The following is a 71,320-nucleotide window of genomic DNA, read 5'->3' as shown; positions in this document are numbered from 1 at the left end:
TTCATAATGCGAACTCTGACCCACATTCCACATCTTTGTCCTGAAATCTCACGACACCCTCCATTCAAATTCGATGCAATGCTGTTGGCTGTCCGAGTCAAAAGATTTTACTTGCGATAAACCGCCGTTTGTTTCTACATTGTCGTTCGGTACATCAAGCTTTTTATTGATAAAACTAGAATGAATGCATTTCCGGACCACTTTCGGCCATGAGCTTCATGAAAAGACAAAATTATATTCCTCATCGGTGGCAATGACTAATCAAACAAGTCTTCACATGGCTAATACATCATACGACCGACCGACCGACCGACCGATTTCTTTGTTCCTTTTCAGGTCGAAATTATACGACCGACTGATGGTTACTGCATGTCTTGGGGCGACGTGGAGGGCAGATCGGTAATTCGAGCGCCGCGTGCGTGAGACACGCATACCCCTGGGAAATTGTTGACGCAGAAAAGGAACGCAAGTCCAGGGAGCTGTTGTTGTTGTTGTTAAAGCTTTTGACCTTAGCAGCTTAAGCTCCTGTAAGACGAAAAAAGCAAATAGACATGCATATAAAATTGGGAAAAAGCAAACGGACAGGCTTAAGCTTCTGTAAGACGACCGCAAAACAGAAAGAATAATATGTCAATGGGAAAGGATCGAGACTACGCAGCGAATCCTGTGACGTTGTTGGGCTCGAATACTCTGCAAAACCATAAATGCTTCAACAAGATGACGACCGACGGTGATGACGAAGACAATTTACCGAGGTTATTAGGAAGGAAACACATACAAAAAAAAACAAGACCCCAAAGTTTCTTCCGATGATAACTAGCAGGGGGGTTAGATACTTACAACGTATGAGATGATGATGATGATGATGACTGCGTTTGCCTTAAGACCTCGGCTGCACAGTTTTGGAAAGAACATCACGATCGACAATCGACCATATGATGATTTTACTAATTGGAAAGAACATTGCGATCGACCTGCCTGGTCATATTACTAATTTTTTTTTCCAAATCCGGCAAGTGCCATAGGTGCGCTGAAACAAACAACAAAATCAACATCCGGGATGCTTAACTCATTAGTTGTCAGAATGAAATTCGTAGAAAGTTTATCCCATCTAGTCATCTCTTTCGACTAATTTATTAGGGAGTAGGACCTGTGCCATGCTTAAGTAGTCGCACTAATTAGAAACAAACACATACTATGCTTTCTAAGCGTATTAAACCGTGACACGCGAGGAAGATTAAAGCAAGGAGCACCAAATATAGCAGTCAATCACTTTATGCACCTGTCGCTGTTGACCAGAAAGAATTGGGGGAAAAAAAACAGATGATGAAGACGAGGCTTCACGACCACTGGAACGAGCTTTCAAGAAGAGCTTAAAATCGAAAAAAAGATGGCGTCTCGCCAAAAACCAAGGTAAGAAACTGAAACAGCAATTTCCACAAGAACGGGGGAGATAAAGGAGGAGAGAGGAGAGGACGGAGTAAAGGGAGCTCCCTTCAGTCCAAGCAAGGGCAGCTTGCGATCCAACAAGACTCCCGCATCATTCACTCATCTACGGAGCTTCGCCGCGCACTCTCTCGCTCGGTACGTGGATGAATGAGTCGGCAGCTAATTAAATCCCAACGCGGCCCATGAGTGGACCGAAGAAAGCTCCCTTCCTTTCTTTTTCTCTTACCCCCGTGAACCGGAACATCACTTCCCAGAAAGAGGAGGAAGAAGAAGAAGAAGAAGAAGAAGAAGAAGAAGACCCTCGAGGAAGGAGGAGAGCGCCATGAGCGAAACCAGGTGAAGCCAAAGGAACTGTTTATAAGTGAAGAATGGGAGCCTCGAGGAAGGAGGAGAGCGCCATGAGCGAAACCACGTGAAGCCAAAGGAACTGTTTATAAGTGAAGAATGGAGCCACTTCTCCCTCTCGGAAACCACACTGTGACCATCCTCTACCCAGCCGCTCGTGGATTTTGTTGAAGGGACGGTGGCTTTATATAGGAAAAGAGGAGAGGGAGAGAGATTTGATTAGTTCAATCTTTTAGCACGTAAAGTGAAGGGAGCTGAGTACTGTCACTTATTTTTCGTTACAGGATCTCCTATAATGAGTAATTTATGCAAAAAAAAAAATTACGGTGATGGTATGTGAATTTACCGTTGAGATCGTATCATTCCGATATTGTCGGGAAAACATTTTCTTAAGAACGGAAGCTACTAATCTCACAATTTCATAATTTTTTTTTTTTTTTGCCCTTTTCCAACATCCCCTTGCCTTGTGAAAGTCTCCACATATCTTCCGTCCTTGAATATTGTTCAATTTGGTTCCTCATTTGGGGAAAAAAAAAACATCCATCATTTTGCCCATACCTATCGATAAAACAGATGGTAATCACTAATTGGCCGTTGTTGAGCTAATGCTTTTCTTGTTTTGTAGCATAGATGTGAGGAGTGGGGGGGTGGGAGATGATGACAAATGAAGGCCCCAACACTTGGGGATATGGACAAGGCGCTTCGACTGTTAAGCCCGCTCTCGGATTTCTCTATATCACGTTTTATGTTTGGTAGATTACTGGACATAACTATACGAGTTTGGATATGGACATGTTTTCTGAAACAAATAACAAGGAACAATGAAATTAGGATCGAAAGAACCGTAGGAAAAAAAAAAAAAACCTACAAAACCCTGAATGTGTGAGGGAATCGCGCCGTATCTCGATGGCGGGAGCGGTCACCCCTGACGATGGCGGCCACAACTATGGCGGTTGCTAGTCCGTGACGACTACCGTGAGTGGTTGTCCCTACCGACTTGGTCACTGGAGAGCACCACGACGGATCTGGTCATAATTGCATCGTTGTCGGGAGAGGGAAGACAGAAACTTCGCGATAGTGATGAGTGACAACAGCATAGCATGGTCGTCCAAGAGCAGTCACCGCCTCCCGGTGGTCACTTCCTTTGTTTCCTTACCCTGCTTCATGCTCAGCAACCTTCTTTTGTTCATCTTTTTTCTTTACTTTGGCAAGTAATTTGGGTGCAATAGTAATCTTGTCCCTCCCAAAGACCGAGGATACTTTGTCTTACGTCGTATCCGAGTTTATCCCGTTTAATCCAACTCGAAGTACGTCATGAAATATCGAATAGAAAAATTTACATCTTATCCTGGGTAAAATCTAGACAATCAAACACGTCATTAGGGTTAGCTCTCTATCTTCACTTCACCTTTTTATTCTTTAGTAACAAATTTTCATTACCCCATTAATACAAATTTTAGGGTTTTCGGTGATATTATCCTTCTTCCCAAACGATAAGGATCATATTTTTCTTCAGCCAGGTTTCTCCGTCCTAAGTGGCATTGATCAAAGATGCGCTTGTGTTCCCATCAAGTGTGCCACCAACGTCATGATGTTTTTCACGAAACTAATGTCGATTTCATCCAACCATAAGTTGGATGCCTAATGAATACCACATGGATATTCAGATATCATCTATCCCAAAAAAAAAAAAAAAAAAAACTGCTAGGGAAGAAAGGTATTTTATATATAAATTGTTACAACATCAGCAAAATCTTTATATGAATATTTCGATTTCTATGTATTTCCAAGTCCGATAAGGCAGAATTATCTCCACAGCAATCTGTGTGCGAACGCGTAATCGTTTCCCCATCAAGTCTTCATGCCTTGTAGTGGCGAAATGGTAGGAGAAGCCATGTATCAAGGATAGGTAAATGACAAAAGAAAACCAATTGTACACATTGCTATCAACATATCGTTACCTCGAGTAATTTGATAAACTTAAAAACCACTCGGACATCAAGTGAACTCAAAATATGATCTTCCATATGCAAAATGTTGAATCCATCACTCTTGTTCTTTAATTAGTACGTGAAGGCAGAAGAAGAAGGAGGAGGCAGACAACAAAAGAGGCGAATATATTATCTTTTGTTTGGCCTATTTTCCTTTTAAAAAAAAACTTTAGGTTTGGTTTCAATTCTGCCCCGAACTTTTTTTTATTTCAGAAAAAGTCTTAAACTTTAGGTCAAGTACGAAATCTGCTCCAGACATTTTTTTTGTCTCACAAAAAACCCTAAACTTTCGGTCCAATCACATATCTACCCCGTATTTTGTTTTCTCTAAAAAAATACCAACTTTGAATATATTATCAAATCTACACTCAAAATCCAGTCTTAACTTTGACATGGAATTTCCATGTTCAGCAATGTGACATTGAAAATCACCTCCAAAATGAAATCATTATAGGGTATGAAAATTAGAGATTGAATGGCGATTTTTGGGCCGGGGCTATAGGTGGCAGTTGGGATTAGAATTAAAATTGGTGTATCTATCTTAAACAAAAAATGTTCGAAATAGATTTTGGACTTGACCTAAAGTTTAAAACTTATTTTAGAAAGAAAAAAAAAGGAGTGTGGGTGGGGAGGTTTTGGGCTAATTTAGACCAGATATAAAGTATGAGGTATATTTCTAGATAAATAAAAGTTCGAGACATAATTATGATTAGATCTGAAGTTATAATTTTTTTAGGGAATTAGGCGGTTTTGTTTGATGTATTCCTCGTTTCATCGAGTAACATGATTGAAGTTTACCGGATGAAAGGAAATTGACGAGATGTAACAGAGCCCTAAGGAAAGTGGTCTGACACGAGGAAAAGTGACAAGCGGGCGACAAACTCTTACTAAATATCCTCCATGAATCTGGTTGGAGGAAATCATTGTTCTGAGGGGTAAAGGACTAGTTCCAATCTCATTACATGGCTCATCATTCTCCTCTTTTGAGCTTCCATCGTACCACGAGTCTACTAAACATAAGAGGAAACTATTTCGAACACCATAAGCTTAACATCATCGCATCGAATTCTCCATTCGCGATGAAATGTGGATGTAATGTAATGGATTGCGAGCTTAAAGAACGAAACCCATTTGAAGGAGGAAATTTCTTTTTTACTCTCGAGATACTTAAAGAAGGAAATAAACGCAAACTGTATATGTTGATTTACCATGTGTAATGTTCCAAAAGCAATGCAAGAAAGTGAACAAACTTCAACTTGAAAGACCCTATTGAACTATTGAACAATCAATATCCAAAGTTTCGTTTGAAATCCAAGTGCGAAGAGTGTTCACATGACCGGAGCTGGCAGCACGAATCCTATTTAGATTTAGATATGATACATTATTTGAAAGGATAACATGTATGGGGATCGAGGATCACCAATTTCTTTTTTCGATGCCCATCGCTAATTCACAATACTCTTTCTAAGCTTGAAAAAAGGACTCACTAGGTTGGGATCACCGTTAACCCAGCGTGTCTGAATTCCGCCACTCATCCATACAAAACAAAGGCAAGAGTGGCCTTGGAGAACGAATTTCTTTTCACTCACTCTTTTTTTCTTTTAATATTGGCAAAGGGGACATAATTAGAGACAGGAAATAGTTGGGGGAACCAGACAGAGGAGGGTGGGGAAGCAAAGTGAATAGCCAATGAGAGGATGATGAGAATAAGGAAAAGAAAAGAGAAGAAACATCAAATAAATTATTGATTTGCAGAGGGAAGACGACATCAGATTCTCAGTCACCACTGAAAGAAGAAAAATAAAAACAACACTTGTCTTGTCAATCCAAAGGAGAAGGAAGGAAGGAAAGCCTACCAAATCGTACTTCTCTCAACCCCCACCACACACCCCGCTCCTCTGCCCTTTCTCTTTACCATTTCATGTCATTTGTCCCATCAACACTTCTTTCTTTTTCTCCTCTCATCTGTCCATCAATACTTTATCTAAATTCCTCACCTTCCCATCTTTCTTAACTTGTTTAACAATAAAAGAGTTTCTCAGCAAGGATCCGATGTACTTTGATAGACTTTAGGAATGGTGATGTTCATTTTCTTATTTGAAGGGAACTTGGAGATGCTTTTGAGTGACCGAGGTGTCTTTTGAATTTCTTTTCTCTAATCTTAATGCTTAGTATTCGACTTCTTAAGTAGTCTTCAGCACCTCAAGCCGATACTCATATAAAAGCCTTGTTATTTCTCAATAATGTTTTGAAAACTTAGGATGTGCTCTCTTAGAAGAAAGTCATTAAGGAAGTTCGAAGGGAAGACAAGAAAAGAGCTTTGTTATTTAACACTATATAATGTGTGACAATCGAAGAACGTTCATAGTTCATATCTTATATCGTGTAAAAGAAAGAAAATGACCTAATTAACAACTAAATTAGCTATCCTAAAGGGTCCTTACACAAAATAGATGTGCATTTAAGTAAACACATCAAATAGACTAAAGGGTTGTTGTTGTTGTGGGAGGGCAGCGGAAACATCGAAAGTTACATTAACTTTTGACTAACTTGGACAACACTGAAATAAATATGATCAATCTATTGAATTCTGAGGGTACAATGTTACTTGTTTTCATTGGATATTGATGATATGTATATTTGACTTATATTTTGATTATATTTGATGGTATTTTGAACAAATATTCAAATAAATAAAGTGGAATTTATTTGTTTTTATGCGTTGTGGTTAGGTGATGGTGAATGATGCAATCGTGAAGATTTTGGACGCTTTTGATGTGTTTTTGAGCTGTTGGTTGGGATTCTGCATATAAAAGGTCCATTTTCCAGATTCTGTGCGGATAGTCATGCCTACGGCTTAAGGTTGCGCGGATGCAGAGCTAGTGCAAAATTTGGGGACATGATTTGGCCATTAATTTCCATATTTTCCAGATTTGATTATGGAGGATTTTTATACTTAAATAAAACTTTTAATTAGGGATATTAGGGAGAAGTTTTTGCTTACTTTTTTCTCTCTTTCCATGTTGGTTAGAATTTCTTTTTATAGACCTTCTTTTTTATTATTTATGAGGTTGAGTGCAAGAGGGGAGATAGACTTTACTCCGGAAAATCCAAAAGCATATTATTTTTCTCTTTTGCCATGCATGGCTAACTCCTCTTTAATCTAACAAAGATTTATCAAGGTTCAAGTTTATTCAAGTTGTGAGATCTAAACTTAATTATCCTTCTTAATTTCTGCAGTATTTATATATTCTTTGTTTTATTGTTTACCATTGCTTTGTTGGTTGTTACAATAAGAGCTCATTGTGTAATTGACGGGGTAATAGTTGCTAATTGAAATACCAAAACCCGTAATTGTTTAGGTGTTTTAATGATAGTGGCAGATAATATAACTTGATTAAAACCATATTTTTAGGTTGTATTATGAGAATATATGATCTAGCTTGAAAAAGTTATGCGTGTGATTTATTGGCTAGGGTTGGGTTTTCTCATTTTTCATGCTATTAGCGAATTGAATCCTTAGATAGTGTCAAGGTTATTCGTTAATAAGGGATTAATCATAGGCGCGTGTCCGGTTAATCTAATATTAAGGAAATATTATGTTGTTAGAAGCGTTTCAACAACCATAACCAGTCTATTGTAGTGTTTGAAATTATTCGTTTGGCTCAATGATCAACTTCCAAACATGAATGAGATTACCTTTAGTAGATGTTGCATAATTTGATTTTATTTATTTATTTCTGTTTGCTTATTTTATTTAAGTATATTATGCATAAACCTCCTTTTTTAAATTTCACTTTTATTGTTTACTTGGTTTTCAAAGAATTAACAATTTGTCGGTCTCTATGGATTCGATTATGCTCACCCTAAGTACAATTTATTTGCGATTTAGAGAGTAGGAATTATATTTGGTGGATTGGACAAGCACCAGATATCATATCCTAAATTCCGTACACTTTCGTTTTTGATTATTTTGTTCGATAACGAACTTAAGGGATAATAAGATAAGAGTTCCATTGACCTTTTAAGTTACATTTTTTGTGCGTTCTTTACAAAATACACCGTTATTTATTCGTCTTAGAGTAGGCATGAGCTTTATTGGATTTGCTTCCTAAAAAGTGTACACTTAAATTGTAATCACCCCTACAACATGTACTCACCTAATTTTCTCATGAGATCGTCTCGGTGCATCTAGACTTTAATTTCCATTGTAAATGTTCGTTTCTATGTCAAATCACATCGAACAATCACCGTGTGTAATTCCCTGTTGAAGATTTCTTTTGTGTTTATTTTATTGTTTCATCATCATCATCTTCTTCTTCTTCTTCTTCTTTTTCTTGTAAGCGGAAACTCCGGAAAGAAACACCTTTCGGAGGACGCTTGAATAGACTGCTGCAAAAAACAAAAACTGAAAGAGGGAATGCCCAAAAGGCAAAGCACATGAGCGTTTCATACGCCGTTTGACTAATAAAGGGCACCGTCTGTACAATGAGATGATGACCTTGTACCTCTTCCTTGCGAATTGCGATGTAAACGAAATGACGTTGTCCTCTTTTCCTTTTTTGCCTGAACCTGGCATTTTGCATTAATTCACGTGCTTTTTCTAGTTCTTCCTTTTAGTGTTGCATGCTTGGAAGGAATGCAAGGAAAAGGAAATGAAAATTAGGATAGATCGATTACAATATTGAAAGGTTTGAGAGCAGAAATCTGGAACTCAGCATGTCAGAGCCCGTTTCAATACTTGAAATTGCGAGAACCGGCCTACTTTTTTTTTTTCTGTTTTTTTCTATATTTTATCTAGTTGCTCTATCGTATGTATTGTTTTTGCAAAAGCTTATTAATGACCTGCTTATGTTGATAGGTCTTTTTTTTTTTTATTTAATTAAGACACCATAATGACCCGCTTACGTTGGAATGCTCGTCTTCGTTTTTTTTTTTTTTGTTTTTTGGTTTTGCAAAAGTTTCTCATCTAAAGGACTTGTAGGGTTTGGTTGTGAATCGTTTCAAGGCTGAGAATTAGGAACCGCATCGATGAAGGCTAGTTCCTAATTATTTTCACTAGGGAATCGAACCGATCTGCATGTGAACTTGGTTGAAATCGGATATGTAAGATTGGTTTGATTCTGTTCCAGCTAGGAATAGGCTAAGTATGAGGAAAAGAGAGAGAGAGAGAGAGAGACCTTCCCCCCTTTAAGAAAAAAAATATGGGGATAAAGGATAAACTAAAAAAACAAAAAAATTTCAACCCATCTAAACACGTGAGGGAGAAAGAGCTAGATCGGACCAATTGGAGAATAATTGGAGAACTTTCAATTTTGAAAGCCTATTTATTTAGTTTCTTGAAAATGAAAACTCTATTTCCATAAAAAAATAAAAAAAAGAAACCCCGATTTTCAATTTCTCCAAATTGAAGTAACAAAAATATTCCCTAATGTGTCAATGGGGTGTTGGACAAGTTGGTTGAGTATCTTAGGCTTTAGACAGTTAACCTGATGATGTCCCAAGTTCGATTCCCAATGACCATGTCTTGGGGACTTACCCGGTGACATTAGCATACCCCCATCACTCCGAAGAATAGTCCGTTGCACGTGAGAAACCTCGGTTATAAAATATATATATTCCTCATGCACACTCTTTGAGATTATACCCTCCTTGAACATTCACTCATGAGGTGGCCACCTTAATTAGGCTCCAAAAAGATAAGCAATTCTCAAAATTTCCACCGACAAAGAGCATCGCCGTGCATGGATTCTCATGCAATAACAAGCACTTCCCCAAATAAAAAAAGGTTAATAAGAATGCAAATGGGAATTGCCACCCTTTTTAACGTCAAAAGCGGACAGAATCTAGCTTTTTGCAACATTAAACCCTAGAAATATGTTGTCAATTGTCTCAGATGGAAGTACTAAATATGGTGATTAAGAATTGAAAAAGACGCCTAGATGATATGTAAGAATGTGAGCTTTCCTAACTTTTGAACTTGGAAGGGTGATTAGCAAGAGAATATAACGTTAGTTTCCTATCCTTTTTGTTTTCCTTTTATTCCCCCAAAGTCTTTCCTTCCTTACCTCCGAAATGTTAAATCGGAATCAAGACCTTAATATTTAGACGAATTATTCCCACCCCAGGATATGTACTAGAATGTCTATTATAAGTTTTTTGTGCTGAATGATGTTTTCTGCTTTTGATTGATTCATTTCACAACTCACAAGACATTTTTAACCTATAATGAAAGCTTCGGGCAACTTGTTGAGATGCACGTGTGGATTGTGATAGGAAAAAAATGTCCCATCAAAAAATAGGTGTGGTTTGGAGTAATCAATATACAATAGTTGACACATGATTCATTAACTTAAGTTTTTTAAGTAAATGATCAAACTGGATATATTGACAAGTTCGGATTTGGACACTCATTTGATTATTTTCCCAAGTCAAAGTATCGGACTTTTGCTGCAACAAATAATATCAAAATTGATTGTAAATTGATGGGCCCTACATTTAGTGAATATCCTAAAGTAGGAATCCCCTCATACGGGGGAGGAGGATTGTTAAAAATGTCGAACCTCTATTGCGTGCTCTCAATATAACGAAAACTCCATGCAGTATCAAAACCAAAGTTTTCTCCTCCATGGCAAAATAAAGACGTCTTAGATCCCTTTATGCACACTGTAAGATGAGATAAGACAAATGTGTTAGATCCTCCACGAAAAAGTCTAACTTTCAAAAATTGGGTTAATATTAGGAAAAACCTCAAACCGATACATCCGTGATAAATTTACCTTAAACTAATTTTTGGATCACCAAAACCCTAAAACGGTATATGCTTAACAAATTTACACTCCGTTAACTTCCGTCAAATTTTGCCGTTAAATTGTTGAGTTGGACAATATGTGACGGTTGACATGGCAAGTCTCACGTGGAAATCTATGGATCAATACTGTGAAAAATTCCAAACTGTTACACTTGTAACAATTTTTTTTCCAAACCGATAACGCTTGTAACAAATTTATCTCAAATTAATTTTGTGGTAACCAAAAACTTAGAATTGATACACGTGTGACCTAGTTACCATAAGCTAGCTTTCATCAAAGTTTACCGTTACCCCAAACTTGTGAGTTTTAACAATACATTCCACTACCTCAAATAAAGACTACGATGAAGGGCTCGATGAAGAGGAAGACGATCTAGGGCTCTCGTTAAATTTAACAGAAAAATTTGACTAAAGTTAATGGAGGGTAAATATGCCATGTGTTTATCGGTTTAATGTTTTTGTGATCCAAACAATTAGTTTGGGATTATTTTTCACAAGTGTTATTAGTTATGGCATATTCGCCACAGGTGCACCGGTTTGGGTTAATTTTGTCACATGAGTACTAATTTGAATAAATTTATCACAAATGTACCGATTTGTATTTTTCGTGGTATTAGCTATTTTTCACATTGACTTTACTTTTAGGTTTTTCCGCTAGTGTAATACTACTCCTGAATTTTCGCCATTTGATTGTTGACATGTGTATTTGGAATGAACTTTGCGGCCAAATCTTTTTACATGTTAACTATCAAATAAAGATCCTGAGGGTAATGATTATGTCAACGGACTCGAATGAAATTTCTTAAGGTAGGGAAATAAGTTTCCACCAAAATTCAAACTAGGGTAGGGTTGGGCCATGTTGCGTATGCTGTGTAAATCATTAGTGGCCATTTAAAGCGTTCGGATCGGGGCTGACCTAAACATTTGGGACAAATTATGTAAGGCCCATATGGCCCGGCCCATTTACTGGGCTTGTTATTTTCTATTGAAAGTGAAGCCCAACCCCTCTAATGATCCCTTCAATGCGATCCAAACTAATGCTTCAAATCTTTGTCACTCACCCTCAATCCTTTGGGCCTTTGATAATCTCCACCTCCGGTAAGCAATAACTTTTTTCTCTTTTGGTCTCTCCTTCAAGTGCGGTCGAGTGATATCTATGACCACCTTATGCAGTCGAAAAGTAAGTCCATCGATTCATCTAATTACAAGTAGAGGTGAGCAAAAAGAATAGATCGGATCGGCTGGTTTTGGACGATTCCTGGGGGCGCCGATCCGATTGCCAATTTCGAGGTGGGAACCGCCCGAGTCTATTTTTTCCATAGATTTCTAGCTTATTTTTTAATTGAATCCTTTCTCGTCGAAGGAAGCACATATATTTCTTGGGGGACAACAGATATAAAAAGTTTCAAAGTTTGTGTACTTTTTATTTTGTCAGAATCAAAACTTGTCTACGAGACTCACTTTAGTGTTAATTTTTTTTATCACTCAAGTGTCTATTTTAAAAAAATGATTACTTAAATGCAAATTTCGATTTGCTTAGCCAAAAATTTGATGTGTTTTTTCATTAATATATGACGCCTACGTGGCTCGTCGGAGGTCTAGTCGGGATCTAAGGCATAAAATGATGTTGTTTGAGACATTTTCTCTGCTTTTTTTTTTTTTCCTCCTTTCTTTCTCTAGCCACCAATTGGCGAGAGGGAGGGTTAGGCAAGGTTGCGAGGTCAACCTTGCCATGGCTAATCGAGGTTGACCTCGCTAGCCGGCCCTCCGCCCTCTCTTTGGTTGGTTGTAACTCCGGCGATTGACCATATAAAGAAGGTAAGGTAAAAAAAAAAAAAAACGATAACTGGCATGCTACTTAAAAAAAGAAAAGAAAAATTAAAACGCCATGTCACTTCAAAAATTTAATTATAAATGTCACATATATCTTTTAACAAGAATTTATCGCCGTTGGCACTTAAGTGATATATATATTATAAGATTTGGCACTTAAATGATCTCCGTATGCACAAATTTTGACACTTATGATGTCCTTTTGGCATTTCTTGAGTATATATTGTATTTAAAGATATCATGGCCGAAGATGAATCATGTCGACCCCTTTTGCTACGAAATTACTTGGACCGTCATTATTTAACGATCAACCCTCTTTCATATGAACAAGCGGCGAACTTTAAATACCGACAGAGACTATATAAAGCTCGCTCAACTCATCTTCCTCTTCCTCAGTCACAGCACGCAGAAACGGAGTTCATTGACCTCCATAAAGCAGAGCTCCAACTCTATGGAGCTCGAATGGAGTCACAACACGAAAGCCAAGAGCAGAGCTTCCAACGGTTCCGTTGGAAAGCCCGAAAGACCGACCAGACCGGATCGAGAACCGGGCATCCGTAATTATGAGCAGACCATTGTTGGGCTAAGGAGGCTCCGGAAAGAAGAACATGTATCAGTTTGATTCGTGATTTCATGTAGAGTACAAAGGAAACCCAACGCTCACGGAGAGTTTTCTCGCCGAGTTGAAAAAGGTACACCCGTACCATATTGCTTGGGGGCATGTTTGGATGGGTTATAGATCCCGAGTGCATGTTTGCTGGATCTAGCTCGAATCGATGCATCTCGAATTGATTTTTCTCAAATAGATCTGAACCGTCTGGCGTTCTACTTCTATGTGGCTCTTATTGTTGTACTAATTAAAGACCTCACACACGTGTAAAACACAAAAGAAACGGCAAAACGCACTAAAAATCCTAACCTATGCCCACGGTAACATATTTACCTCAAATTATTTTTTTGTGACAAAAAAAGAAATCTCAAATTCATACATATGTGACAAATTTATCCTAAATTTATATCGGTATGGCGCATTTACCCCTAAAAAAATTATTGTTACGCAAAAACCCTTAAATTTATATCCGTATGACATATTTATCTCAAAATTAGGGTACATGTGTAACATGCTTATAAATTTTTGTTAAGTATGTCACACGGATAAAAGCTTGAGTTTTTTATGTCACACAATAAAGCTTTGAGTAACTATGTGACATAGGTACAAGTACGAGATTTTTGGTGTTGCCTTTGAATTTGCTTTCCATATGATGGGGGATGTCAAAAGTAGATCTTTCAAAGTCGGCACTTGCAATTTTATCCACGACAGAACGATTATGAGTCACGTTTTACACATATTTAGGAAGCTTCGAAAGTAGTTTTGAGACAAAATAGGATGTCCTAGCTACTTTGAAATTCGTTATGCCCTCGAGACTCGACAGAGCATCTCTTGCTTCCAAAATTAGTTCGTATACAAAACTACCAATTTAGGCATACATATGACTTCATTTGTTTCATGACAAATAAAGATTCGGATTTGTTATCGTTGTTATTCGGATCTTATAAGAAAATAAATTAAAGGGGAAATCTTTTCGTAATCAATTGAATAATCAATACTCTATGTTTCGAAAATCCTCTTTTATATATTATAGTCAATACAACTTGACCCGCGTTACGACGAGATACCCGACCGATATACTCTAGAACCTAATGTCCAATCCTAGTCCGCGTGGCTTGGACCTGGCCCTAGTTTCTCATAGCCCGATCGAGGGCCCTCACCGACCAAACCCGAGCCATCGACTTCTTGTTCTGGGCCGCTGGGCCGTACTCTCAAGCCCCCCAAGGTTCGTTTCCTGGCCACACATTGAACCTGAGGTTCCTAATCCTGTCAATCATTTACATATTCTTCCAACCATAGAAGCCCCCAAAAAAAATGTCAACCTAGTTTTTTTTTTAAGTTCAAATGTCTCTGTTATAAAACTTCGTATCAACAAAATAATTCCATTCGTTTAATCTCTGGACCGTGGACCCTACCTTCCTTAATCGCAAGATGCGTGCACATCTGTAACACCGACTCCTCCCACCGTCCCAGTCATCAAATTCGTCACACCCCTTGATTTTTTCGTTTTCCTTCGTTTTTCCACGAATAGTTTAACTTCGCAAAGAGCAATCAAAGTCTCACTTGTACTTTGCCAACGAGAAGTAATTTAATGGCAAAAAGAAGGGCGCGTGGATACTTTATCCGATTTGATTAGCAATCTTAACGCATGTTTTTGATAGCTTTCGCATAAGGAAATTATAACGAAAAGTTTCAAACATTTCCCGTGGTCGAAAAAAGGACGGCAAAAGATGGATAAAATTGAACCATGTTTTGTAAAATTACAAAATAATATGGAACGCAAGAATGTAAAATCATCGATTCCTTTTTGATCCGTCCTTTATCTCTAACTCTTCTCTTTCCAACTTTTGCTCTGCTTTTTTGCCGAGCGCGGAAGTCGAATTCCGCACATGTGATACTAGCTTCCCCACTCCCCCAAACCTTCTATGAGCACGGCCACATGACTGTTGGTGTAAAATCGTCGGTGAAAATCACAAGGGCCATTCTTCAAATCATTAGCTTTTATCAAGGGTAGTTTAGTAAATGAGGACGTGGCAACCAAATTAAGAAGTTTCATTTTCAATGAGATGGGTATAGAAGCATAGTCATAGATAAAGATAAGACATAGAGAGATGGACAACCATATGTCTCTCTCTATATATATATATATATATATATAGATAGACCAAAAATAAATAAATTTCTTTAAAAAAAGAAAACTATAAATGCATATGTCCGTTAGCCCCCCCAGAAAAAAAAAAAAAAAATAAAGGGAAAGAAATCCGGTAATCTTCAATGCTCAATCTCGCCAGAAGGCACCATTCTTAGGGCACAAGTCGCGTCTCTCGCTTCACCGACTTCCCCATTCGCTCGCTCCGCGAGGACCGCAACCAACTCCGCCCCGTCTCGCAGCCCTTCGCAGCCCAGGGTTTTGCCGTCGCGCATGAGGGAAGCGAGCGGCGATCTCTTCGACCCGCCGGTGAGCGTCATGGACTCGGGCTTCTCCCCCGGCCCCAAATCGGACTCCGACTTCGGGTTCGCCTTCAACGACAGCAACTTCTCCGATCGGATCCTCAGGATCGAAATCGTCCCCGATGTGTCCGACTTCAAGTCCGACGGCGAGGGATGCACCAGCATAGCCGACTGGGCTCGTAATCGCAAGAGACGGAGGGAAGAGATCCGGAAAGACAACGGTTAGTTCTGCTTGCTCGATTCATTTCGTTCCTCTGTATGTGTAGTAGAGTCGTGTCTGTCGTTGAGGATGTCCTGAAGGAAGGAGCTTCAGTTCAGTTTTTTTTTTTTTTTTCATTTGCCGAGGAATTACCTGTCTGGCAGAGGCTTATGTTTACATTGTCTGTGTAGCTTTCGAAATGTTGCAAATTGTACCTCAATTTCACACCTAGAGATGAAAAATCTCATTTCAGGCCAAATTTGATCGACATATTTTCGATACCGTGGTTTAAGATGGAAGCAGTCCCTTAGTTTCAAAAAGCATATGATAAGTTTGAAGTGGGCTGAAATGCAGCATACCGATTTATTCAAAATTGAAGGCTGTCCGTTGTAACTTTAGAGTTTTAAGAGTTAGGTCTTCAATGCTTAACTGCGATAGAGGAAAGTAGTTGTTTCCGCTCACCTTTGTCTTGAATTCAATGAAATTAAACTTCACACTCGGGATGTAATTAATAATTGAGTTTGATTTGATGTGCATCATATGGAAATGTAGGTGAAGGCATACACGATACAGATTATGCTGCAAAAGTTGGTACGAGAATTCTCATAGGCATATGTATTGAAATTCTTATATGCATAAGTTTAGTCAAACCCATAGCAGTGTTATGATCTATAATCTTCTTATTATGGAGAAAGATCCTTGAGATGTAAGTTCCAATAAGTCGTCCACGATGCTCTGTGATTTTCAACTGAAGAAAAGGTCAAGGAGATATCTCATTGAGAAAACCTGCTTTCCAGTACTTTTGAGCTGCTTGGACAGCCCCCTTTTTTCCTTTTGAAAGACACACTTCTCTCCAGAGATTTGCGAGTGCATTGTTGTTAATTAACACAGTTGCGTCCTTGTTAGAGTACAAAAAGCTGGGAAAGAGAGGTCGGTCATTAATTCTTCGTATAGAATCAATACTTATGAGTATTTGCACTGATGCTGAAGTACTTGAACATCTTCTTTTCTCATTTTAAATAAAGTAAATACACAAAAGTCAGATACTGACTAGTAAGTGCTTCTTCTTAGTTTTGGTCGTCTGGATCTGGAAGTGTATACTTGGAGTGACTTTCGTGTTTCGTCATTGTCTGGAACTACTTTTCTCTGGTTTTGGAATGTTTGCTGCTTGGTTAAACATGTTAGTAGTGAACCTTGATTTTTCCTTTATGCCTTGACACCGTGTGTTTACTTTAATTCTATGCGTCTGTGGAGCTTCTGAGTGTAACATATGGCTAGAGGTTACTATGGAGTCTAGAGCACTGTGGCAATGGCACTATTGTGTCTTCAATTTGGCTGAAGAACCTCTCATGATATTATTTCACATCGAGTTCACTTCTGGTTATTAAATAGATGATGTCATTTTTGAAATCCACGTTATTTTGAAAAATGTGTTGATGGTAATGTGAACTATTTACTTTGGCTACATTCACGTGTTTCAATTTCCTCACTACCACAACCTCACGCCAAACAAATGGCTATACCAACCTCCGAGCACCCCCAAAGAACTAATTGTAGAAGTTCAAATAAGATACCTACCTGAACTGCTAAATCTCATGCGTTCTACTTGGCTTATTGGAATTACTATCGCACAATCTCACTTCCTGGTTTGCTTATATAAGTTTATATGTGATGGTGTGCATTAAGGAGGTATTAGCCTAACGAACAAATTATCATGACCATGAATCATGACAGTGATTTCTTGAGTATTAGAAACTAATTTTTATTTTTCTTATTTGTAAGGAATTCCTTGTCTAGGTTCCAAACATGCTATGATCACTAAAACAAATCATGTTTCTTTTCTTGCCTCCATGAATATGTACTTATTGTGAATATTTGCTTCTACATGGCGAAGTTCCTCTGCTTTCACTTTGGCTTTTAATTATCTCAGTTCACTTTAGATCTGTCATCCAAGCATAGTTCCCATATCTCCATTTCTGGAAAAAAGATCAATTAATAATGTAACTTGTTTGCTTTTGTAGTTTTAGATCCCGTTCAGTTTGAGGAGCAGATATTGAGTTGCAATATGCCAGATACAGATGATGGTGCTGGGTACGAGAATCAGGATGAGGAAGCGGTAGCAATGATTGAGGAATCACCTTCAGGTGGTGGGATGAGTTTGCAAAGACTTGGTATTTCTATATTCTTCCTCCCTCTTGATAAAATCTGGTAGCTTTAATGATGAATCAATCCCGTCTCCATCTTGATCTTCTTGGTAGAGTTGTAAGAGAGCTGGGTGCATTTTAAGAATTTCCTGGTGCATGTTATTGATCATGTTCACATGTGTGCCCAACTTGCTTGTAGATGTTACTAGTCCTTTATTCTTTCTGGGTGTTGTTTGTCTGCTATATTTTCTATTCATGTACATTCTTGTACCTTAGAGGAGGAAAAGATGGTAATTCACAAAATGAAAGCTGTTTCAAGGAGTTGTCCGTTGGGAAGTGTGAGGGAGGCCTTTTCTTTACTTTGTATTTAGGAGAAAGCATTAGCAGTAAGTCTCAGATGCGTAGTTCTTTGAGATGGAAGACTGGCATGAGGTTTTTTTGCAGCATTTGCAAATAGGAAGAGTATGTATAGTCTATGGAGCTGTCACATGAGAAGTAAATACCTTGAAGTGCTTCTGTTTTCCTTTTTTTTCCTTTTGGTTTTAATGTCCATGCCTGTGGCACTGTTCATTGTCACCTTACATTACTTGTTAAAATGATTAGCTTTGTTTGTGCTGTTTTCATGTTAATTAGAGACTTTTACAGGTGATGAAACTGCGCAGTGTGGTGGTACATCATTAACCATGGAGTGTTCAGCTGTTCTTAAAGTAAAAACCTTGCACATAAGCTCCCCAATTTTAGCAGCAAAGAGTCCTTTCTTTTACAAGGTGAAAATTTTCGGTCACTGTGAACTATTACTTGTTTTGCTTTCCATGCTTGATTAGTCCAGTTGACATCTAGTGTATTCTTTAGCTGTTTTCAAATGGGATGAGAGAATCAGAGCAGCGGCATGTGACTTTGACAATCAATGCATCTGGTACTTATCTGAACACTCAAAGGATTTTTGGCTATAACTACCTATCCTGCATACACGTTGTCTTGCTGCAACACGCTCTCATACACATTGCACAGTTATCGCTTCCATACTGACAGACTTGGATTCTGCTAATTTCTCTTTCTTTTGTTGTCATTTGTGGAGCAGAGGAAGCGGCTTTCATGGACCTTCTCAATTTTATGTACAGTAATACTTTATCAGCATCCACACCGACTGCTCTCTTGGATGTTTTAATAACTGCAGACAAGTTTGAGGTGGCATCATGCATGAGATATTGCAGTAGACTGTTGCGGAATTTACCTATGACTTGTGAGTCGGCATTGCTCTACTTGGATCTTCCTTCCAGTGTTCTAATGGCGGAAGCAGTTCAGCCTCTCACGGATGCAGCTAAGCAATTTCTCGCTGTACGTTACAAGGACATAACAAAGTAAGATTTTCTTCCTTGAGACTTCTTATCTCTTATGGATATTGAGTGTTTCAAGTATGTCTTCTTTCTCATCTCTGCAATGGCTTTTCCCTAGTGGAAAGGGATACTTTTCGTTTTCTATGGTAAAAGAACCTTTCTTTTATTTGTCAAATTTTCATGTTCTGTTGATTGATTGTTTGAGGGAGAAGGGAGTATGCAATTCTTTCCTGATGTATGCTTTTAGAAATCCTAGTTCAGCTGAAAGCTTTGCAGCAGAGTGCATGAGCTGACTGATGAGACTCTGCGCCGTTTAACTATTTTGTTGGATTGGTTTCCAGGTTCCCAGACGAGGTGTTGAACTTGCCTTTGGCAGGTGTTGAGGCGGTGCTGGCCAGCGATGATCTTCAAGTGGCATCTGAGGATGCAGTTTATGACTTTGTTCTCAAGTGGGCCAGGACACATTGTCCTAAGTTAGAGGAGCGAAGAGGAGTCCTTGCTTCAAAACTTGGGAGACTCATCCGTTTTCCATACATGACCTGTCGGAAGTTGAGGAAGGTTCTGAGTTGCAATGACTTTGATCCGGATCTTGCCTCAAAGGTTGTTCTTGAGGCTCTCTTTTTCAAGGCTGAGGCACCATACAGGCAACGATCGCTAGCTGCTGAAGAAGCCAATGGTATCCACCGCCGGTTTGTGGAGAGGGCTTATAAGTACCGCCCAGTGAAGGTGGTGGAGTTTGAACTGCCCCGCCAACAATGCATTGTTTACCTAGACCTGAAGAGAGAGGAATGTGCACATTTATTCCCTTCTGGTCGAGTCTATTCTCAGGCATTTCATCTTGGAGGACAGGGGTTCTTCCTCTCTGCCCACTGCAACATGGACCAGCAGAGCTCTTTTCATTGTTTTGGCCTGTTCTTAGGGATGCAAGAGAAAGGTTCGGTTGCTTTTGCGGTCGACTATGAATTTGCAGCTCGGTCAAAGCCGACCGAGGAGTTCATGAGCAAGTATAAAGGGAACTATACCTTCACTGGTGGGAAGGCTGTTGGATACCGTAATCTCTTCGGTATACCTTGGACAGCTTTCATGTCGGATGATGGCCCCTATTTTATCGATGGCATACTCCATCTTAGAGCTGAGCTCACCATCAGAGTAAGCCCTTCTCCCTGAGTCTGGCGATAATACTTGGAGGCCCTCATTTTGGCATTAGCTTGAAGAATCTACTGGTTCTGAAGCTGACAATGGCCGCGTTGGTTCCGTGAGAATTATTGGTGGTTGTAAAGGGAAGGTGATCGGGGTTGGGAAAGCGGAGTACTATGGGTTTGCCCTTTCTCATACCTGTCAAGGAGGGAAACAAATTAGTGCTCTTTCTTTAGTTGTAATGATGTTTTCCATGTATATAAAAAATCCCTTCTATCTGGTGTTCTATTCTTTGAATGAGCTTTTCATCCATTTATTTTGCAAGATTTTCGCGATGCTCACTAGGGGAGTAATCGAGCCGCGTCGAAAAATAGTTCACTATGCCAACGTTCTGCACTTAAAGCTCGATGACCCAGTTGGTCGTTAACAGCACATTTTGACTTAAATTTAAGCTTAGCTCAAGCTGACGGTACTATAAACTCAGAAGTATGGCTTCTAAATTACTACTTTGCGAGGTGGTGATCTATCGAAACAAGGTATTCTTCACGCACGGTTCCATGTAATGTTCATCCATGTGTGTCGAAGAATGCTCAGGAGGTGAAAGCATGCTAAAAGTTATAGAGTAATTGTATCGAAGAATGCTCAGGAGGTGAAAGCATGCTAAAAGTTATAGAGTAATTGTAATTGCGTCGAAGCAGTCTTTTTCTTTTTTCGATTGGTAATTCTCCGGTCAAGTGATGATCCCATTCCCGACGCTCACGTGGCCTCCCGCATTCAGTGGGCTGAGGGAATCCTGGAGACTTGGCCAAAATTCAGCACAATCATGGGTACGTGCTACGACATTTGGGACCCATTCTTGAACAACTTTCACGCTCTACTCATCAGTCACCACCTTCCTCGTGACGCGTTTCACTAAGCGGCCACAAGTCAAAGCTCGGCCCAACAGAAACAGGATGATACGAGAACCTTTTGGGTCCAACTTTCGGAGAGGACCCATCAGATTCATCATATACTCGGCATGCTTGGTTGCTTCCAAGACTAATCCTCACTTAAACAGAAGAAGACGACAATCTCTTTCAACGACTCTTTTTTGCCCAATCCTTTCGCAACTGATCCTCCTCTCTGGTTCCGTTTAAGAATCCGTCTCGATCTTAATAAACCCGTGACCGCATTCTTTTGGCCGCTGGGTTCTCTTTGCTTGTGTGCTCGTCGTCTTGATAAAGTTCAACATGAACTTGGTCCTCTTGCACTTGGTCCTAACCGGCTTGTACCTCGCGTCTGCTGATCCCACAGATTCCTTGGACGCATCGGTTGAGAGCTCCGCGTTCCAAACACTGGTCCTGCGCCGGCCTCACACCGGCGCTCTCTACAAGGCGCTCCTCCCCGCTAATTTGTCGGGCATGGAGGTTTCGGTCATTCGGCTACGGAGCAGAACACTGTGGAGAGAAGGCACTAATTTCAGCGGCTTCACTATCCCACCAAGAACATTGCCAGTCCCTCGCGTTAAGAGGCTTGCCATAGTGTATCAGAACTTGGGCAACTGGTCTTCCCAGTATTACTCTGTGCCTGGGTACTCCCTGATCACTTCCGTCGTCGGTTTTAAGGTGTACGATGCATCTGATATTCATTCCAATAGCATCATCAAGCTCGGCCTCAACACGAGTGGGGATCCTATATCTATTCGTTTCCATGCTCTGGCGGATCCTCGCGGGAAAACCTCCACAGGAAAGTGTGCGGCCTTTTATGCGAACGGGACAGTACATTTCAGCACAATGGGATCAGCATACACATGTTATGCTCGAGATCAGGGTCGGTTCTCAATCATCCTTCCTTCTGAGACGAGGAAGAGGAAGCCGGGGAACTGCTGGGTGATTGGTTTAGTGCTCGGATTCGTGGGGATGGCCCTGATGTGTTACGTGGGTTTCGTGCTTCGGAGGATGTCGAGGTTGAAGAAAGTTCAGGTGATGGAGAGACGGGCCGACGAAGGGGAGCTGTTCAAGACCATATGGGTCGGTGGCAGCAAAATGCCTTCCGCGACAGTGACAAGAACACCGCCGGTTCTCGAAAATGGAGGTTTAACATAGTTCCGAGCATTCGTGCCCATGAACAGGAGCCACTGTCCCTGGATCTTGAAAGGGCGAGCAGGGCGGAAAAGCGGAGACAGCAAAAGAAGAGTCGGGCATTTCAGTTTGAGCTTGCTGATTTTAATCCACGTAGCAAATTTTCCTTTTCTTTGATCATTTTCCGGCTATTCTAGGGGATATTGTGCTTGTGCTTGCCCAGGAGTTGCTCTAATACTTCGTGGGGCATGAAGGTGACTTTAGACAATGGGGGTTATTGATTCCGTACATATCTTACGTCAAGTGTATTTGGGGTGTAGCGTAGGTGAACTACCTTGTTATGGCCATGATGCTCCTCAGCTCCTCTCCAGTAAGTCCTATTTCTGCGTTCATTCTCTCCTCAAAGCCAAACCCTAAATCAAAAACACTACTTTCAAGTCTCTTTTAGCATAATTACTCATAGGAGATTTCTTTGCCATCGATCGCAACACATTGCATCCAACTACGTATCGGTCAGTTCTGTACAAAATAGCATAGCTCAAAAATGCTCAAAAAGAGATTTTTAGGCCGAGCGAGATATATCTGTTCATGATTAACAGCTACCAATCCTCCAATCCTTCGACGAAGGGTTCGACAAGGAACTGTAGATGAACTTCTTTTTCACGGGCTGTCATACCCTTATAGGCAAGGGCCTTTGAGATGAGTCAAGACGCCCTGAACTCATCCTCATTGCAAGAATGACTGAAATGGAAATAAAACCTCGGAGGCAGAGTGGATGGAGAGGCCTTGCTGTATTTTTTTTTTTTTGGTCAGAACGAACATCTTCATTTCATATGAAAAGAGGAGTACATAACTTCAAGACAAACATGCGAATCCGACAAAGCAAGTAAAACAAGAAAATATGAAAAGTGAATCAACTTGATCTTGCTTGCAATGACTGGCTTATTCCCCAAAGACGGATCTGCAATAGCATCAAAGCTCATACGGCGGCCAATCACCAAATCTCGCACCATCATTAGTGATGGGCACACGCCGAAGAATTCTTCTCTAGTAACTACGGTTTTGCCAAAAGGCGGTGTGCCAACACCATCACCGTATAGAGACCATAACAACACCCAAAGATTGAAGGAACACAAAAAACGTCTTGTAAATCTTAAATCTATCTCTAGATCGGGATAGAAGAGCACCCAAATCTAAATATAGCTCTAGATTGAAAGAGAAAGGCTACATAATAAATAGTAGTTGATCACAAAATTGATTTCTGCAAGTCAACTGCTGAAAACAGTAGCAAACCAACCTCGAAAACTTGTGGAGGGCTCAACTATCTAGAGCAAGCACCCGGAGCCGGAGTGAGCGAGCAAATTCGAATAGAGCAGATTCTTTCGAAATGCTCACACGTTGATCTTCAGAACTTGCTTCCATGAAAAATGTCGATTGCGTCCATAAAATCGACGGAGAAACCGATAAGATAGAGAAACAGGACAAGAAAAAATAAAGAAAACGGGAGATGGAGGGGGAGGGAATACAAGCTGGGGGGGTGGGGAGAGAGAGAGAGAGAGAGAGAGAGAGAGAGCCCTCTCTCCCGTACTCAAGGAGCCTCGCTGTATTGACTTAATGAACTCCTTGCGAAATTGGACTGTCCATTTCAACATCCCATTTCAACATCCTTTGCGACCAAGGTATTAGAATATGGACAAGACGACAGGAGAATATTCGTGCAAGGTACAAGGAGAAGCTAAACAGGTATCCCACCAATCGATGGTTTTTTAAAACCCTCACAACTCTGTCTTGTCTGTTTCCACGGGAAAGAATTCCCAACAAGAAAGCATCTAACAAATAGACATGCAAGCTCACAAGAAAGCATCTCCCGAGAGCGAGCACCAGCACCATCAATGTTCAGGCCAGAGAGAGAGAGAGAGAGAGAGAGACCAGTCATACTGCAAGTGATCTTCTTTACAACCATCAAGACATCATCCTAATATGTAATCCTCAGGCTGCAAGCATTCCTCTCTCTCTCTCTCTCTGTTTGATCGTGATCAATAAGAGTTCCATTGGCAGTGAAAGGATGAAAAACAAGTGTGATCCATTAAAAGCATAAGATCCTTTATATTCCAGTTTAAGCAAAATCACTGCATCTACATTCTGACATCAGACTAGTTGTCCCAGGCAAATTCATTCTCCAAGGCCTCCCATGGATTTGGCATTTCAGTATTGACAGTGTTACTTCATAAGAGGTTTCGTATTTCTATAAGCATCTACGCGATTTTTCCCCCATCAAAGCAGGCAGCTACCCGTCTTAACTTAGTGAACAGGCAGGATTTGTTCGGGCCAACACTTCATACACTCACTCTAAGTACATGAAGAAACAAATATACAACATTTCGGGCTCCAACTTGACATGATATCAGAGTATACGTATTTGACTCAACAAGAAACGGCGAAGTGTATAACAGATGGCATATGGACTGAAAGGCTTTAGGCATGCATTTCTTATTAGTAACAACAAAAACCTCAACAGTGAGCAACAATTGCTATGCCTAACCAGGAATATTCAGTGAGAAAAATCAAAACGTTGGCAAGACCTGATCCAGACAAACAATGGGGCAATTCACTGATAACAGATCAGTTAAGAGAACCTACACCGGCGCCGCTCTTTCGAGCTAGTTTTGTCCATTCCGTGTGGAAAGACCCGGGGCGATCAATCCTCTCATAGGTATGCGCCCCAAACAAGTCCCTCTGAGCCTGGACGAGATTAGCCGGAAGCCTCGCGCGCCTGTAAGTATCGAAATAAGAAAGACTCGCACACATTCCTGGTGTACTAATCCCAGCCGAGATCGCCAATCCCACGACTCTCCTCCAGGCAGCTTGCCTCTGCACCATCTCCCTCGCAAACTCAGGGTCCACGACTAAGCTCGCCAAGTTCGGATTCCTCTGATAAGCCTTCTTGATCCGATCAAGAAACACAGCTCTGATAATGCACCCACCTTTCCAAATCCTCGCCAACTCTCCGAAATTCAAGTTCCAATCTTTCTGGATGCTCTTCGCCCTCAACAGGTTCATACCCTGCGCATAGCTACATATCTTCGAGGCATATAGTGCCTGCCTCACATCATCAATCAATCTCTTCTTATCGATACCGCTCCTCACCGATCCCACGTCATCCTTCAACCCTGCCTCCTTCAAGACCTTGCTTGCGCTCTCTCGCTCCTCCTTCAACCCGCTCAGGTACCTGCAATCGAGCGACGCAGCGATTGTGGGTGCGGCCACAGACAGCTCTGCAGCCTGCTGCACCGTCCACTTCCCCGTGCCCTTCATCCCGGTCTTATCCAAAATCTTATCCACCAACTCCCCATCGCCATACTCATCCTTCACCTTGAAGATATCCGCCGTGATCTCGATCAAGAAGCTCTCGAGCTCTCCCCTGTTCCACTCGTCGAAGATGGCCGCGAGCTCCTCGTTCGACAGCCCGCCCGCGTTCTTCAACACGTCGTAGGCCTCCGAAATCAGCTGCATATCGCCGTACTCGATCCCATTGTGCACCATCTTGACAAAATTCCCCGACCCGCCTTCACCAATGTAAGTGACGCAAGGCCCATCGTCCACCTGGGCGGCGACCTTGTGCAGGATCTCCTTGACGTTCTCGTAGGCCTCGAAGGACCCACCAGGCATCAGCGACGGGCCGTTGCGCGCGCCGTCCTCGCCGCCGCTGACCCCCATGCCGAGGTAGAGTAGGCCCCTCTTGGAGGCCTCGGCGATGCGGCGCTCGGTGTTCTCGTACCACTCGTTGCCGCCATCGATGATGCAGTCGCCGGGGGACATGTGGTCGGAGAGGGCGGCGATGGTGTGGTCGACGGGGGCGCCGGCCTTGACGAGGATGATGACGGAGCGGGGCGGATTGATGGAGAGGACGAAGTCGCGGGGGGAGTAGTGGCCGGAGAGGGGGAGGCCGCCCTCGGAGACCGCGCGATCCAGGGTTTCGTCGACCTTGGAGGCAGTGCGGTTGTAGACGGAGATGGGGAAGCCCTTGTCGGCGATGTTGAGGGCGAGGTTCTGGCCCATAACGGCGAGGCCGGCGAGGCCTATGCGGGAGAGGGCGACGGAGGCATCCATGGAGAAAGAGAGAGAGAGAGAGAGAGAGAGAGAGAGGTTGGTGAAGGAAAGAGAAAATGGAAACAGGGGCCAGGCCGGGGGGGGATGGTGGGTGAAGAAAGGTGAGATTTTTAACAGACCAGAGTGACGGACTCGTCGAGGTACTGAAGGGACAACTCTTCAGCCACCTCCGAGAAAGTGTCGTTTGGGTTTTGGCGATGCCTCCTATGATTGGCGAACGCTAAAACCATAATAACCATTTCAATTCACCATTCTGTTCAATCCTTTGCTTGATCAAATAAAGTTATGGAATCCTCGAAAATTAGTTATCGAGTTCGAATCGAAAAAGATCTTGAGCGATTATCATGTACATTTAGGTACCATGGTAACTTATGCTCGAGCTAAAATTCAAGTCCGACTCTAATCAACCATAGCAATTCACAAGCAACTCGACTCGGTGTAATCGGTGTAAGCTCTCGTCGGACTCCATAGAAATGGCGGCATGTACCCTCTCATGCACAAATTCTGGAAGGCTTAAACTGGTCCATGCTGCGGGACCGCGACCGAAGTATTGCGTTGGACTTTCCCTCTTGATGAGCTGAAGACAGCAAGTCCCGCTAATTAAATATGAAACAGGGACCTTTTACATTGTATTGCGATGCCATTTAAATAGATCTCGCCACAGCGAGGCCCTTCAGGACGCAACAAGGGTCAGTTTTGGAGGGGTGTCTGGTTTGTCTTTGGGTAATAACGCGAGTTGAATACATGAGCATGTTGGCCCTTGTAAGGTTTCTACCAGCAATAATGGGAAATATACGTTTGGGGAAGCCTAGGGTGCGTATGACAACATTTTTGTAGCAAAATTTTTACTTCAAAAATGCTTTTGGAGCAGAAATCCATTTGATTAGGTAACTTTATTTTTCTACTTTTAGAGCAAATTTTTTTTTTTCCTAGAAGTAGTTTTGGAGCTACTTAAAAAAATATTAAAAAAAATCATGCGCAAAAATAAAAGTAGAAAAACCAACTTCTGATACAAAACTTCTTATCAAGAATTAATTTCTAGAACAAAAATATTGCCATGCACGCCCCTAATTAGACTTGCAATGGTGTAATTCTCGGTCATCTGAGCCCTCGATCATGTAATACGAATGATTATTTTCTAGGATTTCTCCATTTTGATATCTTTAGTTTAATCCTAACAACCCTGTCATGAAAACATGTTGATGTACTCCGGATGACATAAATTATCCACTTCAGAACATTTTGTGCCTCCTAGGTCCCTAAAAACTTTTAGTGACAGGGGACTTTTTGGTCTGCATTGCTGTCATTTTGCTTTGTATTTGCATAAAGGCCCAAAAGAGACGTGAGCAGGATCACAAGTTGCACACAATCCCCGCAGCTTACAGGGTAAGAGATTCCCTGCACAAGGTATGTCACAGCAGACAAATTGCCCCATGCCTCACAATGCTCAAATATTGAAATTTAACAGTATCCCATTGAAGAGAGAGAGAGAGAGAGAGAGAGAGAGAGAGAGGCTCATATGTGTACAAAGCTCCTAAATCACTCTGAATTTATCATCTTAGGAAGAGGGCCTAGAAAAAGATGTGCTGGAACATTTAATACTTGCAGACAACAGTTGAAAGTGAGGGCTTACCATGCTGTCTTTAATGGAGTATGATCACGTCCATGCTTGGAAAGTCTACACGTTTTAACCTGTCGAGGGAGTGTAGGTTAAACCGAACCTAGAAACTCTGCGGGTTTAAGATAAATATAATCATCTAGACAACATAACCTATGACTCTGCACCATGTGGTCCTCATGTAAATCAAACACGATGTACTGCATCCTTGAGAACATCACGTGATCTTACCTGGTTATTCACTTCGTCGCATCTAAATCCTGATAACTTGCTCTCCTATCCATGCAGTTTAAATGATAGCGTGAAAAAAGAAACAGAAGGTTCCTCTAGGCTTGGTGATAAAACTCGAGCAGTTCTCGCCAGAAGTTCATCAAATCCTGAATGTAGCAATATCCGTCTTCAGCATCATGGGACACGTATTGTATACTATGTTACACGGACGGGACACGACACGACACGACACGCCGACACGTGAATTTTCAAAAAATAGAGAATTCCGACACGCCATGACACGTCGTATATTATATGCATATTTTTATATATACACGATAAATTATTATTTTTATAATTTCAACAATAATAACATTATGATGCCGAAACTATTATTAATCTCCTCCTTAGAAAGGTTTCACAAAATATATCATGTGTAGGCAAAGCAAAACCATATCTTGCGATAAAAAAATATACCATGTGAAGAATTCAACTACATTTCATTTCAATAATCCATAAAACTTGGAGGAAAAAAAAAATAGGTCAAGAGGAGGCGAGTCACAAGAAGAGAGGAGAGAAGCGAGTTGCAAGTGGAGCGAGAACACAATCGAGAGAGGTGACAACGCGAGAGAGAATAGATTGTCCCTCGCGTGTCCCTTCAGTTGACCCCGTGTCCGATCCTGGACATGCGTTGACCTCGTGTCCGGAAGCGTCCAGCAGTGCCCAGCTGTGTCAGACACGTCAAATTTTTTGAAATTGCCGTGTCCGTGTAACGTGGATTGTATATACAAATGACAATATCATGCTTCTCAAACTGGGCTAATGTACACTTCTAAGGTTTGTACTAATCAGCAGGGTCATCAGCATGTGAAGTCTCAAAATTTGAACTGTTTGTCAACCCTATATAAAATTGTGTGTGTCGGCACCGTCTTTTCTAGAGGGAAGACGCAACCAACAAATCCATTATCAACTCATATGGCATAGAAATCGCTACACTGTCAGCACTCAATTCCAGACCTGAGCCTTCCCAGCTACCTGAGTCTCTGAAATCCCCGGAGCCTTGTGAACAATCAAGCTGCCACTATCCAGGACATACGGCATGTTTTTATCTGAAACCATATACAGAAAACCAGGGATTACATAAACAGAGCATGGCTATCTCAAGCTCCAAAATGAGGTGTTTCTGGTTCTTAACAGGGGAAGCGGATATCTTGATCTTTACAATGCATGAAAGTGGGATTTTCAGTGAGCACAGAGTGAGAATTGTAATGTCATTCGGACGCTTTTGCTCTCATGATATTACTCCAGTGCACCGAGCTGTTATTTCTCTGATACCACATTAAAAGCCACTGTTAACAAAAAGTCCTAAGATTGACAGGGAAGAAACAAGTTCGATACCTGAATACTGGCTCTAGTTGCCGCATGTGTTACAGAACTAGAAGGATTCGTCACATTGGCCCCAACTATACACACACCACAGGCCTGTGCTAGGTAAATATTAGACTGAGAACCGTTTCAACACCAACATGCACTATGGAGACAAAACCTAAGCACATGAATGAAAGAATATATGTCAATAGGTGTGACTTACATAAAGCTCTGATAGAAACCGGATGATGCGATGGCACACAAGGGGAAAAAAACTTGAATTTACTGCAAAAAGCAGAATTTTCTTCACGTGAAGTAGCAGTAAGGGGTGTCACACAAGCAAGGCATTTGTTCATGAACAATGATGTTCATACAGGGAAAAATAAAAAGCACATAGATAAGAAAAGAAGCATCTCATTCATGCTTTTCTCATGCATGGAGATGCAGGTGTGTGACATTCAATGAACTCATCACTTATGCTTCTTATTTAAGACATGTCCCACCAAAAGCCAATCCAAAACATGGTTAGTGAATAGTTATATTAGTATTATGCATTATCTGAGGGCTATTCAACCTTTTTAAGGCATCTGTAGCAGCTTGGACTGTTCCTTGCACATCTGCTTTCACAGTTGTTGGCATTTCAACTCGCTCCACTACTTCTTGTTCTACTGATGACTCTTCAGCTTCCATCCTTCCCTCACTTACTTTCCAAAGTCTGTCTTTCTCAGACTTTCTTTCTTCCCGTACTAAGCATTCTAGCACGTTCCTCAGAATCCACAATGACAATATCATCACCAGCCACTGGGAGACCCTTCAATCTCAACAGGCATAGCCACAGTTGTCCCTGAGAGCCCTTATTCTTCCCCACTCAGAACCCGCAACCACATACTGCCCACAGACCAAAGTCCCTGCTTTCACAATCGCTGTGGTCATCAGACCACGCCCCTCCTATCAAGCCTTGCCTCCACTACATAAGCCTGCGCAGGCCCTTCAATCTGTGCTTTCAGATCCATAAGCTCAGCCTGCAGAAGCAATGCCTCCTCCAACCTATCCAGTCCTGTTTTCTTTACCGCTGAAACTTCAACTACCTGGACGTCTCCACCTGTCTCTTCTAAAAGTAACCCTCCGATGCAAGCTGCAGTTTTACTTGTTCAGGGTCAGCAGCTGTTTTATCACATTTATTCATAACAACAACTGCTACATCGGCCGATGTTGCATGGGGCATTGCTTCTCGAGTATGGGGCATGAGTCCATCATCTGCAGCTACCACTAGCACAACAATATCAGTGACTGTTGCCCCTCTGGCCCGCATTGCACTGAATGCGACATGACCAAGAGTGTCGACGAATGTTACTGATGAACCCGAGGGCATGCTCACAACAAATGCTCCAAGATGCTGAGTTATTTCTCCAGCTTCCTTTTCCACCAAAGATGTTTGACGAGCATCCAAAAGAGAAGTTTTCCCATGGACAACATGACCCACGACAGTGACAACGGGTGGCCGAGCTAAAAGCTTTGCATCTTCGGCGGAATGACGACTTCTAACATTGACACCAAGTTCCTGTAAGATCTATAGGTCCAAAGTAAGTCCCTGCAACTATATTCAGACAAAGATACGTGCACTACATTCAGTTGTATCAAGTGCTAATGGCAGTAAGCAGATAAGGATTTTCACACTGAAGCCATTTTCATGTACTTTGCTGGCCAACACAAACATTGTCCGGGCAAAGTAAATACATTGATTAAGCGTCTCACAAGGCAGAAGATGGTAATGTTCCCTTTGAACAAGGTTTTCTTAATAATTAACAGCAATCTCAAAACATATTATGTTTCAGCTAACATCCGTATTCTCAGCTATTTATGAAGAGTGAAAATGAGACTCGCAACAATTTATTCCTCTTTTGCACTTCAAGCATGAAAAAGAATTACCATGACTAACCAAGCAAACATACCATTGAAACAAGCTCCGCAATGTCGACACTGAGAGAATCAAACTCTGATTCGACCTTCTCCCAACATTCAGAAGAATAACTTGCAATGAAGATAATGACTCACCATTGGCAAGTTTGACTATTGTCATGCCTCGAAAATGTCGATTGTTTTATCCACAGAGGACTTTGTCACTGTTTTAACTTTTGGTGGCACATATGGAGCCTCAACAGGTGGTTGGGTCCTATTCTCTGTTCTGACATACTTTTCTCTCTTGGGAGTCCTTAAACCAAGTTGCCCATCACCTCTTGTCAAAAGTGCTGGCTTGAAAGAAAGCACCTAAAAGAAAGAAAGACATAAAAAAACTGTGCTGAATTAACAGCCGTAAGGTTAGTGAATGCAGAAGAGAACAAACAACTTTGTGAATTTCCTCTATCCTAGCACAAATTACAAAGTCAAATACATACACCCAAGATCTGACAAGAACCTCAAATTCCTGACAAACCCTCTCAAAGGCCAGAATACAGAAAAACAATGACCTAATAACTGTTTTGCATGAATGATCAACTATAAGCAATGTGCTGGCACATCGTAGGAAGTAATTTTTCTTCTTTGATAAGTAATGTGATATTTTTTTGGAAATGAATGGTGCATTATCCTAATATCAGTCAACTCTGCAGATTTACACTTCAGTTTTGAAGCCTTTGTGATAGCTAAGATCTAAACATCTAGAGTGTGGCATCATGATCATCGGAGCCAAACTGGCTTATGAAAGAAAAGACCAGCTTTTTGGATGCCACTTCAGGGTGAAACAAAAGATGAATTACAGATTCGGACCTCTCCCTGGCACATGCAACAGAACTGCCCAAACAGTGAGACCAAGACTTCATAAGTTTTTCATTTGTAAGATATTCCTTTGATGCTGACCAGGCCAAAAAAGAAACTCTTCATGAAGCTTTAACCCTCCAAACCTGTTTCCATGGTCTGTCTGGGACATGTAGCCTTACAGTAAGATTTGACCTCAAATTTCTTTCTTCTCAATTTTTTAATTGGAACTTGATTCTCTGTAGAAAGAATGTAATTTATCTCATCCAGGCCCCTACCAGCACAGCTAAGAGCAAACTGGGACTCCAGCATACAAAGATTCCATTTTTTCTGCAGATTAGTATAGACTATTGTATGATTGCATGTTTCTACTGAGGAACGGAGTAAAAGTACAAAAACATTATATTTAGGAGGTTGTCTCCACCCAAAATATCTGTCAATGATTTGGTTTATATCCATCCACAGCCCAAGTAAAGCCCAAAATTTATTTACCCTTCCCTCCGTAGTTAATGCTTCCCATAATCTATCATCAAAAATAAGTCCAACGCCGAACTTGCTGACAAGTGCCATAGCTAGCAGCAATGAACTTTTTCTAGAGACTACTGTCTTCAGTAGCAAGCCTCTAAAGCCACTACCACCCAGCTAGATTAGATATTTCAGAATCCTGATGCTACAGTCATGTCCATATGAATAAACCATATTTGTTCTCGATTGACAGAATACACAATTGGTCCAGCATCCTAGTCAGCAAAGCGGTTGCACATCCTCATAGTATATCACTGAACAAATTGAGCAAATTTCATTTGCCAACTTAAGAAAAGGAAAACTCATCCTTTTTTTTTTTTTGTACAGGATTTTAAATTGCAAGAGATAACGAAATTTAAACACTTAAAATAACTGTTACAAACTTAACCAAAATTTATATCCCATCATCCATTGACTTTATTCGAACAGCAAATTTCATTCATAAGGAACCAAAGCAGTACAGCCCCTTTCCAGAAGAGCTTCAAGGTCAAAATCTATCAAATATAAACAGGTAAACATTAAACAGTGGTGTTTTCTGGTTTAACAATCACAACATGGAGACAAGATCTATGCCCAAGCTAGTTTGAGATCACATTATAGCAATGAGTTTCAGACATTTCCAGCAGACTTCTAAATTTTCAGCTGCACTGTGAAAATGCCCAAACCCAACATGAGATTGCAGACAAAAGCAGAGTTGCTTGGTCCTCCTAACATCGAATAGCAGAGGAATCTGATATGAATAGAGAAAAATTTTGATTGGCTAAGTGGTGGTTCTGAAGACCATACAAAACGCATAATATGATAAATATATATCACCTTGAGGACCATAATTCAGTTTATTACAATTCAACCAACATAATTCACTATCACCCACAACAAATTTAATCTCGTTGACATTCTGGAACAATTCAGGCTACAAACCCAATAAAGGGAACAGATAAAAGACTAGGGTTAACTCTCTGAGAAATATCATTCCAAATTAGTTAATGCCCTAATTGAAACTGCTAGATAAATATATGTGTATCAAGGTATCACCAGTCTTGTTAAGATGGAAGTGCCCAAATCAAGAATCAATTACGTATGTATTATGTTCAACTATGGGCTGGTAGTGATGTTAAATCTCCAAGACAAGTCGCTCCAAAATCATTTTATGCAAAGGTGCAATGAAAGAAAAAAGGATACCTCCTTCCCCATTAAGACGAAGTTTCCAAATCAAGAACTCATCACCTTTGTATGACCCTGAAACAGAAGACAAGGCCTGTGAGAGCTGGATTTAACAATTTAGTGAGCACCATTTCCAGAACAAATGATTGAAATACGATAATACTAACTTACATAGAAAGGGCTGACAAACTTAGCACGAATCTCAAAGTCACTCAACTTACTGAGAAGAAAAAAACAGGACAATGGACTTCATTTACCTTACCAAAGCCTGGTCAGACAGATGCTCCCTATAGCTAGCCCCCTGCCATAGTGACATGCTAGAGAAATCTGCACTGTCACGATTAAGAACTGACTGATCAGGATTTGCACTTACCATTCATAACATTCAGAAGAGAAACGTCAACAAGGAGGTGCAAGTGAAAAGAAAGAAAATAATGAGCTATATTCAAATGTTTTCTTGATCAAAGGTCATACATGTCAATTTGTCATGGAGACATGAGAAAAATGCTCCTTTCATTTTTTCCTATGATATCACTTGCCATCACACAGCTGGGCTTAGACATGATAAAATTGATAGTTTGATGAGCACACTTCACTCAAACATTTTTTGAAGTGCACAATTCAAAATAACCGATACTTTTGGACAATAATTAAAGGAAGCATTATCCAGTCTGGAGATTGCACCAACCAATTAGATCAGAAATTAATATTGTCTATAGTGCATAGTTCCTGTAATGTGAACCAATTCCTACAAACACCCCCCCCCAAAAAAAAAAGAAAAAAGAAAAAGAAAAAACAAACCAACATAGACAGACGGCCATCTCTGGGATCAAGTGCAACACGTACTTGAGATCCTTGACCACATAGCTAAACAAGATATCATCATACAAAAACTGCTGCTTGTCCTATCAGCCATGTGAGCCCGCAACTCAGTTATCTCAACGTCAATGCTGAAGTATAAGTACGGTTATACCAAAGACAAAAATGCGAAAGGAAACACCAAACAGAAGCATGAAAGAATTCTATTTAGGACACTTTACCTTGTTTCTTAAGGCTCTCCAAGCCATTCATAAGAATGTCAAAGCCCTGCTATATAAAGGCACAAGCTTAGAAATTGTGGGACACTAATAAGCTGAATCTTAGGGCACACATGACAACACTTCTAGAGCAAGAATCCATTTGATAACGCAACTTCTGTTTGATTGCGCAATTCCATTTATTTTACTCCCGGAGCATTTTTTTTTTTGTTTCGGAATAAGTTTTTGAGCCACCTCTAAAAAAAAAAAAATACTTCTCTCTAGAAGTAGAAAAATATAACTCCTCGCCAGAAATTGATTTCTAGAGCAGAAGTCTTGCCATTCGAGCCCTTAAGGTCTTGATCAGGAGAAAAAACCAATAGGATGTTCTCAAGAGTCAGAGGCTTATCCCAGAAGATCCAAGCTCTGTGTGAAATCGTAACTCAGAAGCATTCACTATCCTACAAAAACTCCCCTAAAGTAAATCAACCAATAAAGTCAAAATGTTCTTTCTAACAATGTTTCCATCTCCCAGTTCAAATCCCACATGATTCGCCATGATAAAACAGAATTACCAAAACCAATTAGAGTCTTCAGAAAAAACCCATTATTTCAGAATCCCAAAAGTTCATATATTTTGGGATTAAACTCGAGCAAGAATAGGAAACATAGTTAAAGGAACAAGTTTTTACAGAAGAAAAAAGGACAAATGCCAATGACGGGTCTACAAGATAAGTAGGGAAATAGCTCAATTAGCTTCCAGCAAAACATTCTAACACCAATCCAAAAGAAAAAGAAACTTATTTCGGTGAACAACACTGGAACTGGAGCTACTGAACTTACAAAAATGAAAACAGAAAAAAGGTTCACCTCAGCCCGAAGTGAGGGAAACTGTGGGGGATGGACCAGTCGGTGCGACAACTCGAGGTTCGCCATTGGACCCCGAACTCGCCGGAGGGTGCTGGTCCGAGGCGCGCGTGCACTGCGAGACGTGGTCTAACATGCCGAGGCGTTAAAGTTAGGGAAAAGAAAGGGAAAATTTCAAACAAGTTATTTCAAACGAAGGCACGGAGTATTCCGTTTTCTTAAAAAATGATGCGAAGAGGATTTTTGTTTGAAGCACGGGTCTGCGGTGGCTACGATATTCTCAAACAAGAGCATAACTTTTTGGCTGGCAAGGGCATTTTTATTCTTTATTCTTTTTTCAGTTTTTTTTTTTTCCTTTTTTCTTTAAGGCTCCTTTTATTTCGCAAAAAAATAACTTTCTGAAAAATATTTTCCGAAATTTTCAACGCTTGATTCATGAAAAATAAGCTAGTCTTTTTTTTTGTTGGAAAAATAAGATAGTTTAGAAAAATATTTTCTAACCATAAAAAAACTCTTTCAAAAGTTTGGAAAATATTTTCCTCTTCAAAGGAAAATATTTTCTTCATCTTTGCTTCCTCTTCTCTTTCATGCTTCCTTTATTGATAATTATTGTTTTACTTTCTTTTCATTTTTATTTATTTTAAAAAATTCAAAAAATTTATTTTTTCTCTTTTTATTATTTTTTTATTTTTTTCCTTTCCTTTTTTTTTCTTTTCCTTTTTTTCTTTTCTCCTTCTTCCTCCTCCTTCTTGCTTCCTTCGCCTGCCGCTCCTTCCTCCTTCCTTTGTTGATCGCGGACCTCAACGACGGCTGACCACCCAACAAACGGCCATGACATGGGCCGGTGAGCTCTAAGCTCAGCCGATCTCGGGCTCGCTTGAGGCCGGCAAGCCACAAGAACACTAGCCAAGTAAGCTCTAGCTAGCCCAAGGCCGGCGAGCCCAAGCCTCACCACGTCATTTTTCCGACTTCGCTATAATAAGGATGATGGTATGATTTCGTACATACGTTTGAGCATAAATTATTTTACGTACTTTTTAACCTGATCTGATTTTATTTTCAAATTTGTCTTGTGACCATTAGTATTGAAGGCTAACGAGGAGAATTCTGATGAAATCAATTGGGTTAATTTTCCTGGAGGGCCAAAAACTTTTGAGATTTGTGCAAAATTTTGTAATGGGAGACCATTACTCTTCACTAGATCTGGCGAGCTCAAGATTGCCGGGATCGGCCAAACCTCTTGCTTGCCTGCGGCTAGCGACAGACCAAAACTAGGAAGAAAAATAAAAGAGGAAAAAGATAAAGATAAATAATTAAAATTTTGAATTTTCTAAGAAAAAAAAGAAAAGAAAAAACAGAAAAATAAAATATCATTAAAAGGATTATATGGAGGAAAATCAAATTCGATTTTTCATACCAAACAACGGAAAATAATTTTTGGGTCTTTTTCATAGTTTAGCCAAACATTAGAAAACATTGTTATTTTCCTAGAAATTAATTTTCCGAAAAGCATTTTCCGAAAACCTCTCATTTTTTGCAAAACAAATGAAACCTAAATTTTCATTTTTTCTTCCTATTTCGCCAATGGCCATTCTCCAGTGATATAAGGGTGGGTGAGGTCGCTCTCGCTGGCCCCAAGCAAGGGTCGCCTCACCTAGGCACGGCTAACAAGGGCTTTGGCAAGGCGACCCTCGTAGCACCCAACGAGGATTGCCAAGCCCTCCCCCCAATGACCAATAAGGGTTGTTAGGCCATCGCTTGCCGCAACAAAAAAAATGGCAAACTAGAAATTTATTAATAAAAAAATTAAAATTGAAATTGTCATTGGACGCAAATGTTCCCGATTGGACGGAATATTTAGCTAGTTGGTGATGGAGGCCCTTATTTAAAACTATCATGGTCATTTCGGATTCTTATTTGAGGCTGGCATGGTTACTCAAGCTTTATTTAAGAATATAAGGGCACTTGAGACTATTATTTGAAATTTTTCTAAGAAAGAGTGAAAGCCGGGCGGTGTTGGCATTAGGAGGCTTGGGTTTGGAAAAAGTTCACTTTTAGAGTCTGTGTAATACTATGCTCTTTTCAATCTAAGTCTCCATAATTTTAATTTATATGATCAAATTCTACTACTTTCACAAATTTATTGATTCAAATCCCTTCGATGCCATATTTGTTCAAATTCAACCACTGTACATGTGGATACAACATGTGAATATACATGTGGAAAAACTTAGCCAATATAAAGAACGTTGAAGTACGACGTTGTTACCAAAGTGGTCAGACACTGAGAAGAAAACTCAAATGCGAGAAGGTATATGTTCACAATCTACGGAATGGACACTAAGATACAAAGCATAAAATTCACCACTCCAGAAAATCCACCGAAGAGATATAGAGCTTTAGAGATACTCTAATCCAATAAAAATAAGTATTAATATCACAAAAAATCTCAAACTGATATACTCATAATAAATTTACCCAAAAGTAATTTTTGAGTCACCAAAAACTCCAAAATAGTGTTGACACTTGATTTTTGGTCAAAAAATAGCTTTCGTATTTTTTTTCAGTATTTTCAGAATTTCTTTTCATTTAAACATGGGCGAATATTGGAAAAAATACCAAATGTGGTCAGAAAAATATGAAAAATAGTTGATAATTTTATTTTTATTTTGGCCTCTTTTTTTTTTTTTTTAAACATTCTATTAGGATCATAGTTTTCTCGAACATAGGAATTCATGACCTAATTGAGCAAAAAAAAAAACCAAATCAACATCCTTCTTGTCATTTTCTTACTTTGAGTCAGTTGTGACATTTGACCTAGAGATACTTAAATTCACTTTGGCCGAATCATTTTCGCATTTCGGGCATAACTAATTTTACGACATTTTGGGCCTAATCATAGCCATCCATTGAGACATCAAATCATGACCACCCAAAATGACACATCATAAGTCATGAGTGAATCAAGACCTTTCATGATTTGTAAGAGGAAATCTAAGCCATTAGATCAATCTTAGGGCCACAATAGAAACCCCAAAGTGTCACTAATGGCCTATAAAAGACCTAGGATAGCCCCACTAGCCCATAACAACAAAAACTCCCAAAAATCCCTCTTGGTTCAAGAACAAACCCTAGATAGAGAGCAAGGAGGCTGGGTTCAGAAAAAACACCCAAAAAAAAAAAAAAGTGAAAAAACTCAGAAAAAGCATGTCACGAGTGAAAATGGAGGGATTGGTGTGGTGAGCCGAGTGAGTTTAAGAGCGAAAGAAAGCTTGAGGGACCTAGAGGGAGACTCCATCTATCATTTTCCACCTTCGCCTTGCCGTCGTTCTTCCCCGTGAGCGCCAAGCAGGTGGGTTTTTGACCCTTCGCGAGCAGCCATGTCTGCATTCTTTTTTTGGCTAAGTAAAGGTCTTGCACGTAGGCTATTTCATGGTGCATTTGTGATGTGTATGTTCAACCATTTCCCGAACCGTTTAATGATTTTGAAACCTTGCGTATGTAGTTTAAATTGGATGGAACATTTTCTTCCAAATGATGCGTATGTGAGATACTTCGAGGCTTGAACCCGGCGGGGTGACCAGTTCATCCAACTGGGTTCGAACCCAGTTTTCCCAGAAATGGTCAGACCCGCGATTTCGAGGCAAATTTTCGTTGCATTTTGGTATGTTTAGTTGTTTTTTCTTACTTAATACCATTCCTCGCATGTAGTATCACACACCTATGTTCGAGTTCGATCCTTACTGTGCTCGAGGTCCAAGTCGAAGGCCACGAAGGAGGGTCCCCAGGTCTGGTTTTTGGAGTTTCTGTAGGTTAGGTGTTAGGTGAAATGCCTAAATGAGCATGTATCATTCCGGCGAGTTTCCAGCCATTTATTGCGATCCATTTGCTTCCTTTACATGTCATTTGAAGTCTTAGAGCAATATCTTCCTTAATCTTGACTTGTTTTGTCATGGTTTGAGTGTTACATGAACATGGGTGTGTCGGTTGGGGTCGTGCAATGGGCTGTTGATCATTTTTTGAAATGTTGAATGTTTTTGAAACTTTGCGTTACTTACTTTCATTTGGATTGAGCGGTTTTTCCTGTATGGCGTGAATGCGAGAAATACCGGGGCCAGAATCTGGGCGTGCAACCTGCTTGCTCGTTTGGGTTCAAACCCAGATTTTCACAAAAACAGGTCAGATCCATGCATGTATTAGTACCAATCTACTTGCGGCGAATTTTCATTATGTTTTGGGATGTTTTAATCGCTATTTCTCAGTTAATATTTTTCCATGCATGTATTAGTACCAATCTACTTGCGGCGAATTTTCGTTATGTTTTGGGATGTTTTAATCGCTATTTCTCAGTTAATATTTTTCCATGCATGTATTAGTACCAATCTACTTGCGGGTTTGCTGTTTGTTGTGCTCGAGGCACTAAATCGAAGGCCCCGAAAATGCCTCCGGGTCTGGTTCTTCATGCAGGGGGCCGGACCAAAAGTTCGATGAAATGCCCAAGAGAGGAAACACCAACCTCTCCCCCTCCCCCTAGTCAAACGGCATCGTTTTGAAGATCGTCGAAGTGGCGTCGTTTTGGGTTGTCAGCAGGCGCACCCAAAATGGCGCCGTTTCAATTTTTTTAAATAAAAAAGATTTAAAAAAATATAAAAATCATTAAATTGAGAAATTTTACCAAAACTAGGAAGAAAAATAAAAGAGGAAAAAGATAAAGATAAATAATTAAAATTTTGAATTTTCTAAGAAAAAAAAGAAAAGAAAAAACAGAAAAATAAAATATCATTAAAAGGATTATATGGAGGAAAATCAAATTCGATTTTTATACCAAACAACGGAAAATAATTTTTGGGTCTTTTTCATAGTTTAGCCAAACATTAGAAAACATTGTTATTTTCCTAGAAATTAATTTTCCGAAAAGCATTTTCCGAAAACCTCTCATTTTTTGCAAAACAAATGAAACCTAAATTTTCATTTTTTCTTCCTATTTCGCCAATGGCCATTCTCCGGATATAAGGCTGGGTGAGGTCGCTCTGCCGGCCCCAAGCAAGGGTCGCCTCACCTAGGCACGGCTAACAAGGGCTTTGGCAAGGCGACCCTCGTAGCACCCAACGAGGATTGCCAAGCCCTCCCCCAATGACCAATAAGGGTTGTTAGGCCATCGCTTGCCGCAACAACAAAAAAATGGCAAACTAGAAATTTATTAATAAAAAATTAAAATTGAAATTGTCATTGGACGCAAATGTTCCCCGATTGGACGGAATATTTAGCTAGTTGGTGATGGAGGCCCTTATTTAAAACTATCATGGTCATTTCAGATTCTTATTTGAGACCGGCATGGTTACTCAAGCTTTATTTAAGAATATAAGGGCACTTCGAACTATTATTTGAAATTTTTCTAAGAAAGAGTGAAAGCCGGGCGGTGTTGGCATTAGGAGGCTTGGGTTTGGAAAAAGTTCACTTTTAGAGTCTGTGTAATACTATGCTCTTTTCAATCTAAGTCTCCATAATTTTAATTTATATGATCAAATTCTACTACTTTCACAAATTTATTGATTCAAATCCCTTCGATGCCATATTTGTTCAAATTCAACCACTGTACATGTGGATACAACATGTGAATATACATGTGGAAAAACTTAGCCAATATAAAGAACGTTGAAGTACGACGTTGTTACCAAAGTGGTCAGACACTGAGAAGAAAACTCAAATGCGAGAAGGTATATGTTCACAATCTACGGAATGGACACTAAGATACAAAGCATAAAATTCACCACTCCAGAAAATCCACCGAAGAGATATAGAGCTTTAGAGATACTCTAATCCAATAAAAATAAGTATTAATATCACAAAAAATCTCAAACCGATATACTCATAATAAATTTACCCAAAAGTAATTTTTGAGTCACCAAAAACTCCAAAATAGTGTTGACACTTGATTTTTGGTCAAAAAATAGCTTTCGTATTTTTTTTCAGTATTTTCAGAATTTCTTTTCATTTAAACATGGGCGAATATTGGAAAAAATACCAAATGTGGTCAGAAAAATATGAAAAATAGTTGATAATTTTATTTTTATTTTGGCCTCTTTTTTTTTTTTTTTTTAAACATTCTATTAGGATCATAGTTTTCTCGAACATAGGAATTCATGACCTAATTGAGCAAAAAAAAAAAAAAAAATTCAACATCCTTCTTGTCATTTTCTTACTTTGAGTCAGTTGTGACATTTGACCTAGAGATACTTAAATTCACTTTGGCCGAATCATTTTCGCATTTCGGGCATAACTAATTTTACGACATTTTGGGCCTAATCATAGCCATCCATTGAGACATCAAATCATGACCACCCAAAATGACACATCATAAGTCATGAGTGAATCAAGACCTTTCATGATTTGTAAGAGGAAATCTAAGCCATTAGATCAATCTTAGGGCCACAATAGAAACCCCAAAGTGTCACTAATGGCCTATAAAAGACCTAGGATAGCCCCACTAGCCCATAACAACAAAAACTCCCAAAAATCCCTCTTGGTTCAAGAACAAACCCTAGATAGAGAGCAAGGAGGCTGGGTTCAGAAAAAAACACCCAAAAAAAAAAAAAAAGTGAAAAAACTCAGAAAAAGCATGTCACGAGTGAAAATGGAGGGATTGGTGTGGTGAGCCGAGTGAGTTTAAGAGCGAAAGAAAGCTTGAGGGACCTAGAGGGAGACTCCATCTATCATTTTCCACCTTCGCCTTGCCGTCGTTCTTCCCCGTGAGCGCCAAGCAGGTGGGTTTTTGACCCTTCGCGAGCAGCCATGTCTGCATTCTTTTTTTGGCTAAGTAAAGGTCTTGCACGTAGGCTATTTCATGGTGCATTTGTGATGTGTATGTTCAACCATTTCCCGAACCGTTTAATGATTTTGAAACCTTGCGTATGTAGTTTAAATTGGATGGAACATTTTCTTCCAAATGATGCGTATGTGAGATACTTCGAGGCTTGAACCCGGCGGGGTGACCAGTTCATCCAACTGGGTTCGAACCCAGTTTTCCCAGAAATGGTCAGACCCGCGATTTCGAGGCAAATTTTCGTTGCATTTTGGTATGTTTAGTTGTTTTTTCTTACTTAATACCATTCCTCGCATGTAGTATCACACACCTATGTTCGAGTTCGATCCTTACTGTGCTCGAGGTCCAAGTCGAAGGCCACGAAGGAGGGTCCCCAGGTCTGGTTTTTGGAGTTTCTGTAGGTTAGGTGTTAGGTGAAATGCCTAAATGAGCATGTATCATTCCGGCGAGTTTCCAGCCATTTATTGCGATCCATTTGCTTCCTTTACATGTCATTTGAAGTCTTAGAGCAATATCTTCCTTAATCTTGACTTGTTTTGTCATGGTTTGAGTGTTACATGAACATGGGTGTGTCGGTTGGGGTCGTGCAATGGGCTGTTGATCATTTTTTGAAATGTTGAATGTTTTTGAAACTTTGCGTTACTTACTTTCATTTGGATTGAGCGGTTTTTCCTGTATGGCGTGAATGCGAGAAATACCGGGGCCAGAATCTGGGCGTGCAACCTGCTTGCTCGTTTGGGTTCAAACCCAGATTTTCACAAAAACAGGTCAGATCCATGCATGTATTAGTACCAATCTACTTGCGGCGAATTTTCATTATGTTTTGGGATGTTTTAATCGCTATTTCTCAGTTAATATTTTTCCATGCATGTATTAGTACCAATCTACTTGCGGCGAATTTTCGTTATGTTTTGGGATGTTTTAATCGCTATTTCTCAGTTAATATTTTTCCATGCATGTATTAGTACCAATCTACTTGCGGGTTTGCTGTTTGTTGTGCTCGAGGCACTAAATCGAAGGCCCCGAAAATGCCTCCGGGTCTGGTTCTTCATGCGGGGGGCCGGACCAAAAGTTCGATGAAATGCCCAAGAGAGGAAACACCAACCTCTCCCCCTCCCCCTAGTCAAACGGCATCGTTTTGAAGATCGTCGAAGTGGCGTCGTTTTGGGTTGTCAGCAGGCGCACCCAAAATGGCGCCGTTTCAATTTTTTTAAATAAAAAAAATTTAAAAAAAAAATAAAAAATCATTAAATTGAGAAATTTTTGGAAAATTCAAAAAATGACTTCTACCTTATTTTTTTTGGCCTAATTAGCATTTTTAGGCCTTTATTTCGCGATGGAGGATGACCGATATCCATTCTAGTCCGATTTGTTGTACACCCGATCATGTCTCGGGTTCAATTTTTTGGGATTATAACCTATATTGATTGGTTTGCGTGTTTACTTTCTAGTCATTAGGTAGCCGCTTTAAATACTTGAGTGTTTAATTACAGCTCCGTATTTAGAAAAATTGCTTGTTAATTGACTTTCTAAATGTTAGGGTAAGACTTAAGTAGATAATTACGCGAAAATGATAGAAAATTATTATACATGATCATCTAGCACTAGTTTGATACCCGATAGGTTTTGATTGATAAGATGAATGCACGGTTGCTTGAGAAACATTAACTGGTTATGTACCAAAAGGGCGCTAATTAGCTAATTAGCGTAAACAAGTCATGAACCCAAAATCTCTAGTTAGTGTAGAATAGAATGGTTTCTCCCGGCCGTTCGATAAAGTTTCCGGTCTACCTTTCCTAAAGACTAGTAGCGACTCCTTTGCACATACACATACACATGCAACCGATCATATAAAGATCGAATCCGATTTTCTCCCATTTGCGATTTGTTATGGCCCTAGAGGACCATAGCTAAATACGTCCTGGAGGTTTAGTAATCCATTAGCTCATTAGTTGATACGTAGAGATCGAAGTGGGTGGTGACAAGAGGTACACGTGTGACACAATTACCCTCCTTTAGCTTCCATTAAATTTTTCGGTGAAATTCTTGAGCCGGATGATACATGTCAATAACTCATTTGACCTAACATGAAGAAGGATAAATTTATATGTTTGCCTGTGCTTTTGACGAATGAATGGTAATAGTCTTCTCGTCATTAAGCTCTATGAACCAAATTCCACCACCAAGACAAGGTCTACTCAAATGTGCTTGGAAATTTATATGTTAATCTCCCGCATTTTCATGTGGACTTACTAGGTTAACTTAGTTGTTGTCACGTGTCATCTAACTCAACAATTTCACCGTAAACTTAATGAAAAATAGCGGAGGATAAATGTGTCATGCATGTAGTAGTCTGGGTTTTTGGTGACTCAAAACTTAGTTTGGTTAAATTTATCATAGATGTACCGGTTTGAAATTTTTGGTGACCCACATATTAGTTTGTGATGGATTTGTTATAAGTATATCGCTTTGAGAATTTTCGTTGCATGAACCCTTAAAACAATATGAACTCTCAATGAGGCCCTAAAGAGGTTTATAAAGACTTAATTCTGAATAACCCTATAATCTAGGCAAATTTCAATACGCATTGTCACCAAGTAGAATTGAGCCGCCCTGAGTAATTTAGTTATAGTTTCCTCCGTAAGACTCTTGAGGGCAAAGCTTATTGCAACAGAAACTAGATAAATTGGGCTTTTCAAATATATGTAGACCTGTCAAAATGGGTTCAAAACTCATTTAATAACCCACAAATACTTAAATGGGTCATAACAAACTTAGAAGATCAGCATAATGGGTTAGAAAATAAATAGGTCAAAATAAATAGGTTATAAATGGGTTCATTATGAATCCATGTACAACCCATTTAAGACAACCCATTTGAAAGGCCTTTACCCTTTCTTTTACTTTTCCTTTTACTATTTTTTTCCTTTTTTTTTTACTTTTTTTTATTTCTTTTTCACATCGGTAGACCCCATCGATCGCAAGCCGCCACCACCCGGTTGCCGGTCACCTGTTGCCACCGCTTGCCTCCTTGCCCGTCGCTTTATTGCATCGTCGCATTGGTCTATGTAGAGAAGCCGTGCTTCGCCAATGACAACCCCAACATATGCCCGAACCACAACCATCGCTCCGGGACCCGTTCCATCCGACCCACCAAGCTGCCATTATTCTGTTCACCGGGGACTCGAGCTTCGTAGCACCTATGAACTTCAACCAATTGGCCTGAACCGGAGCGTGAGGTCGACCACACCACGATGCTCTCTCATCTTCTCTTTTCGTTTCGAAATAAATTAACTTTTCCATGCATTGTTGTTTTGGGTGACAAAAATAAAACATCCTCTTCAGCCGGTTTTCGAGGAATGGATAAATTCATGGTTCACTCTTTCAAAATGATCTTTGATAATTTTAGCGACTAATCTCGCCGATCCCATGACAAAAACTAGACTGAAAAACCTTTGATCCTGGATTAGATTATTTCATGTTCATATCCACAAGGAAACATGATACAAATATAAAAATGTACTTTTTATATAATTTTTGCTAGCCTTGCCGGTCTTAGAAGAAAAAAAAATCAGATAAAATTCATATAAATGAGAAAATTCATATTTTTTAAATTAAAAAAATATAAAATTTGTCCTCAATCATTTATTAATATAAATTTTTAAAAAATTTATAAGAAGTAATTTTTTTTAGATTGGATTAAATATATAAGTGCTTTAGTAATATGAGTCGGGTCGAGTATGGGTCAAAGAATTTGCGCTACGTGTAAACAGGTCATAAATATGTTAATGGATCAATTTGGGTCGGACCATTTATGACCCGACCCACCCCTTTGACAAGTCTAAATATATGTAATGACTCCACATTAGGCTAGAAATAATCATCAACAATAAGAAGAAAATGACCCTTGAAATTCTGCCCTTAAGAATGAGTTTCACCTCTAAGTAATTGTGCATCATGATAAACTTGTCAAGGTTATTTTGTAGGAAATAATAAACGGACACATACTATAGATCCAACTCATGTAGACTAAACATCCTAAATCCTGTATTAATCAGCACAAGTAGTTCATGACATTTGTTGCTTAAAGCAAACGATCGAATAAATAAAATAGAGATCTACATCTATGGAGACAAAGCAACAACAAATTCTACTATACGTCAAGCGATATAACGGAGATTACAAAATCACACTCGAGTCACTCAAACACTTTTAATGTTTCCCGAACCCAATTATATACAATAATTCACGCAGTGTTTAAGCTCATAATTTCTCACGAAATAATCTCTTAATCACACGAAAGAATTACACAAATCTTAAACATAAGATTTCACGTCTCATGCACTAAAAATTTTCAAGCTTTTGGATGCAATTCGCAAACAAAGCTTCGCTTCAAAAACCGGCAAGAACAACACTTGAAGCACCAAAAGACCAATAGCCAATAAAGAAAGAACCATCAATTAACCGACTTCAACATGGAGAAACAGAATCCATGTTATTCTAGTTGGATTCGGTCAGCCAAGTCCGCATTCTTACTTTCCTTTTCCAACGTGGAGTCCGACAAGTTATATCAATCAAGAATGCATCGAGTCCTTTTATGCCTTTGCCAGAAGATATTCACTATTGGTCCAATTTGGAGTACATGTTGGACTTTCCATCTTCAGTGGGCGAAGACTCCAACTCACTTTCAGAAAATTGATTTCCGAAAACTTGGTCATTTCTCTCTTTGTTATTTTTTTATTTCCGAAATTCATATTTTTGCTTCGGACTAAAACTTGAGAGATATTCTAACAATCTCTATTTTTGACTCGGTGTTTGAGTCAAATTACAATGCTTCGTTAAAATTCGAACTTTGTTGTTAGTCTCCCAAGGTCCCAATGGGCTCAGCCGCTAAAGACGTCGTTTTAGTTCAAGCCTCGCTTGAACTTCAATAAAATGGAGGACCTCATCAGAATGTCAACTGCACCTGTATCTTTAACTGCTCTACAAGAATTTCATGACACAACCTCATAAACCACAAATAAAACAAAATCATTGCTATATCAATATCCGACAGAAGATCAAACACATACTTTGTCAATATCAAGGATTATAACAACCGTTGGCCTTACATGCTCTACCTCGCTATGAGCACCATCTATGTAGATTATTTCACTAGTATTCACTACCTCATCAGTTTCTCATTGTAGCTCTACCTCAAACTCAACACTTTTCAGATCCGTATGAATACTGTTATAATCATTCATTCCCAAAAGTAATGGAAACTCATCAAATGTAACTTCTCTGCTATAACATGTTAAGTAACCCGGTGACAAAATTGATCAGCTATGTTACGATTCCAAATGCCAAAATTTGATGTTAGCATATTCCTAAATCCAAACTCACTTCGAAACCAACAACTTCAACTATTCTGCTTCAGAGCCTCTGCTTCCGCCATAGCCATTAGGTCATCCTTCACCTCCACATCATCTTCCTTTTCCCCTTCACGCTCGTGTCATTTTCTTCTGTAGACTGCATATTTGCCCTGTTCTCTGCCTGAATACGCTGCATTTCCTCCTCTTGTTGCTGATGCTCAAAGCCTCAAACCATGTGTCAGCATCCGCCCAGACTGCATTGGGAGATTCAAATACAAATCAAAGCATGCTCGTGATTCTTGGAGAAAATCATAGTCTCGTATGAATGCCATATTGAGCTTCCAAGCATAGGAAAGCATAACAAAGAGTAAGTGTCAAATGAATCTTCCTTTCCTTTCACTATCATACTGCATAGTTGTGTAGATTGTAGAGTCAAAAGCACATTATTAGCAAGAACATTAACTGAAAAAATCGGGAAAAAAATAGTATGGTCATTTAAATAGAAATGCGCCATGTATATATATGAAATTCCACAAACATAAATCATTGGATGACCTTAGAAAAGTATAATGCTTCGAGTGTCTAGCCTACTTCATTTTTATTAACTAATTTTCTGTTATTTTTCCCTCTCTTTTTTATTTATTTTTTATTCCCTTTCATCATTCCTTAATATAATGTTATTAAACAACATACTATACTAATATACCTAAAATATGTATTAAACATAAGTACTAAACATACCTATATCAATATATATTATAGGATTAAAAGAAATTCAAATATATAAACAAAACAGTGATAATTAAAAATGAAAATTATTGTTATTATTTTGTTATTTTGAGTTTTCTTTTTTATATTGGAATTCAAAGACAATATATGTTATACTATGAACATAAAAAAATCATTTACCTTTATTCCACCTCTACCATGGAATATTCTTATCAAGTTTATATCTTTTTTTATATCCGTCTTTATCCTATCATAGGTAGAAGTCAAACACAACCTATCTAGACTTTTATTCTAACTACCAAACTTAGCATTTGTTCATGAGGTAGGGTTGGTATAGTGTCCTTCACAGTTACCAAACGTGTATGTTTGCAATATTTCTTTGCTGTTGTTTTTTTTTTTTTTTTTTTCATTTCGCACTACAAATCATCTACAAATTGTATATGCATTGTATGTATTATAAGCTTTATCCTTATTAAAAAAATCATACCAATTGTAAATTCAAATTCTTCATCAACATCATGCATAATGACATTATCTTTTGGAGCCTCAACTTTTTAGAAAAAAAAATGTAATCATTTAAAGCATGATTAATACCACGAGAAACCCCAAATTGATACATGTGATAAATTTATCACAAAATAATTTTTTGACCACCAAATTTTAAACCGGTACACCTATGACAAATTTACCATCAATTAGTTTCTGTTAGATTTTATCATCAAATTATTGAGTTGGAAAAAGTTGATGGGTGTACCCGTTTGGGATTTTTATCCTTTGTTTGTTACATGTGTATTAATTTAGGATTTTTCTTAGTATTAACCAAATTCAACGGAAACTAACAGAGGGTAAATTTGTCATATATGTACTAATTTAGGGGTTTTTGATGGCTAAAAAAACTAGCTTGTGATGAACTTATCATAGACGTACCGATGTAGAGTTTTTCGTGGTATTAATCTTTTAAGAAAAAAGATAAATTGAAAACGAGTTTTATTCTAAAAAGGTGAGCAATATATCCCAAGTCTCATTGACTCGTCAACGCCAGAATTTTTATATGCTTTGGCGATGGACAGTAAGGATTGAATAAGTACCTCTCCCACAAGATCATCCTTTGTGAATGTGTCTTCGTCACACACGAGCTACATATGCCAAAGAATGTTAATTCGCAAGAACAAATCTGTATTTTGTTACAGATGGACAAACAAAGTTTGTAAATTGTCTGATAATTTATCATGTCAATCAACCACCATAATCGATCGTCACCAACTACAAAAGTTGTGCGCCAAAAATCTAAAAACATCCACTCTTTATGAAGAAAGACCTGAAGAACAGAACCTGTTGTAACTGTAGACCAGAAACCGGAACAAGTTGCAGATCCATGTTGACATGCAGGGCATGAAGCGAGCCCGGCAGTGGAGCGGTGGTCTTCTAAATGAAAATGGAGGTCCTCAAAGCGTGGCGGTCGAGCGGCGGTCTTCAAAGCGAAAATGGAGAACTTGCGGGCAGTCGAGTGGCAATCTCCACAGCAAAAATAAAGGTCTTCGAAGTGCAGCGGTTAAGCGGCAGTCGGAAACGTAAAAGATTGAGCATTTTTTTTAAAAGAAATAATGAAGGTTTTCTAATTGAAGAGAGAGATGGTTGGGGGCACTTAGATTTTCCCAAAAGCTAGTCTCTGGAGGTTAGAAACTTTGCATTTATTTTTATTTTAATTCAATTGCCATGTGTCAAGTGATGGACACATTTGGCTAAAATAAACACGCGCTGCGGGCGTACGTGACATTTTAACACCACATCATATTTTCTCTATTTAGGCGGATCGACTCATCAAGTTCTCATAAAAAAAGATCCAATCAATTATTTTAGATAAGCTTCCTAAAAATTCAAAGAGCATAACACACTGCGACCTATCGTTCGATCGAAGTTCTGATTTTTACATGTTCTAAACGCTTCGTTTTTTGAATGATGAACTTAAATTCTAAAAGGTCGGTTTAAAATTCAAAAAGTTGCAAGCGCTATCAAATTTACATACGAAAGGGATTTCGTATTTCTTTCTTTTTTTTTTTTTTGGTCCTTCAACTTTTACTTATATTTTACTTATCATGGAGGGCGAAAAGTACAAGATAGATGGGCCTCCGAAGAAAGCAAAACCTGAAGTAGAAAAGAAGGAGAGGAGGTCCAATCATCGGGCAAGTATTGCCGTCTATAAGCTTGGAAGATCCAATGGACTACTTGGTTTGCGTCTCTAGAAAAGTAGTTGAACGAAGCTGCGAGCCTAACTCGGTTCAGAATATGAAGACATTCTAGAAGGATGGGAGTTGTCTCTACGGTCAAAGTCGACTTTTCGCTCCGATTGAGGATTTCATTCATTCCGCCAAAAGAAGAAGCCATGAAGGTGCGATCTCCTACTACATTGCCACAATCATATTCAATAATAAGATTGATAGCTAGGTTACAATTCCAAATGCCAAAATTTGATGATTGTTGCATATTCCTAATTATGCCAACCTTCACTTCGAAACCAACAACTTCAACTATTCTGCTTAGGAGTCTATTGCTTCCGGCATAGCCATTAGGACAAAGCCTTCAACTGCACATCATCTTCCTTAAATGCCCATGACCACTCGTGTCATTTTCTTCTGTAGACGAAAGAGCTGCCGACATTCAATCTCGTGTCCCTGAAGGACGCTGCATTTGCTCCTCTTGTTGCTGATAATGAAAGCCGTCAAACCATTGGTTGCCATCTACCCATACTGCGCTGGAATTATTAGCATGTGCAAAGTCAAAGCATGCTCGTGATTCTTGGATCAAATGATTATCTGGCGGAAGATGAATGCCATTTTGAGCTTTCCAAGCATGGGAAAGCATAACAAAGGGTACCAGGTGGTCAAATGAATCTTCCGGGGGTATATTAACCATTCTATCAATTTGCGTTGTCTTTGTGGATTGTAGAATCAAAAGCACATTTATATGCGAGAACATTAACGGGGCAAAATCGAAAAGAAGTGTATGGTCATTTAAATAGAAATGCACCATGTATATATATGAAATTCCACAAACATAGATCATTGGATGTCCTTATCGAAAAGGATTATGCTTCGATATTGTCTTGGCCTACTTCATTTTTATTGACTAATTTTCTGTTATTTTTCCTCTAGTTTTTATTTATTTTTTTCCCCTAGAAGGATGGCCTATAATAGGTAGATGGTATTAAACAACATGCTATACTAAGTACACCTAGACATATGTATTAAACATAAGTACTATACATTCCTATATCAATATATACTATAGGATTGAAAAGAAATTCAAATATATAAACAGTGGTAATTAAAGTTAATGAAAGGATTGTTGTTTATTTTTTTACCTCCTTTGAGATGTTCTTTTAGAATGGAAGTTGTGAAAGACATTTCATCCCATTGATACTAGGAACATAAAAAAAACCATTTACCTTTAGGTTCCACCTCTGCCATGGAATCAGCCACCTGAATAGGTCTTAGCTAGTAACCATTATTATATTCGAACTTTTTTCCTATTTTCGGTAGCAAGTCAAACACATCCTAAGTAGGCAATTTTAGTCGAACTACCAAACTTAGCATTTGCTCATGCCGTACCGTTGGTATAGTGTCCCTTCTACAGCTTACCAAACGTGTATGTTTGCAACTATTTCGTTGCTGTTGTTTTTATTTTATTTTAAGGTTCTTTTTGCACTACAAATCATCTGCAAATTGTAGTAGTGCATTGTATGTATTATGAAGCTTTATCCTTATTAGAAACAAATCATACCAACTGAAAATTCAAATTCTTCATCAACATCATGCATAATGACATTATCTTTTGGAGCCTCGACTTTCCATTGAAAACCAAAAATCGCCCTTAATAATCATTTAAAGAATGAATCCTCCTTTCAATAGCACGGAAACCCCAAATTGATACATGTGATAAATTTACCACAAAATAATTTTTTGATCAACAAATCGATTAAGACTGCTTTCCCTCATGACAAAATTACCATTTATTAGTTTCCTTGTTAAATTTTTATCATCAAATTGTTGAGTTCAGGAAAACAATTCCTTTTGGGTGTACCTATTTAGAATTTTTAGGCTTCATTTGTCACTTGCCTATTAATTGAGGTTTTTCTTGGTATTACCCAAATCTCAAACGGAGAACTAACATAGGGTAAATTTGGCATCATGAATAAAATACATTTGGGGTTATTTAGATGACTAAAAAACTAGCTTCCGAGTGAACTTATCATAGAGTTTTTGTGAAAGGGATGCTCAATTCATGTTCTTAATCTTATAAGAAGAAAGATAAATCTGAAGTCGATTCATCCACACTTCCATTCCTTGTAGAGGCAAGGTTAATATATCCCAGGAGTCTCATTGAGTCGTCAATGCCACGATTTTTATATGCTTTGAAGGCGATGGACAAAAATGGCCTTGAATATGTACCTCGGCCTCGTTTTCACATGGGGTCATCCTTTTTTAATGTTTCTTTGTGGGAACGAGCTACATATGCCGAAGAATGTTAATTCTTAATGAACAAATCTGTATTTTGTTACAGATGGACAAACAAAGTTTGCAAATTGTGTGATAATTTGTCATGTCAATCAACCACCACAATCGATGATCGGCAACTGGAAACTTTGTTTGCTCCCATTCTAAAACCCTAAGAACACTTCACTATGCTTTATGAATGAAAGAGCTGAAGAACAGAACCTATTTTAAGCTAGTGACTTAGGCAACCGGAACAAGTTGCCGATGCATGTTGACATGCCGGGCATCGAAAGCACGACCCGGCGGTGAGAAGTGGTCGTCCAAATGGGTAAATGGAGGCCCAAGAGTAGCGCGCTCTTGGACAAGTCAAATTGAAAATGGAAATCCTAAGCTCCAAGGGCGTCGATGGCATACCTATTAAGCAAAATTAAAGGATCGTCGACTAGTTGCTTTATCCGTTAAGCGGCAGTCGGCGATCTAGAAAATCAAGGAGTGCCTTTCTTTTGAAAGAAATAATGAAGGTTTTCCAATTGAAGAGAGAGATGGTTGGGAGCACTAAAATTTTCCTAAAAGCTAGTCTCTGGTGGATAGAAACTTTGCATTTATCTTTAATTTTAATTCAATTGCCATGTCTCAAGTCACGGACAAATTTAGCTAAGATAAACACGTGCCCAAAGAAGAAGGGCTGCTGGACGTCATTCTTTTCAACACCAAAGTCGAATCTTTTCTCTATTTAGGCGGATTCGATCATCAAGTTCTCGTAATACAGAAGTAGATCCACTCAATTATTTTAGATAAGCCTACTAAAAAGCAAAGCGCGTAGAAGATCTCATATTAAAGAATTCGCTTTGAGTTCGAATTCTTTTTCATCATGTCTTGTTTCTAAATGCTTCGTTCTGTGAATGATGAACTTAAATTGGCATCAACAAAGCTTGGTTTAAGGCCCCAAAGAGCTTAGCCTAGAGCAGTATCGAAAATGTACTCGTGAAAGGGATTTCGTATTTCCAAAATGCCAAAATACGCAAATTAAAAAGTCAACGCCCAAAAGACATCACTTAAATAAATTTTCGGTGGGTTGAATGTTGGAAATTTGAAGCCGCCTTTCGAGGGCCCAATGACTGAACGACAGATTGATCAGACCGCACCCACCACCACCACCACCAACAGACCAAAATTGTTAGTCTCCCTCGTCCGGTCACCTCATCAATCAATGGGACCCGCGTTTTTTGGCGCTGTCATAACTAACCCCGTCGCATTCCCGGGCGCCCGTCGGCGAGCGGCTTCCCTTCTGGACGCGCCTCCTTCACCGTTATTCCCGTGTCATAACGTGTCTGCGTGCAACGGAACGTAGAACCAACGAGGAATGTTGTTTTGTGCCGAAACCATCTCCCCGATAGGCAGTGCCATTTCGCTCGATGCTTGAAACTGGGGCACTGTCTAAATCACTCTTCTGTTAAAATTCGAGTCACATAGAGATGAATCTTAGTCGAGATCGGTAAATGCGCCGACTGTTCTCGCAGCCGGACAAACCAAAATCGAATTTTTCGCAAAATTGACTAGACCCCGTTTTATAAGCCCATCATAAAATTGAGTGTAATTATTGATCAATAATTGCGTTAAACAATAAAGATATGAAGCCGTTGTGGCTCTTCTCTCTGCCTCTCCTGTCTCTCTCTCAATTCGGGGCTAAGCCCTCTTCGCCATTAACCTCGCTGCACAGCACTGCACTGCACTGAAGCTCCCGTCTTCCTGCTGATCAAATCAAAAGGAAGCTCCTTTCTCTCTCGCAGCCATTGTCGCTGCACCAGGAAGGATTACAGCTCTGCCTTCTCCCTTTCAGAAGCTAGCTGTATGGGCTGGTGAAGCAATTCTGCACACGCCATTTAGGCTTTGAAGGTTGAAAACATGAACATTTTGGAGTTTTGCGGGAACTGTTGATTCACACTACAATACATGTGGTTAGGCTTTAACTGTTTTTAGCTGACTTCTGCGTTTACTTTCTGGGGGCGCTCGGGTCTCTATCTCGGAACCCTATTGGTTGAGCTTTCTCTCGGTCGCTCGTCCTAGCTGGGGAGTCCCGGAGTTCTTTTTTAACCATTTCCATACAAAAAGCTAAAGCGCCAACAAACAAAAAGAAGCTCCAATCCAGCTCTGCTTTAGTTGGAGATTCAAGAACGTCATTTGACGCTACTGCATTATCTCAAAGCGCCCAACTTGCCCACCTTCCTTTTCATGTGCCAGAAGAGAGCTGTTTCCAAAGTCCCTACTCCACCGTGCTTTATCAGAAGACATTGTTCTCGTAATTCACTCTCTTTTCTCTCTCTCTCTCTCTCTCTCTCTTCCTCGGTCTCAGTCTCAGTCTCACGTTCTTGTTCCTTTTTCTAAACGTGTTTCGACAGTTTCTTCCTTTCTTGAGGCTGGTGCGAGTGTAAGAGAAGCAGAAGTTGCAGAAACCGTTCGTTTTTGGGCATCAAGTTTGGGTTTTTTTCTTTTTTCCTCTTTAGCAGAAGAACGAAAATGCAAGCTCTGGGCATTTTGGCTTCGGTTTTTTATCTGGGTCTAGTTACATTGCGAGCAAATGCTGAGCCAGTTGATGATAAGCAAGCTCTGCTCGACTTCGTCAACAATCTGCCTCACTCTCGCTACCTCAACTGGAGCGAGGACTCCCCTGTGTGCGACCACTGGGTAGGAGTCACCTGCAGCGGCGACAGTTCCCGAGTCGTGGCCGTCCGGTTGCCCGGCGTCGGCTTCCAGGGCCCGATCCCACCAAACACCCTCAGCCGCCTATCCGCCTTACAGATTCTCAGCCTCAGATCTAATGGCATTAGCGGTAACTTCCCTCCGGATTTCACGAATCTGAAGAACTTGTCCTTTCTCTATCTTCAGTTCAATAATTTCTCTGGGCCATTGCCGGAGGATTTCTCGGTGTGGAAGAACTTGACGATCGTTAATTTGTCCCACAATGGGTTCAATGGGAGTATCCCCAGTTCAATATCCAGCTTGACTCAGCTGGAGGGTTTGAATCTTGCAAGTAATTTGCTCTCTGGTGAAATTCCTGATTTTCAGTTGCCCAATTTGAGGTTGCTAAATTTGTCCCACAATAATTTGAGTGGGAGCGTTCCTAAGTCACTTGAGCATTTTCCAAGTTCAGCTTTCGTTGGCAACAATGTTTCAATGCAAAATTCTGAGCTCTCTCCTGCCATCTCACCTTCTTCTGAGCCAAGAACCAGAAATGGAGGGAAGCTTAGTGAGAGCGCGTTTTTAGGAATTGTTATTGCTGGTTGTGCGTTGGTTATATTGGCAGTTGGTGTTCTGCTGCTATTTTACTGCTCGAAAGGAAGAAGAAGAGCGACTGAGGATCGTTCCACCGGGAAGCTACCGAAGGCAGAGATGTCGCCGGACAAAGAGGTCTCAAGGAATCAAGAAGCGAATAACAAACTAGTGTTCTTTGAGGGGTGTAGCTATGCGTTTGATTTGGAGGACTTGTTGAGGGCGTCAGCCGAGGTGTTGGGCAAGGGGACGTTTGGCACGGCTTATAAGGCGGCCTTGGAAGATGCAACCACCGTGGTTGTGAAGAGGTTGAAGGAGGTTGCAGTTGGGAAGCGGGATTTTGAGCAGCACATGGAGATTGTTGGCAGAATCAGGCACGAGAATGTTGTGGAGTTGAAAGCTTATTACTACTCCAAAGAAGAGAAGCTAATTGTTCACGATTACTACAGTGAAGGGAGTGTCTCTGCTAAGCTGCACGGTAAGCTCAATTTGCCCAAGTCATGTGCTTGTCATTACTGAAATTCAGCATTTATTTGCGGTCAAGTTCTGCAGGAAGTGCTAGTGATTAAGATTCCAACTTAGAGACAATTCTACACATGGTAAAACAGCACAAGTGCTCTTATGTTATGGAGATAATGTGGGTTTAGTGTTATTGTAGGTTGTAATCTTTATCTTTAAGTGTGACTACATGCATAAGTATCAGATGGAATCCATTTGAATCTGCCCATCAGTATCATGAACATCATTGGTAGGACTGGCAGAGTGTTGAGACCGGCATTGGTGGGCAAAGCTGGAGCTATGCTGTACTGGGAAGCCAGTTGAATGGATATTGATGGATAAACTAAAGCTGGCTAGAACGTCAGAGAAACTTCGAATTTAATAAAGGAGAATAGTTCCTGAATTCCAGGGCGTGGGACGATTGGATAAGGACAATAGGTTCTTGAAGTCAAACTAGGTTTGGCCTTTGGTATCTGATCACATGGATCTTGGTCTAAACTCTAAAACCTCTGTACCATTCAGTTTTCTCTATGCTTCTACTAATATTCATTCTTATTGAAGGAGGGTCAAGGTCTTCAAAGTTGCATTAGATTTATCAATGCTCAAAACGCCAACATATTGTGCACATTTTCTGAGTTTCTAGCTTATGAGTGCTTCAAAATGTCTGCCGATGGTAAACTAACTTTGACCGACAAACTCATGATAGCGCCAGATTGTAGTGCTTAGTATGTAATACCAATTGACTTAGACCAATTTTCTGTCAAATGCATGTGTTCTCAGGCATCAGATGGTACATCTGTTCATTTCGAAAGTTAATGGAAAATAGAAAATGCTTCAATTATGTTTACATCAAGTTGGTATCTATGCCACGTGCTTGCTCATGCTTGGCTTAGCGCCTTTACCTCGGATCCTGCTGCAAATAATCTCAAACCATCTTAGTACCTTCGTGGTTTTGTTATGTTCGACAAATCATGTTTCATGTGTTAGGAAGGATGAAATATATTGAAATTTGGGTGTCATGATTGATGCATAACTGAGCAATCTTGGAGTCTTACAAAGAACCCCCTCATAAAGAAGGACGTGCTAGATACCGACGATAGCTAGTGAATTGTCCAAATGATTCTGCAAGCAATATTCTCATTGAAATTCTGTCTTTTTGGTGATGTGATGCGTATGTCTCTTTTTGCAAGTGCATCGATCTTGTTGTTCCTAATTGTTAAGGTGTTTCCTGCCAAGTAGCTACTTCTGAAGGGAGCAGTTCATCGTCAGTTTTGGCGAAAATGTAGCATTAGCGGAGAATATGCCAGGTCTTTAAATAGCACATATATTTGCATATTGGTTTTGTCTCTTCGTTTTAAAATTGCTATCGCTAATAGTTCGTGTCATGTTTACACTTCTGCATCCATCAGGAATATATGAATGATGGGATCCGGTCTGTTTTCTTCTCGATTACCTTGAAACACTCATGATAACCGACAGTGTGATCTCATCTGATGAGATAAAGTTGCTCTTGCATGACACTAGTCTTTTCTAAAATGGATTACAGAGTCTTGGAGCAGCATTTCAAAAAAAGACCGGAGCCTGGATGATCATCTTAACATCATCAACTCAAATAAATTAAAGCAGAAAACTCTAACAATTCATGCTATATCAATGCTGTAAAGTGGATTTTAAGCCCTTTTTAAATGCTTCTGTTCAGATATTTCCAGTTGTGCGATCTATTTTCAAATTGATGGCCTCTGTTTTATCAGATGAGCTCCATATCCGTAAATTGCTTGATGGCTTGAGCGGTGCTTCTCTCACAGGTAAACGAGGAGAAGGTAGGAACCCTCTGGATTGGGACACCCGCATGAGAATTGCCATTGGCGCAGCAAGAGGGCTTTCTCATATCCATCTCCAGAACAATGGGAAGCTCGTTCATGGCAACATCAAGTCCTTGAATATCTTTGTCAATGCTGAACGATACGGTTGCATCTCCGACCTAGGACTAGCCACTGTAATGAGCGGGCTGGCTGCACCTCTCTCTCGTGCCACTGGTTACCGTGCTCCGGAGGTCACAGACACCCGAAAAGCCACGCAACCTTCAGATGTGTACAGCTTTGGTGTGATGCTACTCGAGCTCTTAACAGGAAAGTCCCCGATCCACGGGAGTACAGGTGGTGGTGATGGTGGGGACGAGATCATGCACTTGGTGAGGTGGGTCCACTCAGTCGTGCGAGAGGAGTGGACGGCCGAAGTCTTCGACATAGAGCTAATGAGGTACCCGAACATAGAAGAGGAAATGGTGGAGATGCTGCAGATAGCGATGTCATGCGTGGCGAGGTTGCCCGATCAGAGGCCTAAAATGCCTGATCTAGTGAAGTTGATTGAAAATGTCAGGAGCAGCAGCCACACCCTGGAGAACAAATCTGGGACTTTGTCCCCGCCGCAACCGGCGGTTGGCACCGAGTTGTCACCCACATTATAGGACTTTGAGTTGATCTTTCCTTTTTCTTTTTTGGCCCTTTTTGCCTTCAGGCGCTATAGTTTGGTTTCTTGTTTTGCTGGCTTCATTAGCTTGGTGTCCATGTCAGCCGCCATACTTGAGTTCATACCTGTTTCATAATTCATATTCTTGTTGCCTGCGGAAGATTTTGTGTACTCTCTCTCTCTCTCTCTCTAGTCGGGATCAAACTCTCCTTCTTTTAGCAATGCAAAGGCATCAGGGATTGCGTCTACTGCATGAAGTACTCAATGAATGCTTGTCACTATGAATTCAATTTCACATTTTGGCACTAGTGTTGTTTGCTGCTGAGCAAATATAAAATCTGCTTGTCATTGTTCCACATAATGTCTGTAGAGTAGGTTTCAAAGTGCATCATGTGGCTACTGGAGTTCATTGGATCGCGGAGGCTCGGCGTTCGAATTTTCTCCCTTCCTCTTGGGTGACCTGTTGAATACGATTAACAACTTGGGTAGGATGTCATGTTCGAAAGTCCAATTTAAAAGTTCCAACCAATAGATGGAGGAATATTATATCTATATGAAGAGCATATAAATCCTATTTATTAAGTGATGTGGGATATTTCCATTAAGAGTAAAGATTAGAAATCGATATTGCGTTGCCGAAAAGACATGGCCATTGATGTTATGGCTTAGAGTATTAGCCTCAAATTATTTCTTAGCGGAAAATCCAATCGATTTAATACAAAAGGAAGTACATATAACGATTAAACTCAGCAAGAATAAGAAATGCTAAGTTATTAGCGAAACTCGACCAAAGACCGCGTGAAATGGAGGGCACTCAAAGTATCACTCGTATTGATTTATCTATGTATATCAGATCACATAAAATTAACTCCATTAGACGCGATATGTGATATGACATTTTTATAGAAAATTTTTTCTCAACATTTATATAATAATGTGGCATTTTTGAAAAGTATGATATGTATGAGAGTGCTGTCAGACCGTAGTGGTAACAATTTTTCAAAATTACTGAAATCATAAGTGCCAAGAGGGGAACACCCGGTTACCGCTTGATCAGGTTAGAGAAGTCGTAATAATCACCGAAGGGCAGAAACGCCTCCGCCTCGGGTCAACCGGTAAAAAGCAAAGGAATCGGCGGGGTCCCACCTCCGACTAACAGAGGCATCAGAGACGTTGATCACAGATGGGCCCAGTTTAGGGGGAACCAATCGTAGAGTAGCTGACGACGGCAACTCTACGACCTCCCGTACGAGATCATGCAAGAAAAAGTCTTTTCTTCAACCCACTCCATTTCTCCTCCTCCTCCTCTCTCTCTCTGTCTCGCAGAACGCAAACCAAATAATAAACCAGGAGGATCTCAAGGTAGCCTCTCTCTCTCTCTCTCTCTCTCTCTCTCTCTCTCTTGGGGTCTCTGGGCGGTCGCTTCGTTCCTGTTTTCGTGTTGATTTGTTCGTTGATATTGAGAAGGTGGGTCTTTTTTGCTGTTTTCCTTTGGGGAGATCTGTTAGGGTCTGATTCGAGACGCGATGGCTTCGAAGCGGATCTTGAAGGAGCTCAAGGATCTCCAGAAGGATCCTCCTACCTCTTGCAGCGCTGGTACTCCCTAAACTCATTCCAGATCTCGCTTACTCATTGTCTGGTTGCTGTACCTCGTTTTTGGGTGATCTGATGGCTCGATTCTCGGTCGGCTTTCTCGGTGAATGCTTTTGCGGTGGTTGCGATTCGTATGTTCATGTGGGTACCTCGTGGAGGAGGAGATCTAAGCTTGTTGTTGGACTTCGGTCGAGGAATATTTGTGGAATTGCTGTGGCTCTGCTTGATTTCCTGTTGCATGTTTATGGGCTTCCCTCACTTTTGGTTGGGATTCCGTTGTCTGAGCTTATGAATGGATCTCTACCGGGCCTGTTTTGCTTGGTCTCAAAGGTTGAATTGTCTTTGCCTAGTAGGAATGTAGGAAAGTGTGATTTTTTCTGGGTTGTTACAGTGTGTCCACCAACCATGCATGAAAACATGAGGTAATTATGACGTTTTGTGATGCTTAGATGTTTCTTGGTCTGATCAAAGGAGGTAAATTATGGGTGCTATGCAATGTCTTTTTTCAGTTGAAGGCTCGTAGGCATGAAACCTGCTTCCAGTGGTTATGTGAATATTTCATGAGGTTGTCATGGATTGGGCCGACCTTATGTATGGAAAATGGTCTTACTTGGATACCTATGTGCTTTACATGGGGGATTCTCTTCCTATAAAAGCATTGACACAATATATTCGGCCTCACTCTTGATCCATGGAAACATATGGGCTGCAAATTATTTGTTCTCTCCTATTCATCTATAATTCTGCATTTGCAGTTATTGCCATGCTGAACTAGGAGAGTTAAATTGTGAACTCGAGGTGATGTCTTGTCACTTGCTTTATCTGGGATTTGAATGCTTTCCTTTGTGTGGTGCTATGTTTCTTTTCCTGATGAAACCAAGCTGAGAGCCACTTCCATCTTCAAAGTGTTCACAATTGGTGGATTTTTCTCTATAACTAAAGATTTTTCTGTCTAGTGTACCTTTACTTTTTAGTTTCTACTTCCGACTGTATTTTGCCTACGTTATCCTTTGGCTGTGGTTCTGTCACACTATACTTTTTTATCAGTCTATGATGAACTTTAGTGTCATATTTTCTGTGAAATATTTTGTATTATTGCTATACCGCATCAATTTTAGATTCATGGAAGCTGGTTCATTATCTTCAGGTCCAGTCGCAGAAGACATGTTCCATTGGCAAGCGACAATTATGGGTCCACCAGACAGTCCATATGCCGGTGGTGTGTTTCTAGTCACAATTCATTTCCCACCAGACTATCCATTTAAACCACCGAAGGTAGTAACAATCGCTGTGATCATTGCATCAAAAGATTTTGCATAGTGCTTTTGCTGCTGCTGCTGCTATGTTCCTTTTCCATTTGTTATTGTGGGCTTAACAGTTGCTCAAATAAATCTCCATATTTGTGTGAGCTTTTGCATACTCTTCTTCTCTGCTAGCTTCTGTGTTCCTGGAATTATCTGGTTGATGTTTGGTCTGACTGGTTTGTTGTATCATTTTGGGGGGAGTGACACTGCTGCAAAGGGTGGGATGTATGAGTAATAAGTAAGATATTGCTACAGTCTGAGTCTACATATCCTAATATGTTGAGGCTTTTCTGTAATCAGACATTTTCCATGTGAAGTTTTGTAACTTTTGTTTAGGCTAATCTTGAGATTCGGTGTGCATATTGAATGAATCATTAAAAAAAAGATATCTAAGTTACGCATCTGATACGTATGGTTTGGTTTGTATCGAGATTCAGAAGAAGTTTATGAGCTGTAGACTTTGGGCTCTTTTTCTTTTTCTGGAAAGTTTACTTCTTAGCTCCTTTGTTAACATGACCATAGTATTGCCTTGGAAATCAACTGCGTATTTACAGTGAATTACTCTGAAATCCCTCTGTTTAAGGTTCTATACAGTAGCCTACATTTGGGAAACATAAACATGTCCCATCACTTCCTCAGAGGCTCAGACTTACTGGCTTCTCAACGTTTTTAAATTTGTGTTTGTGAGCTTTAACTATGCCAGGATATTACATTTTTGCCTGCTGACAAGTAGAAGGATCCTCTGAGTGGTCAAATTCAAGTAGAACTGATTTTGGCGTTTCTCTTATCATAAGAGAACTCCATAATTACGCAAAACTATTTATCTCAGTTTCACTATTCTCTTGTGATATGTCCCATAGTCTTCCCATCTCAGCATCGCGTGATTAAGTCTCTCACTATTAATCTGTGTCTATAGTTATTTATTGTCCACAGCTTCATATCATTACTTTTATTTTTGTCTCCTCCTTTGTTCTGTAGTTATGTTGTTTTAAATAATTGTGTGTGGTAGGCATTGTTTTCGGGAATTACTGGTGAACCTTTGACATAACATTGAATTTGGCCACATTAAAGTCGGATGGGCGGGTGTGTGTTATTTCTTGGGGGAGTGGGCTTGTGGTTTCTAGGCTTACCACGGGCAGGTACCTAAGACCGTTTCTGTAAAATCAAGGATATAGCTGAAAAACTTGTCCCGTTTCCTGTGGTCTCCTTGGCTGTAGAGTTTGCTTATAACCGTTGATGGTGTGTGCAGGTTGCATTCAGGACAAAAGTCTTCCACCCAAACATCAATAGCAACGGTAGCATTTGCCTTGACATATTGAAGGAGCAGTGGAGCCCTGCCCTCACTATTTCCAAGGTTGAATTTTGTTGGAGTCTAAAGCTTTATTTGCTTATTGGAAAGAGTGATGCTTGGTGCAAATCACTTGTCCTGTGTGGTAGATGAAGTTTCACATCTTTATGTGTGTTTTATTGAATATTTGCATCCGGCAGAGGAATCTTATTCTTCTACTGGAATGCAAAGTGTTATGTCCATAGCATATGATGCATTTGGTACTTGAATCTTATTTAATCTTATCTTAAGTGGTAGGAAGAAATGAGCAATGCTAGGAACAGAGTCTTCTGTTGTGATAGAGAATATTTCTTTAAATGTTAAATTTCCAAATCTAATAGAAAAATCTCCTGCATGCTGATGCTTCTATTCATGCTGAAGATTCTGTCTTGTGAATGAGCTCTTTTTTCGGTTTTTGAGATCATGTAATTGGAGCTCATGGTGGCTTGCAATCGAACTGTTTTGTATGGCGGGAAAATCAAAGTGATGGTCTTTGCGATATGGTTACAAGTCGGGCATGATGTTAAATTCATTTGTGATGTCAGCTAGCAAAGACTTGCCTTCTGTTACCATTGTCGCCTACTGGTAAATTATGCTATAGCAGGGACTACTGACCCTCTTTTGTCACGAAATCCAGTGGGGTAAACTTTTACCTTCTATCTCTGGCTCATTCTTATCAGTAGTTTCTCTGATAGTCCTCACAAAACATTCCTTGAGTATGAAAATCAGCAGAAGTTTGGGGTGGAGGTGATTGAAATAGGAACTTATGTTACTGGCATATGATTTGCTCTTGTTGTCTGCAAAATGCTTATTAAAAGGTTAAACCTTGGCTTTGAAAAATAATTTTTTTGATAACTACCAACCTTGTCTAACTCAAAGTGCAATGCTCATTGTTTGCCCAACATCAATGTTGTTTAGCTGCTCTGCTGCAGATGCTTCCTATGGTTTTTTGGCATGGAAGTGAACTAATTGGGTTTGGTATTATTGTGTAGGTGTTGCTTTCAATCTGTTCATTGTTGACTGATCCAAACCCCGATGACCCTTTGGTGCCAGAGATTGCACACATGTACAAAACTGATCGGAACAAGTACGAAACCACCGCCAGAAGCTGGACCCAGAAGTATGCTATGGGCTAGAAAAGCTGCATGTTTGTGTGTCGTGTAGGAGGGCCTCTTTCCCTGTGTCTTGTCTTCCCAATTGTGTTTATGAATGAAAGTGTGTGATCTGTGTCCTCTTATCACTGCACTTATACGGGGAGAGTTTGAAGCTTGTCCTCCTTGAAATAGTCTTTAATTGCTTGTTATGAGAATTTATCTTGAAAACCATGAAAAACACTTCAATGTTTCTATGCCCTGCCCTATCGCGCTCTGATGTACTCATAAGGGTTACGGCTGGCGACTATTGTTAAAATGGGCTCTCGAAACTAGCTTTATATTCAGCTGAACTCCAATAGTCTCTAGTCTTGATGAGAACTGCTCACTAGTATGTATCTCCACGATGCTGCATCTGAAGCTAGTGACCGGAGGCTGATGTCTTCATCAATTTTGGGTTGTTTTGATCTGTTTGAGCTTTAGACACATAGCCTTTTCGTAACTGGGCTGTTTCTGGTGAGCAGGGCTATGGATCCTGGCCTGTGTAGAGTCGCATTGACGTCGGTGACCACGGTAACAATATTGAGGCTCTCTCTCTCTCTATATATGCACATGGTAGAAGCAGCCAAGGCCCAGTGATGGTCACATTGGGCCATTGTTGCCTTGCATAGTGTCTTTCTCTTGAGCTTGGAACGTTGGCCAAAGTCTGGATAGACCGTAAAATTGATCATTTGTATTGCTTGTAAAAATGAATAAATAAAAATTATCTCCATGTTTAGGTATAATTTGTTATTCATAATGAAATTATTTTATATTGATTAATTATTTCAAGTCATGCAAGTTTTCATTTTCAAGAAAATATTTTTAAATCATTTACTTATCGGGAAACAAACGGAGCCTTGATGTCCTTGATTTATTTTCAATTCAATTCTTTTTCATGAGCTTTACTGAGTGAGCATTGTGTTCTCAGGATATGAGTTGGACTGCAACGTGTTCGCTCCTCTTGCTGTCTGTTCTAGTGGGGGATACTGACTTACTGAGCTTGTTTTGGAGGTCGAGTAATTAATTCGGAAAAGTTGTCCAAAAGTTTTAAATTTATTGCACTTTCGTCAATTCAGCGCTAAACTTTTAAATTTTTTCAATTGAGTTTTAAATATTTTCATGTTTTGCCAATTAAGTCTATCCAGCCAATTTTGGTTGTAAATTGCTCACCTGGATGTTGTGACGACCTACGTGGTCCGGTTGGCATTAACATAGATAATTTTTAATAGTATTTTTATATTTCTTCGAGTTTTTTGTTTCATTTTTTATTACTTTTATTTTTCCTATTTTCCTTATTTTATTTTTTTATATTTCCATTTTTTTCCCTCTGTCGAGCCTCATCAAGGCCGGAGGAGGTCACCAGCCTTAGGAGAGGGTCGCCCTCGCCCTTGCTGATTTTGGCAGAGGGCTACCCTCGCTTGAGGTCGGTGATGGCCGGAGGATGAAAAAAGAAAAAAAAAAAAAGGAAAAAGGAAAGAGGAAAACATAAAAAAGAAAGAAAGAAGTGAATCACAAAAAAGATAAACAAAAAAATGTTCGAAAAAATATTAGAATTTTATTTAAAATTATACACAAAAAGACTGATGGTGTCATGTAAGATGGTCGACGTTTATATCAGCAATTTTCCGGACAAAAATGGCCGAATGGACTCATTTGGTAAAGATGGAAAAATGTTTAAGATTCAATTGAAAAAATTAAAAAGTTTATGATTGAATTAGAAAAAATAATAGGTTTATAACTTGTTTGACAATTTTCCCGGACAACCATCGGTGGAGGCGCTTGGATTCTTAAATTTCGAGGTATTGCGGGGGATTTTCTCTTCTTCTTTTTTTAAATTTTTGTATCATATGATAAATCTTTCAACGTTATTTAGTATGTATGAAACATTCTAAACATTAAATCAAGATCCATGACATTCTACAAATTGGTTATGATCAAATGGGGGTTTACTCGTTGACGCTCCAAGTTGGACGAAGACAGTTGCGAATATCGAAAGAAGAGCGATGGACATGCAACACTGCCACGAAATTTCATACATTTTATGACTTTTTACAATTTTGTTACGACGTTCTAATGTAATAAATCAACTTAATCTTTTAACAATTGGCAAGTCTAGATTTTCTCTCCTCCCAAAAAGCGCCGCCAACCTCCATCTTCGTTCGGGGTCTTCCCTGAGGGGGGAGAGAGAGGGACCCTCTCTCTCTCTCTCTCTCTCTCTCTCTCTCTCTCTCTCTCTCTCTCTATTTTCATATCTCTTTATGTCCTCATCTTCTTCAAGTTTCTTTGTTGATTTTGCAAACTATTCTGTCGATTTTCTCCATACGGAGAGTTTTGTCCAGTGAGATCGGAAGTTCGAGGCGCGAGAATCTAGAAAAAATTTACTATTCCGGATTTGCTCGATCGCTCCGGCTCCGGTGCTTACTCCATATAGTTGAGCGCGGCTCCTCTACTGCTTGAGCAATCGGCTTATCTAAAAGTTATTTTGTGTTCAACTAATATCTATTTTGCAATTCTTCTCTCCCGATCTAGAGTTGTATTTAAATTTGGATGCTTTTCTATTATGATCTATAAATAGATTTGCGATTTAAAAACATGTTGGTGTTGTTGTTGTCTCTATACGGTGGTGGTGCTGAGGACGCCTTATCTTGGCACGCACCGCCTTTTGGCAAAGCCGTAATTACCGAAGAGGAATATCTTGGCGTATGCTCATCACCGATGTTGATACGAGATTCGATGATCGGCCGCTAGTTGTGCTTTAATGCATCTTCGTGGAATGAGCGAGTCTCTACAGGCTATACCAAGTTGATTTATCTTTCAGATTTACCTGTTTTATTTCATTTGTATCCAAGTTATGTACGCCTTTTTGAATGAAATGATAATGTTCTTTTTGACCAAAAAAATTTGACATGTGCTAATCACCGATGTTGATACGAGATTCGGTGATCGATCGCCGATTGTGTGCTTGGATGCATCTTCATGGAATGAGCAAGTCTATGCAAGCTGCACCTTTGATTTATATCGAAATTATGTACTCCTCTTTTGAATGAAAGGGAAATTCTCTTTCTCAACAAAAAAAAAATTTTGATCAAATCAAAGGACTACAAAAGGAGCTTTACTGCAGTTAAAAGAGTTCAAATAAAGAGATTCAAATTTACAAATATAGTTTGACAGCGTTTTACATTTTCTTTTACTTTTAGTATTATTTATTCCGGTTAAACTAGATTATGTATGATACAAATTAAACTTATGAATGATCCGCCAAATAACCTCGGAGGCGACACTTACTGATTAATTCTGAATTGAGAGTCAAGGAACGGTTTGGACTGATGATGTAGCTCAAAAAGATACTGAATTATCTTTTTTCCTTTGTTTTTAGAATTCTTTTACTGTTTTAAAAAGTGGTTTCGTGGATTTCTTCGTTCTTTTTACATTGTTTTCCCTGTTTGGATAGTGTCGGAGACTCGGAGGGATACCTTAGCTTGCAATTTGAAAAGTAGCTTCGTCAAAAACGCCACAATTCATTGATAGCATGTTCTCATTAACTCATAAATTTTGTTTTTTTAAATCAAAACCGTAAAGTTCATTTGCGAAGTCCTTGCCCCACCTCGTCCAGATGTGGGGAGGCGTCGGTGGCCGCATCCGAGGCTAGCCTTACCATGGCCTAGCCCCCCAGGTCGCGGCAAAGGCGGCCTCGCCCATGGCTAGCGATGGTGGCCATGGTGAGGCTAGCCTCGCCCAAATCTAGGCCATAGGCAAGGCCGGCAAGCTTTGGCAACCCTTGCTGGCCACGGTGGAAAAAAAATGAAAAGAAGGAAAAGACAAGGCTAGGAAAAAAAAAAAAAAAAGGGAAAGAGAAAAGAAACCATTAACAAAAAAACTAAAAGCGTCATAAAAAAAATAAGAAAAAAAATGTCAACATCGGTGCCCGTCATGCCACGTAGGATAAACGGCATCCATTTCAGCAATTTGTGATCTAAATTTGACAAAACGTGAGAAATGTTTAGAGCTAAATTATTACAATCGAAAGATTTATGACTAAATGGGTACAAATACAAAATGTGTGCATGTATGTTTCATAACAAAAGGCAGCAGTGCGCTCCCCCAATTATCGGGAGACTCACGAAATACTCTATGAATCTCATGAACCAATTAAGTTCAGATTATCAGCTTATGGAGATGGCCCTGCCTCAGAGAAGTTTGCATGCATTTGGCTGGATTCAAGTGGAATGCCCTCTACTTCTTCCGCCGGATCTCCTAACTATCCAACCAACTGCGTCAATCCTCGCGCGCCTATTTTGTTTACGTCTAATCGATCCAAGAAGAAGCACACACAGAGTTGAAGAAAAAGGGTAACACAGACCCTATGCGACAACACTGGAAAGAACCATAGTTCGAGGCTTGATTTGCAAAATGACCGTTGTTAGCCGATGCCCCATAAACTAAGCTCGAGGAATTAATAAAACCCACTTGTACCGTAAGGCTGTCGGATTAATTTAAGTTAATCAATCGCCACTCCCAAAGTGCGAGCGATCTCTAGCTCAGTCACGAAACTGCCTCATCAAATTAAAATCAGAAACACCATGAAGAGCTGGAGGTGGAACCTTTTGACTCTAGAGAGAGAGAGAGAGAGATTGGCTGTTTGAATCAGCACTTTGAAATAAGACGTGAGAGCAAGTCCAAGACCACGATCACATTTCGCAAGAACAAAATATATTGTGGCCGACTCATGCACGAGCCCCGTAAAGCAAGGGAGTCCCACGCTGACTTTGTGTCCTTCCCCATGTAAAAAGTAAAGAAGATCCCCAAAAAAAATACAATCAGACAGATATATAAGAAGTAGTCTCGGACACTTCAACATACGGGGCAGCGTGTCCCGTGTCCTTTTGTATCGAACCCCGTTTCGCTTGGGAGTTTATAACCGAAGACTTTCGTTAGCTTTGCTCGTGCTTGCGCCTCGACACGTTTGGTTTTTGTATCTATGCGTCGGAAATTGCCTAGGTGGAAGGCAAAAAAATAAAAATAAAAAAGATTGATGTTACGACGAGAGATCAGAGACCAAAGGATGTGTTACCGACGGTCGCCGCAACGTTCCTGTCGACCCTAGTTGGAAGTATTCAACCCAAACCCTACCATTCGGCAGTGGAAAGCTAGGGTTTCACGTGATTTTGCATGCAAAATGGCATTGCATGGGAAGTCGTCTGCCTGTCCAAGTAAAATTTCACCACAATTTGCTGTGTCAAACTGTACTTCACATCGCTGCGGATGTCAAAACCTATTTACTTAACATGTTGATCGTAGTATGCATTTTGCATACTGAACGAAAGAATGTAATTAGAATATAGTTAAGATCCGAGAAAGAAGAGGAGTCGCGCACACGTGCGAGTACTCCGGTTGTAAAAAGAACCTGGCGCCTGAAAATCTGACCGATCTAATCCCTTTTTATACGTCTTAATTCCTCGTCATTAATTCCAAACACAGCGCTTTGTCTTTGGGGACCACCGACAAAAAAAGCCAAATGATAAAGTCGTCATGGATGATAACACAGCCCATCGTGGACTCTCGAGTCGCCACACGAAAACCGCCTCTGCAAGTTGCATGCGAGAGGCAATTTGTTAGTTAGATCATATACTAATTATCATTCTCTAATCATCCTCCCGGAAACCTAATCATACTTAAGTCCCCGATAACATGGTCATCGTTCGCTCGTAGGTAGCTATAATGTTTATGTGTCCCGACAAACCACTTGCACTAATTTCAAGTCAAAAATGCGATCGGCGATAAGATGTTTTTTTTCCTCTTTCCCATACCAGAGAAACAATAAATGCTACATGCATAAAATTGGAAGGAAGAGAGATAATAAACCACATGATACCTGCTCTGGGACGTCAACCCCATTTATTGTTTGCGCACACAATTCCAAACGTAATGTTCACGATTCCTACCGAAAAGAGTTATTAGGAAACAGTTATTTACTACGTTGAATTTGACCTGATTCCGTCCATTACTTTTGTATATATATTACGTTCAAAGATCAGCTGTATAAAAGAAATCTCGTATTGCAATCGCAGCGTCTCTTGTTTAAAGTACTTTGAGCAAGGACGAAGCAAAGAACATGGCTTGGTAGCACTAGTGGGAGTGATTAGCTTTAAGTGAGCTTAGGTTAGCCATTTGGAAGAAGTCTTTAGAGAGAACGAAATGTCGAGAAAACGAAAATAGCTTTTGTCGATTTTCAGGCTTCATGGCGACGAGCATCTCTTGTCTGAAGTTTAACTCCTTCGAAAATGCAATATCGTGACTTGCAATAAATTAAGCGAAATACAAAGGACCA

At 39.9% G+C, this 71,320-nt stretch overlaps 5 protein-coding genes, 1 long non-coding RNA gene and 1 pseudogene across 6 annotated transcripts; 4 read left to right on the top strand and 3 right to left on the bottom strand.

Moving 5' to 3' along the window:
* The first annotated feature begins 15,376 nt into the window (after positions 1 to 15,376).
* On the top strand, positions 15,377 to 20,619 carry LOC115740846 (BTB/POZ domain-containing protein POB1-like). The gene is made up of 6 exons (XM_030674466.2): positions 15,377 to 15,711; positions 17,711 to 17,860; positions 18,479 to 18,600; positions 18,686 to 18,749; positions 18,915 to 19,194; positions 19,512 to 20,619. The coding sequence occupies exons 1-6, from the start codon at positions 15,462 to 15,464 to the stop codon at positions 20,335 to 20,337; spliced, it is 1,692 nt and encodes a 563-aa protein (XP_030530326.1). The 5' UTR covers positions 15,377 to 15,461; the 3' UTR covers positions 20,338 to 20,619.
* A 436-nt stretch (positions 20,620 to 21,055) lies between these two features.
* Positions 21,056 to 22,785, top strand: LOC115740847. Its single transcript, XM_048285262.1, has 2 exons — positions 21,056 to 21,877; positions 21,944 to 22,785. The coding sequence occupies exons 1-2, from the start codon at positions 21,537 to 21,539 to the stop codon at positions 22,389 to 22,391; spliced, it is 789 nt and encodes a 262-aa protein (XP_048141219.1). The 5' UTR covers positions 21,056 to 21,536; the 3' UTR covers positions 22,392 to 22,785.
* A 2,043-nt stretch (positions 22,786 to 24,828) lies between these two features.
* On the bottom strand, positions 24,829 to 26,635 carry LOC115740864 (6-phosphogluconate dehydrogenase, decarboxylating 3, chloroplastic). The gene has a single exon (XM_030674495.2). It carries the CDS (start codon positions 26,475 to 26,477, stop codon positions 24,990 to 24,992), a length of 1,488 nt encoding a protein of 495 aa, XP_030530355.2. The 5' UTR covers positions 26,478 to 26,635; the 3' UTR covers positions 24,829 to 24,989.
* A 2,454-nt stretch (positions 26,636 to 29,089) lies between these two features.
* Positions 29,090 to 36,181, bottom strand: LOC115740908 (annotated as a pseudogene).
* Positions 36,182 to 55,424: 19,243 nt separating this feature from the next.
* LOC115740823 (probable inactive receptor kinase At4g23740) lies at positions 55,425 to 59,633 on the top strand. Its single transcript, XM_030674419.2, has 3 exons — positions 55,425 to 55,697; positions 55,798 to 57,146; positions 58,972 to 59,633. Exons 2-3 carry the CDS (start codon positions 55,916 to 55,918, stop codon positions 59,631 to 59,633), a joined length of 1,893 nt encoding a protein of 630 aa, XP_030530279.2. The 5' UTR covers positions 55,425 to 55,697; positions 55,798 to 55,915.
* Positions 59,634 to 59,710: 77 nt separating this feature from the next.
* On the bottom strand, positions 59,711 to 60,140 carry LOC125316575. The gene is made up of 2 exons (XR_007199701.1): positions 60,107 to 60,140; positions 59,711 to 59,839 (listed from the first exon to the last, which is right to left on the bottom strand). It is a non-coding gene; the product is annotated as an uncharacterized LOC125316575 (long non-coding RNA).
* A 712-nt stretch (positions 60,141 to 60,852) lies between these two features.
* Positions 60,853 to 65,213, top strand: LOC115740824 (ubiquitin-conjugating enzyme E2 10). The gene is made up of 5 exons (XM_030674420.2): positions 60,853 to 60,997; positions 61,135 to 61,231; positions 62,376 to 62,503; positions 63,782 to 63,886; positions 64,852 to 65,213. The coding sequence occupies exons 2-5, from the start codon at positions 61,162 to 61,164 to the stop codon at positions 64,993 to 64,995; spliced, it is 447 nt and encodes a 148-aa protein (XP_030530280.1). The 5' UTR covers positions 60,853 to 60,997; positions 61,135 to 61,161; the 3' UTR covers positions 64,996 to 65,213.
* Positions 65,214 to 71,320: the final 6,107 nt, after the last annotated feature.

Source organism: Rhodamnia argentea, chromosome 9 (assembly GCF_020921035.1).
Source record: "Rhodamnia argentea isolate NSW1041297 chromosome 9, ASM2092103v1, whole genome shotgun sequence".
Lineage (NCBI taxonomy): Eukaryota > Viridiplantae > Streptophyta > Magnoliopsida > Myrtales > Myrtaceae > Rhodamnia > Rhodamnia argentea.
This window is presented reverse-complemented; position numbering and strand designations above follow the sequence as displayed.

Coding starts and splice junctions, on each gene's coding strand:
- LOC115740846 (XM_030674466.2), top strand. CDS start 15,462: ATGAGGGAAGCGAGCGGCGATCTCTTCGACCCGCCGGTGAGCGTCATG. Junction 15,712..17,710: donor AGAGATCCGGAAAGACAACG/GTTAGTTCTGCT, acceptor TTGCTTTTGTAG/TTTTAGATCCCGTTCAGTTT. Junction 19,195..19,511: donor CGTTACAAGGACATAACAAA/GTAAGATTTTCT, acceptor ATTGGTTTCCAG/GTTCCCAGACGAGGTGTTGA.
- LOC115740847 (XM_048285262.1), top strand. CDS start 21,537: ATGAACTTGGTCCTCTTGCACTTGGTCCTAACCGGCTTGTACCTCGCG. Junction 21,878..21,943: donor CAGTATTACTCTGTGCCTGG/GTACTCCCTGAT, acceptor TCATTCCAATAG/CATCATCAAGCTCGGCCTCA.
- LOC115740864 (XM_030674495.2), bottom strand. CDS start 26,477: ATGGATGCCTCCGTCGCCCTCTCCCGCATAGGCCTCGCCGGCCTCGCC.
- LOC115740823 (XM_030674419.2), top strand. CDS start 55,916: ATGCAAGCTCTGGGCATTTTGGCTTCGGTTTTTTATCTGGGTCTAGTT. Junction 57,147..58,971: donor TGTCTCTGCTAAGCTGCACG/GTAAGCTCAATT, acceptor CTTCTCTCACAG/GTAAACGAGGAGAAGGTAGG.
- LOC115740824 (XM_030674420.2), top strand. CDS start 61,162: ATGGCTTCGAAGCGGATCTTGAAGGAGCTCAAGGATCTCCAGAAGGAT. Junction 61,232..62,375: donor TCCTACCTCTTGCAGCGCTG/GTACTCCCTAAA, acceptor CATTATCTTCAG/GTCCAGTCGCAGAAGACATG. Junction 63,887..64,851: donor CTGCCCTCACTATTTCCAAG/GTTGAATTTTGT, acceptor ATTATTGTGTAG/GTGTTGCTTTCAATCTGTTC.